The sequence below is a fragment of the Musca vetustissima genome, unplaced genomic scaffold, assembly GCF_032173495.1.
Source record: "Musca vetustissima isolate MV318-11 ecotype Yass unplaced genomic scaffold, APGP_CSIRO_Mvet_v1 utg11233, whole genome shotgun sequence".
In the NCBI taxonomy this organism is placed as follows: Eukaryota; Metazoa; Arthropoda; class Insecta; order Diptera; family Muscidae; genus Musca; species Musca vetustissima.
The window spans coordinates 80540-152628 of record NW_026878842.1 but is presented as its reverse complement, the minus strand read 5'-3'; the positions used below and the strand labels follow the sequence as shown (position 1 = coordinate 152628).

Sequence of the window (72089 nt, the reverse complement as noted above, 5' to 3'; positions counted from 1 at the left end):
GGACTTTTTATACCCTCCACCTCCCCACAAAATATATACAGTAGTTTTCGGTTATTGACCCTACGGTTAATTGGTTTCCCCGCTTAATTGAACCACATGATGGGACAAAAAATATTGCACACGAAAACACATGTACATTTCCTCGGATAATTAAACTCTGTTAATTGATTTTCCCGTTTAATTGGCTCAAAATTAATTTCATTAAAATAAATTTCGTCTTTCTTTTTCCCGGTTAATTGCATTATTATTGAAAAATAAACTGACATTTTCATAGACCCATGGTTCCTTATGAGAATTTGCAAAGAATCACTTTCTGAGTCGAGTTATACATGTTCGTCCGTCTGTTGAAGTTAAATTGTAAACAAAGTTCAGGATGCATTTATAATGCGATTTAGATGCAATTTGGACACAAAATTTATTCGGTCCAAGGACAAACCTTATTAAAATTAAAAATATACTTTCGTCCGATTTTATCTAAATGGTGCACCGAAGTACCTATATATTTTTCGATTTTTACAAAATTTGGCATATCATATGACTAGGATATTGTATGCTCACTTTCGTGAAAATTGGTTCAGATTTAGATAAGGCTACCATATATATTTTCGTCCGATTTTATGTAAATGCACGAATTTTTGCATAGTGTTTTTATTTAAGTCTAGCATGACGTGTGTTAAGTTTCGCGGAAATCTGTTCAGATTTAGATATAGCTCCCATATATTTTTTCTGCCGTTTTAATGTAAATTGTGCACCACAACCCCTATATATCTTTTGATTTGCACGTAATTTGGCATAGCGTACTCAATTGTGTCTAGAATGATGTGTGCTAAGTTTCGTGAAAATCTGTTCAGATTTATATATAGCTTCAATATATATTTTCTTCCGTTTTTATGTGAGTTGTGTGCGAAAGACCCAAAGTTTGTCCAATTGGCACACAATTTTGTACCATGTACAGAAGTTAATGCCATGTTCTGACGGGCATTCGAACAACGTAGTTCGCTCTCAGAATTACGTACATGAATTAACCCGTTCATACAACACTATTCCTAATTTATGTCATCAGAGTTTTTTATTTCAAACTTTTTGTTTCTTATTTTACGGCAAAATTCTAACATATTTACATGAATCACATATGGATCTAAACAGAAAAATTAATTCTCTTTCTCCTGACTATAGTATGAACCCATATCTATTTACTTTTAATTCATGTTTTCCATTTTTTCTGAAAATATTGTTGTTTTCATACATTTTTATATTTTCTAAATTCAAATGTCACATATAAAAATTTGGAGAATTTTTTGTTTGAGTGTCCCCAAATTTGTTTCTTGTTTTGTACGCTAATTAGAACCATGGGGAAAGAAATTCACATTGCATTATGTAGATAACAAAATTTACATCCTGCTGCATATATAAAAACTAGACAATTTTTTACTTTTCATTCATCATTTTCAATATTACTAAAAAAGTTTGAAAATTTTATAAATATTTTCAAGCTGTCAAAATTAATTTATTTTCGATAAATGCTCTCAGTTGTTAGGGATGGGACAAATTTCTTGGTGATTCAGAGAGTGATTTGAATTGAACAACGTACAAAAGTCGGTGTTCGCTCAGACAATTTTGTATGGGGAACTAAGTAATTACTTCATAATTAAGGGTCGAACAACGAATGAGAGAGCGAACAACGCTCGTCTGTACATGGCATAACATAACTTAATCTCTGCCAATTTTCCTTGAAATTGGTTATTAGTTAGATATGGGTCCCATATATATTTTGGTCCGGTTTTAGGTAAATGGTGCACCATATTTCCAATTTGAAAATTAGCCTTGGTTGTAGAATGACATATGTATGAATTGATGTTAGTCGGTTCACATAAATGTAGATAGATAAAGGTCAGATATTTATGTTCGTTCAATTTCATTTTAGGATACATATGTATAATACATCAAAGTGGTGAAGGGTATCATATAGTCGGCCCAGTCCGACTTTATTACCTTCCTTGCTGGTTTTACATACATATTTGACATAATTTATGAAAAACACTAGGGTATCTCTCTACTAATTGAAAACATATGGGAAATTACAAAATTCTTTTAAAATTCCAAATTCGGAATCTGCGCACAAAAGTTATAGCGCTTTTAAACCTTATATTTCAAATATAAATTAAATGAATTCCTATTTGTTGTACATCGCGAATTTCTTCACAAACGGATAAACACATTTGTTTTCTTTGTATACTTCTCAAATCGCATTGAAATATGGTTTAATAGTAGCGAAAAACAAAGAAAAACATGAAGACAACTGAAAATAAAATAAACTAATTTTTTATTTAAAACAAAACTTTTTTTTGAATTTTCGATTTTTTTGTATGGTTAAGGGAATACGGTTTTGCCTTAATCTTCTAAAATATGCCACGCTTTCTTCTTCAATTTCTTTTAGATGATTGTTAAATATCAGTAGATTTATCTGATAACAATTTCGACTTTAAAACTGACTAAATATATTGCACTTACAATACATAAAAATGGTCAATATTGAAAAGCTTGCAATTCGCGTATTCGCGGAAATCAATTGTTGCACATGCGGCTTTCGTATAAACCGAATCAATCTCTTCCAATAATTATGAATTTTTCGATGTTTCATTTAGCGGCTAAAGTGTGCCGCTCGATGCACTTTACTATGCAAAAACCTTAAAATGGCTAAAAATGTCGCAAAGTGCATACGATTTTTATGCGCGTCCGATTTCAGTAATCTCCTATGAAAATACACAAAAGAACACCTATTTTAAAAGGATCGGTTAAGAACCGCGGATGTGCCTCCACAATCGATTTTGGATAAAATACGCATATTATTCGCGTATCAATATATTTTTGACCTGTTTTCATGCAGATTCGCGAATATGATAACACAAGAATGTTTGTATGTGAAATAAATTCGAAGAAAAACGCGATTATATACGCGAATTTGTCAATATAAGTTTTTGCAGTTTTTCCCACATTCAAGATGCCTATATCCGCCGTTTTATTGGGCGGAGTTGAACATGGATGGGCTCATTAGATCCGGTACGTAAAAAAACTAAAATCACACGGTGTTCCACGGAATTTGAATGGACTTTCTTAATTTTAGACTCAAAAAATATGTTTTTTTTTATAAAAATTTACTCACCAAATTTTCGTCTTTGGAACCCAATTGCAAAGAAGCTACGGTGAGCACATTCATGCGATATACCCTTAACGAAACAAAATCACGAGTTCTACAATCCTATATATAGTTTAGTCCGTTATCTGAATGATCTGGATGTTGTACATGGGCTATTCTGCAACTCAGTCACTGATCACATATGCGTGCGTTGTGTAGTTTAGCCACAAATCAGGAAGGAACACAAAAAAAACTCGTTGGCTTCAACGCATTTTCACCCATTTTCAGCTTCCACCCAACTTATTATTCATTACCCATATTTTAAGATTTTGAAAAGAACACTTCATTTTATAGAAATGAATTTAAATTATATGCAATATGTTCATATTTCGCGAGTAATAACCATGCAAACCTCAGTTTCAAGGAATTTAAAAGATTTTTGTAATTTGCCATATATATTCTTGATCAGCGTAAAATTCTATGACGATCTAAGCATGTCCGTCTGTCTGTTGTAATCACTCTAGCGTCTAAACGAATTGAGATAGAACGCTAAAATTTTGCATAGAGTAGTCTTTTGTCTGCAGGCAGGTCAAGTTCGAAGATGTGGTATATCGGTCCACGTTTAGGCATAGCTCCCATATAAGGGTTCCCATTTTAGGATTCTTGAGCGCGGGTTGCAACCGAATTCGCTAAAATTTGGTACATTGAGTTCTTATTGGGTAGCAAATCTCTCCAGAAAAAAATTTTCTGGTAGTCCCCATATAAGGGTACCTCCCAATTTCCAGTTTTTGGGGGGTTTTGACCGGATTTTTTCACCGAATTGGCTGTAATTTAATAATTTGAGTTCTTATTGGGTAGCAAATCTCTCCGTGTGTTGTGGTTGGGTAGTCGTTACGGGGAATAGTGAATTTTTACCCTACAAAGACTATTTATCCATCTGTTGTAAGCATTCCGCCTTCTAAAGATATTTTGATAAAAAAAAAACTCAAACATGACTATAATGAAATATATCGGCAGATATTTAGGCATCTCCTCAATATAGTGATATCTCCTGAAGGAAAGAATTGAGATAAACAATTAAAATATTGGGGTCAAAATTGGCATATACCGGTCATTAATTACGCATAGCACTCATATAATGATATCCCAAAATAGGCATACCCTCATATAACTTCGTAATCGAAATTACAGTAGTTTGAGGATTTTATACTCTACCATGCATTATCAGTATCAGTCCACTTTTTGGATCTTACAGATTTTTGGAAAAATCCCCATTAAAAATGCTGAAGTTTGTATTTGGTGTACATAATGGGTTACATAAATCGGTTTATAGAATTATCGGTATATGGCTATTTTTTGGTATGTTCCCTATATTTTCATTGCATGTATCTGCCAGTATAACTATGGTGGAGGGTATTTAAAGTTCGGCCCGGCCGAACTTGACGCTTTTTCACTTTTAAATTTATTATCTTTATTTTATTTAGGGTTCTTGCTGGGTAGTAATATTGGTCCACGGTACTCTCATGTGTTTGAACATGTGTATTAACTAAATTTGCTGTAATTTTATATTTTGATTGATTTTTGAGTAGAAAATCTCCTAGCAAAAAATAGTAATACAATGATACCCCTATTATTCGCTATTTTGGGTAGTTTGGGCGCATTTTTTAAATTATAAATATTCGGTTACGTTTTGGTGTAGATATCCTATAACAGTACAGACTCATTTACGGAATTGTTAATGCTTTGGTTGCATTTTCTCACAAATGTGGCTGTAATTTGGTGCAAGGAATTGTTAAAGGTTCACATATATGCAGCTAATTATCAATATAGGTACATGTTTTGGCGTGGCCCCAATATAAGGATCGTGCCCCATTGTCAGTATTTGGAAGGTTTTAACCGAAATCGGATTCCCGATGAACAAGAATTATCTTTCTAGAATTTATTCAAAAATTTTTTTTTTTAAATACCCCAAATACAAATGTCCCGTTCAATGTTCTGTATGTTGAAGTTCCTACGCCAGTTTTCCTACCTTAATGTCAGTAATTTGGAACATTATTTTTTGGTAGCATGTACAAATTAAAACACATATGAAGATCCGACCGATTTAAGGAATTTCGAATGCACACTACGTGCAGAAGGATATAAAAACTTCGACTCCGAAGCATTTAACGACGTTTTTACTTGATAAAATTTTCGTTGAATATTTGAACATTTTAGGTATTCTTCCTCAAATGTTCAAATGGGAAGTGAACAGAAAACGGGTAGCCAACAGCCAACTGATGCAGGTCCTTCTACAGAAGAGCCGTAGACTATAAATTGTTCAAGTCCAAAGATGATACACGGAATCTATAAGAGCGTTATTAGACCAATCGTAACATACGATTCGGTAGTCTGGTAGACAGCAATCGAAGCCAAAAGTTAAAAACTCCGTTTTTACTGGAGTTTAATGGGTGCCCGACCTGTGGCATTTTACGGAAATTTATTACACCTTTTTTGGTAGGAAATATATGTGAAAGAAAATATATTAGTTATGTTTGAAATGACTGTTGGAATGAAAAAAAAAATTAACGAAAGAAAACTATCACTGAATTCTTCCTGTGCCCTTGCAACCAAAAAATTAAAAGTTCACAATGGCACTGCGAAAACATGTAAATTTTGTCGACAACTGAAAAGCCAAGATTGACATATTAAAAAATTGGTTGCAGATCGGAAAAATTTTAAACCGAGATTTTAAGAGCGCTGTTCAAAGTGCCTCCCTCTTCCCTACAGGTCGTCGGTCCGAAAACATGAAACAAGAGAAGTCACAAAATGTGAAACTATGATACCATACAGCAGTGATGCTCAAAACTTCCCAAATCATACGTTAGCGTAAAAGGTTTGTTCTCTTTTCCTATAACCTCTAAAACAATGAAATCAAAAACTGTATTATTCTCGCGACATGGTCTCGTACGAATCATATTGTGGTAATTAGTAGGAAACGAAATAGCAAATATACTCGCCAGAAGGGGCCATGGGCAACGGAAACCCACAAAATTCTTTGGAATAAAAAGGGGACTGGGATAAACATGAAAATTTTATGGGGAGGATAAAAATGAGGATAAGACAAAGTAAATCAGCAGTATTCGGTATTTTCAGAGGACATAAAAGCCTGTGGCTCCGCTTACACAAGAGTGGATGCGAGGGAAGCAACTGGTGTATGGCGTAACGTTAGAACATTTCCGGTGGCACTGCCCAGCCTTCTGAGCCCAATAACCAATAAAAAAAAAAACAAAAAATTATAAATATTAATATCTATTTTTGGGCATAGCCTCCATATAGTATTTCAAGATTTAGCAAAATTTTCCTAACTAATGACTCCAATTAATTCTACGTGGGTAAACAAGTTTTGGAACAAAATATCCGTATATCTCTCTTTTTGGGGAATATCCCTCATGTAACGATACTTCCTGTTGTTTTGTATTTTGAACACATGTTTCAATCGAAAAAATCTGCCTAGATTGATATCCCTCGATATATTCCCTGGCGACCGATTGACTAATAAACTTTCTTATTTGATCTGGATAATTTTTATTGGTTTCTGCTGTCATACGCTCTATTTAGACGACCAATCTAAGCTTGGTTTAATAGTTTTGTTAAATCATAGCATACTTTTAGGAGTTCCGCTAAAATTGTTTTGTTTGCAGAATACAATTATATTCATGCCCAATAATATGCAAGTAAAAATGTGTCTTTTTTCTGTTGTGAAAATTAAAACAACTCAAAATCCTGAACTTAGTGTCCTTATGACCCATATCCCTTAATATACCAGGATAAAGAAGATTTCAAAGTTTATAATTTATTTCATCGGTCCATTCAACTTAATCTAATTAAATTCAAGGTATCATCATTGTCTAACCAATGGCTGTGTTCATTATGTTAAATGGTATATTCCACTAAAAATATAAACTCAAATGATGAAGTAAACCGCTACAGATTTAGAACAACAGACAACCACAAAAATAAGTGCAACAACACCACAAACAACATTTATCGCAAAACATAAACAAATTGTATTGTATTTTTTTATTTGTTATTCATTTTTTGTTAGTCGAACGAACTCGAAATTGTTTATTATTGTTTTGATTGGTTATCTCTTCACATTTATTAGCCAGAAAAAAGTAGCGGCTGCTATTTCCAGTTTATAGACTCATTCACAAAAATTCTAAAATGAGAAGCGTTCGGTCGATCGGTCAGTTGATATAAATCTCAACAACAGCCAATACTCAATACAGCAACAATGCCAATTTGTTTACGCTAAAACAAAAGCCAACTTCCGTCCTTCCCGTACATTCTATACGATTGGTTGTATGTCGGGGAGCGTGTCGATAGCGTGGGTGAGTTGGTCAGGTGAATACACATATCCACACATACAAATCGTTTGTTTCCAGTGAAAATTATTTTCAATTAGGCCACGTGATGTTAGCATCGACTAACATCTTTTTCATCAATAAATAGTAATTATAATGGCTAAAACGATTTTAGCCAAATATTTTAGAATGCACTAACAAATACTTAATCTGTTTGCAATGAGGTTAGATTAAATATTCGGAAAAAAACCAAATGCTAACACGGCAAGTGTTGATTGCAGTTATCTGTTGGCTTCTATAGAGAATAAAGGGAAAGGAAGTCTTTTTTTTGGATAATTTAAATTACAGTTGTCATATATATTTCATCACTTGTAAATAATGATGCTTAAGAATAGGAATTGGAAATTTCAACATTTTTGAAGGAATAAGTAAAATGATTAATTTATCAAATCAGAAGATAATAATATAGAAGCTATATCCAAATCTGTTGTGCAAAATTTTGAAATATAATTATTTTGGTGAACTAATGTGAATTCGGACAACCCTATTTAAATCTGAACCGATTTTCTCCAATTTCAATAGGGTTCATCCTTGGGACAAATAAATCGGATATGCCACATTTCATCTTATTCAGATCATAAATTAGAAATGTACTTTTTTACAATTGTACATGGAAAGACAGACAAGCGGACGGATATATGGATGGACATGCATAAATCGAATTGGAAAGTGATTCTGGTAACACTAAACTTTGTATAGAAATTTTTTCATATAATGTTTGCGGCTTTTACATGTAATTTTGGAGATCAAATCGAATCGATCTGCAGTCAAATCGAATAAGGAATCTTGAGTCCGTGTCCTTAATTTTCAAATTTCAAATATTTGACAAAATTTTCGAAATGTCGATTTTTTTGTGAAGTTACGACTGGTACATTATCAATCAGTCCCTACCTATTTGGACGAGCTTTGGCAGCACATTCAAAATAAATGGAAGAATATTCCCATATTCGAGAGCTTGTCTAGATTCCTAAACACTAAGTTCCACTGTTTGCGAATAAAATATCTTTTAACGATATTTTCACAAACAAAACGCGTGAAATTCATCGCAAATATTTTCAGATCAGACAGAAAGGAGCATTTCTTCAGTCAGTTGTTTATTTAGGCGTTGATAAAATTATAGTGGTTTTTTTCGTAGCACCGTCATAAATTCAGTTATTAAATAAAAAGAGAAGTTTATCAAAACAATCAGTTTTTGAAAATATGCTTGTTTACTTGTTTCACGTATATGACGTAAAACTTAGAAAATCGCCAAGTACGTACATACCTATATAGAGGAAAATTTGTTTCGATTTTTAATTCATTTTAATAATCTTAATGAAATGTGAGATATTTAAAAATTATAAAGTGTTTATTAGATTAAAACAAAAAACACACAAAACAAATCAATAACAAGTTAAAACGACGATAAGTTCGGCCCAGCCGAACTATTTATACCCTCCACCATAAAAATGGCATTCAAATTATGAAAATTAATGCGAGCTTCTGGGAGAGAACCGAAAAAGAAGTGGATAATAGGATGAAAAAAATACCTAATAGTGGGACAATACCAATAGCAATATTAATAATTTTGGGTAGTGAAAATTAAAAAAAAAAAATAGTGAAATTTTACAGCAAATGAGTATACAAATTACCCCCAACTCCGTTGAAAAACCTGACCAAAACACCGACATAGGTCTAGTACCCACATACATGTGGAGTTACCACACCCCACATACATATGGAGGTTACCCTCAAACTTGGTTCAATATTAATAATTTTTAGTACAAGGATATACAATGAGAACCCGAAAAAAAATTGCACTATTTTATGGGGGTGCACTATGCACTATTTTGCACCAATTGTGGGGGTGGCGTTTACGGGGTTTACACAAAAACCTGGACCGATATATCCCATTTTTAATACTACATCCTAGGGATTGTCTAGCATTGGAAAATTTCAGAGCTCTATCTTAAATATTGTGATGTCTATTATGATTTCTACAGACGGATACGCATAGAGATCACAAAAATATATAAATACTTAACTTTTAATGTATTGCGTGTATATTGAATGTACTTACTATTTATCTGGCTTATGGCAGAACGGTTGTTCCATAAGTCGCGCTTAAAACAGATTTCCAAGCGCGGTCTTGTCGGTCTTCTAGCATCTCATCCAATTTGAAAGACCATTTTCGGAGAGGTTGTCTTCAACTTGATCTTTCCATCGAATTCGTGGCCTTCTCTTTCTGCGTGGACCATCACTCGGCTAGCTTTCATATGCCTTTTGAGCTGGATCATCTTCGTCCATTCTCACAACATGACCTAGCCGACGTAGTCGCTGTAGCTGGATACGTCTGCTATGTCGATGTCCGAGAATAGATGGCACAACTCATGGTAGATTCGATGACAATATTCACCGTTGACGCTGATCGGCCCACAAGTCTTCTGGAGAAATTTTTTCTCAAACACTCCAAGAGCGGCCTCATCTGCTTGCGCAAGCACCATACAAGAGCACGGGTATTATCAGCGTCTTGTAGAGTGTGAGTTTAGTCTGGCGAAAGGTGGTCATGCTTTTGAGTTACTTACTCAGACCATAGTAGCATCTGTTGGCCAACACTATTTTCCTCCGGATTTCACAGCTGATGCTATTAGTTTTGTTTATGGGGGCACGTCTATATACCTCGGTTCGTTCACTACCTCGAAGATGTAGTTTTCAAGCTCCACAATTGGTCCAAGTCTACAGAACGTCTTGCGCGTTGATACCATCAGCTCGGTCTTTTCGTCATTTACTGCCAGTCCCACTTTGGCAGACTCCTTTTCAATTTGTTCAAAGGTGGCTGTTACCGCTCGCAATGTTCGACCCATTTCATCGATATCATCGGCGTAGGCTACACACCAAACATGTGTTGTTTGGTGTACAGAGTGTCATTTCAGTTCGCATTAGCATCTCGTATCACCATTTCCAGCAGGATGTTAAACAGGTCACATGACAAACTGTCACCTTGTCTGAAGCCTCGTTCAGTATGGAAGGGCTCCGAGGTATTTTCCGACTTTAACTGCCGACTTTGTTCCAGTTAAAGTTATCCTACATAGCCGTATTAATTTTGCAGGAATGCCAAAACGCAGATGTCGGATGTTTCTTCATGGACAACGGCATTATGCCTCGTTTCATGGCAGCTACAATACAGTGCGTAATCATCTGATTTACTTACTCCTGTCCTTTTCCATCGCATTTCCTGTAAGGCAATAATATCGACATTGTACTTCTTGAGTACATCCACCAAAGCGAAAACTGCGTTTAAACGCAGTAGTGTTTTACGAATGGCAGGCACGATAACTCAAGTTCTAATAATCCAATCGGTTCCAAATTTTGACGCGTTTCTCTAGAAGTGTATAGCTATCGAATGAACTAGGATAAAGCCAATCGATGAAGAACTTCCTTATTTTTAAACTTAGTTTGTGGTCAAAAATTGGCAAATTTGAAGAAAAAAAAAATTCAAACGTTCGCCATTTTGTTAATTTTCTAACACCCTTGGAATTTCCGAATTCCGATGTTTCATTGAGAAGTTATCATGCCCGCCATAAAAATAAGAACTTTTCTTTAATCACCAAAAACAACAACAACCAAATTTTGAGAAATATTTTTCTTCACCTTTAAATCTTCAATTATATATGTGTAAAGTTACAAACGTTAATATGAATTGATATCCATTTACCAGCCCAATTAAAATCTTGAAAATTTAAAATCGAGAACGAGGGAGGTCCCCTCAAAGAGAGATCATGATAAGCCCGGGCTTTGTCATGTTAAAGACCAGTTAAAGACCATCAGAGCCGTTTCTTGGTATCTATCATCCACTACGTCACCCTATACGTTCTGCAAACAAGAGTTATTTACAAGTATCCCATCAAACGTACAGTTTCAATACTCACAGCCGTGATTCAATAATTGACATGTTGGCACTTGAATCCACTTTAAAAAAAGTTCTTTTCGTGGTTTTGGCACTTGTTGGGCTTTTTTATTTTCAAAAAAGTCATAATGTGGTTTCTGCAAAAAATCGGACTCAACATGTAATTAATGGGAGGAGTAGCTACCATACAATCAGTTGAAAGGAGACGTATTTTATTGTGAATAAAAACGACAGATCATTTTGTTTATTGGTTTATATAATACTTGATATAATTCTTTATTGGATGTTATAATACTTGACACTTTGTCCATTTTGGGTTTATAAGATTTAAACAAATGTAAAAAGTTTGGAAAACTTATTTTCTTCAATGTTAAACTGTATTTAAGGTTTACAGTTGTTTAGCAAATCAACATGTTTTTTAATGTGTAAAAGACTTAGTCACTGGGCCAGTACGTTAATAATATACGAACAATACAATACTCACTTTTATTGTTACCATTCTTCCTGTATCTTCTAATTTATTTTAAATCAATTACATCAACCTACCAATTTACTTTTACGTAAAACCGTATATACACTTCAACAATTAAGGAAGATTAATTCCATTATCCCAATGACGTCATTCAACCGAGAAATTCTTCTCTTTCAGCGAAGCAAAAAATCTATAATAAATTATTGCAATTTGTTTCATTCACAAATTCGTATGATTAACTACCGCAGCGTTTCATTCGGATTTCATTGAGGAATGCGGCCACTTCTACCGTTTTGTTTCAAAAGAAATTTTGCAAACCGCGAGTGTGAATGATTTGTTAATAATTCCATGGATACGGTAATCCGGTTATTAATTCGGAAATATTATTTATTTACTCAATGAATGAATGGAATGGGTAAATATAAATCTCATCAAAATACTATTTATGCGATGAAAAAAATGAGAAGTACAGGCAGAGGTACTCGAATAAATCATCACTTCCCGTTGATGTAAATAATGTGAATGTGAGCAATTTTAAACTGTATCGATATTTTTTTTGTGATTCACAAATTGTGAATAATTATATGCGATGATAAAACAATTATATAATATAGTAACATAAATCATGTTATATATGAACGGAAGCACTCCTGCGAAAGGATATGTTTAGTGTATCTCGGGATATATCAGTTTGAGCCATAGGATAAGTGAATATAACCAGTCTTTATTTTTACATTTATCATTTTTATATCTTTCAAGTTAGATTTGCCAACAAGAAATGTTCGTCTTATATTGCCACTGGACGTTGGTGGCTGTCTGTCCACACCTCTAAAAGGACATATTTAGTGATTCAAAGATAACGTTTATAAATGTCGATACATCTGTTCGAATGTCGATAACGCAGTTACATATTATTGTTAGCATACTTTTAGGCATGCGTATTATTTTTGCTATTCAACGACAGATGGCGCGGAATTACTTTATGTATTTCAAATAACTGCATTACTAAAAGTGCAATACTAAAAATAAGTAGAAACCTTTATGGAAATATCCAAAATAGCAAGGGCAAGGGCGACAATTTCCATTTCTTGACCTTTGATAATTTTTTATGTCAAACCGGGCATCATTTGGTGCACCATTTGATTTGGAACGAAAATTGACACACTTTCTTCTTAATTAATTTAATTGAATCAGACGAAAATATATATGGGAGCTATATATAAATCTGAACCGATTTTTCCTAATTTCAATAGAGTTCGTCCTTGGGACAAATAAATAAGCTCTACCAAATTTCATCCAATTCGGAACATAAATGCGACCTGTACTTTGTTTACAATCCACAGACATAACATCAACAGACGGACGGACGGACATACATAAATCGACTCGGAAAGTCATTCTATGAATATTCTCAAAAGAAATCATCTGTCTATCTCGTTTCCTTTTGCTTGTTACAAACATATGTACAAAGACATAATACCCTGTACCACAGTGTGGTGAAGGGTATAAAAAATTAAAAATCATAAATGTTTACAGTTTTCTAAAAAAAATAAAATTCGCCGAATGTGCCCCTATCCGGATAACTTCGGCATTTGATGGGGCACATTCGGCACCATAGTCATAGCCTGGTAATTATTAAAATTAAGATCCCATAATGGTTCTATTTTATTTTAATATGCGACTCAATGTTTGGCGTTGACGTCTCAAGGCCACACACTATCAGAAATAGCTTTTTTCTATCGCATTTTCGTAATTTTTTCACCAATCTTGCATAGCAATATTGTTAATGTATAATTCATATAACTATAGCCCAATATTAAGTTAATTTGTTTCTACCCTACACGATTTGAGATAATGCTCTGAAATTTGCACATACATTGATATCACTCTTAGGATAATTGAAAATGTGCAATATTAGTTCAGTATTTAGGGTAGCTTCCATATAACGGTACCTCGCAATATGAGAAATTTTGACGATTTTTTCAACAGAATTGGTTGTAATTGAACAGAACGTGTCCGGACCAAATATTATCAATATTGGAACATGTTTCGGACTGCCGCTCATATAATGGTAGCCCTAAACATTCCGTACTTTGAAGATATTGGGCACGGTTTTCTGCAGAATTGAATTTACTTTAATTTAGGGGATTCTAACCTAATCTGCTGTAATTGATTATTTTATTTGGTAGCATGAATCCTACTGAAAATTGTAATTTTATATTTTAGATGATCAGTGATTACAAAATCTCCTTACAAAGAATTATCAATATTGGTCCAAATTTTCGTATAACACCCATATAATGGTACCCCCCATAATTTCTTATGCGGTGTCAAATCTTCCTACCAAAAATTTGTCATTCCGGGATATTGGGGCTGAGATACATTTTTGCAAATAATTATCTATTTAGGATATTATAATTATAATTTTCTCAGACAGTTGGCTATAACGGATTCCTGTGAATAAACAACATCATCCCAGAAATTATGCTCTATAGCTAAACGTTTTAAAAATACACCATAATTATTTCCAGTTCAATCTTCGGTATGTTGAAGCTCCCACCGTCGTTTTCCAACCGTTTTAAAAATACACCATAATTATTTCCCGTTCAATCTTCGGTATGTTGAAGCTCCCACCCTCGTTTTCCAACCTTATCGGTAGTTGGCATGTTCAATACTAATAGGTAACAACGACGGTATAACCTTCAAATTATGTATTATGTCTTGGCTATTTTTTCTAATATGGCTGGTTTTTCGTTAGTTGTTCTCTTTCCAGCTAATCTTAATGATATATTTTTGCAAAGAAAACATCTCGTGTACTTTATTGTTATGTATTTTTTTTAAACAAATTAATCTAGGACATGAATCTTAAATCCGAATACCCTGAAAGGACGCGAACGCGATTCAGAATGTCTTCTGATTTTCCATACTTACATTAGTCCCAAAATGTACGTGCACTCTATGGAAAACGTGTATATACAATGATCGCGTGTTCTTTCAATGATATACTTCTCAATTATGTTTTTGTATTTTTCCAAAAAATGTTCCAAGACAATGTCAATCCAATTGAAAAAAAAAATTAAATATTTTGAAAAATTTCAATAATTGACAAATGTAGAATGATACGCTATCAATTTTCGCCCAAAATAACAACTACTCGATACTAAATTCGACGAAATGCAAATAGGCTGCATAATATTTTTTGCAAATTTTTCGCTGTTTTCGATTTTTTCTCACCTTTTAAACCTTTCCTAGACCTCCACGAACATTTTAAGACTAAGATAAATCCGTTCAGCCGTTCCCAAGTTTTAGTGAGACTAACGAACAGCAATTCATTTATGGGCAATATTGCCAATTTTTTAATATTCCATTTTCAAAAAATCAGCTTTTTTGTTTTTGTGGCACATCTATGATTTTTGGTACACATATAGAGAAAAATGTTCTGACTCCGAAACCGTTCGCGATAAAATTTTTGGTTGATGCGCGCAAAAGTTATCGAGGTTTTAATTTTGGGCATAAGAAAAAAATCTTAAAATTACGCCGTTTATTATATTGACCAAAAACTTTGATATATATCTTCCTCCGTAAAATAAGAATATGAATATATTATAATAATCGCGTAAAAGTTGCACATCTTCGCGAAATATGAGAAAAATAAAAAAATATAGCAGATTACATCAATATTTTCATTATATTAATGACATACACACACCTAAAAATTAATTTAAAAATATCTACATAATTTAAACACCATGATGAATCAAATGATATCAAAATCACACAAGTCTGTGTAGCGGTTTCTAAATCAAAGCGACAACAAAGCAAGATATTGAGGAAAAATATTTTTTTTTGGTTCGAAAAAATAATGTCATCAAATTTATTTTTTTAATTGTATACAAGGAATTTCAGAAAAAAATGTTGGGGTTATTCTGCTATTTTACCCAAATTTCGCCGAAAAATTGACATATATAATAATAATCATCTTTTGTGTATAAGTATCCGCCTTGCGGATTATATCAAGACCCTTCCGATAAATCTTAGAATTCTATAAATAGGAATAAATCTTAAAATAAAAAATATTATGAAATATACATTTTAAATTGCGTGTAAATCGCGTAATTCTCAAAATCATTTGATGCGGTTTCCAGGAAGTACTGAAGTTTATCTTCCAATCCATATATATTTTGCGAAATTTCATTTGACGACTAAGATGTGCCACATGTTGTATTGAAGTACCCAAAAACTCGTATAACGCGAATAATTTCCGAAAGCTCCATATGCCATTAACGCGCATCCGATTTCAATGTGCACCCTAAAAAATACATCGATCTATACCGATTTGAATGTGTTCCATTAAGAACCATGGATGTGCCAGCTCACACTATTTTTGAGATAAATTCGGTACATCTCTCTTTCGGCTGAAGTTTTTAAAGTTCTCTTTTCGAAAAACATCAAAATCCGTATGAGGTCATTTATTGAAGCGGAAATGATACACAGAAAACGCAAATAAATCCGCGATATTTTCAAAAACATTTTTTGCCAAATTTCGTGTTTTTGGAAGGCCAGTTCCCGCCGTTCTAGTAGATGGATTTTCACGAAGAAGATTTTATATCATCCGAAACGTAAAAAACCTTATTGATCGCGGGTACCCATATCATTCAGTTGACAGATCTAAAAATTTGGCCCGAAAAATAGGTTTTTTAGAAATTTGATCGCACAAAATTCGCACCTTCGGATGAATATTACTCTGAAGTTGTGCATACTACATACACAAAATACATATCAAATTACGCAGATTCGCGACTACAATAATCTTATAATCGATTTTTAAAAATTCCTGTTTGCGTATTAAAGCTAGAAGTAAAATTAAAAAAACACTCAAAATCGAGCTTCAAAATGTCAGCATCATTTAAAGGTAGATGCAGTTAAAATTTTGAAAAATGAAAACTAGAAGCCATTTTGTTGGCTTCTAGTTTTCTTTTGACACGAAGACCGTGCAATGAGTGGCTTAGTCACAAATCGATAGAGAACATAAAAAACAACCTGTTTTTCACATTTTTTTACATTAAAGTAGACACAGCTTCCACCAAAATAAAGTTTGGAAGTCAATATCATGAACAGTTTGCACAGACAGATCAATTAACCCAAAACTATTCACTTTTTTCCATATACTTAATTAGTTCCCGCTTCAGCTATGTTAAAAAATTGGCAATATTGCCCAGATATAGATTATTGTAGATAGATTATTTTACAAGAATATACATTATAATAAACATCTTTTGTATAATACTGCCTTAAAAATTGAAAAGTTTTATACACGAAATACTTACGAAATGGAATGGAAATATTACAAAAAATGGTGCATCAAAATTAGTTTATTAGAGATTTAAAATTTTGCTACAGTTATTTATTTTGATATTCGATGAGAGCTTCATATCGAAAATGGCATTTCAGAAGGTGGTTTTATTTTGGAGTGTTATTTTTAATGTCGGTATTTTGATTATTTTCACAATTTTTCTAAGATTCCTGGTGTAGATTGTAAACTCATAGTTGACAATTTTTTGTAATTTCCTGACTAACAAATTATTTTCATTTAGACTAATTGTAAATAAGCAGAGTCGACTGTATACATTTTACCCTGGTTACTTCGCATACTTTAAGGATGGTAATAATTTAAAAGTGGTTTAATTTTGTAGCAGATGTCGCTTTCGGCAATTTATTAAAGTGAAATGACCACTATTTCCCAGAAGATGTCGCGAATAACCAAATCTACTATAGATTTTCTTTTGTGAATTAATAACTTCAAGGCATAGCATAAAAATGACAAAATTTGGAATAATTTGATTATCAAGTTTCAGTGAATTTTAAATAAACTTGAAAATTAATTTTCTCATCATTAAGAAAATGTGCAGGTAATGTGGTATATCATAGAATTTATCTAAACATGAATTTGAATGTGAATTTATTTAAACATGATTTACGTTAAAATAAATACAGGGTTACCCATTTCGTGGGTTCAAAAGTATATAAATCGAATTCGGGATCTGTCAAACAAAGTCGATCATACAAAACCTCGTAGGTACCCCTTCAGCTATGAAGCACATTTCTCACTCGGTGGATATGTTAATTAAAAAAATTGCCGTATTTAGAGTTCTGACTCTGAACACCAACTTCTGAGAATCCTCAAATAATTGAGCTTACTTCTTTGAAAACGACGATGGAACGATTGTCTCCGTTAATTCGGAACATTATGGTCATACAATAAAAATCTTTTTGCCTGCAATTGAAGAATACGTCTTGGAGAATGTGTGGTTTCAAAAATACTGTGTCACATGCCACACAATATGACTTTATTGCAGGCCGCGTAATTTCTCGTCGTGGCGATGTCATGCGATTTGACACAATTAACCGAAACAACATTCGCCATGTTATGGCCCAATATGTGTCATAAGTGATCGAAAATTGCCTCAAAAGAATCAATGATTGCAAAAGTTAGCGTGGATGTCATTTAAATTATGTAGTTTTTCACACATAATGCAACGTTAACATTTTATTATAAAAAATATATATTAAGAAAAATATACTTAGTATTTGTATTATCTTTTTTATTTTTGAAACCACAAAATGGATGACCCTGTATAAATAAAAAATGCATTATTGTTTACAATTTAACATGGACAGACAGGTCGCATTTATTATCCGACTTGGATGAAATTTGGCGAAGCTCACTTATTTGGCCCAACACGAACCCTATTGAAATTGGGAAAAATCGGTTCCGATTTAGATATATTTTTGTCCGATTTAACGTAAATGGGGCACAAAAGTCCCTATATATGTTTCGATTTGCACGAAACTGGGCATACGTACTGAATTAGTTCCAGAATGATGTGTGCCAATTTTCGGGAAAATCGGTTCAGATTTAGATATAGCTCCCATATATAGTTTCGTCCGATTTAGGGTAAATGGTGCACCAAAGTCCCTATATATCTATAGATTTGCACGAAATTTGGCATAGAGTAATGAATTAGGTCCAGAATGATGTGTGTTAAGTTTCCTGAAAACCGGTCCAGATTTTGATATAGCTCTCATATATATTTTCGCCCGATTTAATGTAAACGGTCCACCAAATACCCTATATACCTTTAGATTTGCACGAAATTTAGCATAGAGTACTGAATTAGGTCCAGAATGATGTGTGTTGAGTTTCGTGAAAATCGGTTCAGATTTAGATATAGCTCCCATATATATTTTCGTCCGATTTAATGTAAATGGTGTACATAAGTCCCTATATATTTTTTGATTTGCACGAAATTTGGCACAGCGTACTGAATTAGGTTTAGAATGATGTGTGTTAAGTTTACTGAAAATCGGTCCAGATTTAGATATAGGTCTCATATGTAGTTTTGTCCGATTGTATGTAAATGGTGCACTAAACTCCCAATATTTGTCCGATTGAGACAAAGTTTTGCACAGAGTATTGAAATTCCCAGATTGATGTATGCGAAATTTTGTTGGAATCGATTCAGATTTAGATATAGCTCCCATATATAGTTTCGTCGAATTTTGTGTAAATGGTGCACCAAAGAGTCAAATTTAGGCCGATGGACACAAAACTTTGCACAAATTATGTCCAAATTTATGTATGCGAAGATTTGTTGAAATCTGTTCAGATTTATATATAGCTCCCATATATAGTTCCCTCCGATTTTATGTAAATGGTGTACCATACTATCAATGTTTGTCCGATTGAGACAAAATTTTGCACAGAGTACTGAATTTGGTCTAGATTGACGCATGTCAAGTTTTGTATTGGATTTTGTGTCGAGATCAATTTTGGATAGCGCACTGTGTTGCAGCATAGCAAATGGTGAATGCCACGGTTGCTCAAATACGTCCATTTATATATAGATCTTTTACATATTTTGCTCGATTGGTATGTGTATGGGTTGTTTTAATTTGAGCATAATAAAGCTACTTACAGATAATATGCAACGACATTTTGGAACAGACATTACAGAATCTGCAAGAATTTTCATGTTTTTAATACGATAAAAATTTGTTCTTTATGATATCAACAAAAATAAAGGATTCTTGCAGTGTGGAAACAGACCAATAGTTCCCATATAAAAGTCCCGACCAATTTCACCTATAAAAAAGTTCCGTCTGCCAAACTTAACACCGTTTTTACTAGTTTATTGCAAATATCAGCAACTCTATTTCTGTAAACTTGATGCTGCTTTCGAACCAATTAATATAATTTTTATAGGTTTTTGTTGTACCGAAATGAAATGACCTTCAGATATGTATTTCAAATATTTCAATTGTTATGCTTATCAGTGGAAATGTTATGCATTTCCAATAGAAAAATTCAGTACTTAGCGAAATCTTATCGTTAATCTACTCCAAAAATAAATGTTGTTATTTGTCACAGATATAAATTTTAAGCAAACAAATCGGTATTCTTTCTTTGTTATAAAAACATATAATGTTGAATTTAGGGGTGGAAACAGAGTGCATGAATAAAGAGAATTGAAGGGATTTGTTGCCTGTCATCAGTTTGGATTCTCATTGTAGGAAATGTACAACAATGGAAAAATTCTTATATAGTCCACATCTAAGGTTCCTACCACTATTAGGTAGATTTTATACTGCAGTTTCATGGAGCTCCGAAATTCACTCAGATTTTAATATTACTATTAATATATTAGATATAAAATCATGGAGGTATTGACCAACCAGCCGATTTAATGTTTTTTTCTAAAAGGTGTCTGATGATCAGTGTTGCCAATATAACACTTTTAGTGCTAGAGTTAGCCGAAATAACTGTGACCGTTATATAGGCACGATGTAAAAATAATGAACTTAAATTGGAAACTTTCTGGAACAAAGTTTTTTTTATTATAACCACTTCAGAATACCCAAAGTGGCTCGCGTCACACTTTATATGAGGGTTACGTCAAAGGATGGACTTACATCTTTTACGCAAATAGGATGGCATTTTTATATAGGGGATATGTTCAAACATAGAAAAATACGTAAAAAATGGTCGGCATAAATATGTTATTCTCTAAAATAACCCAAAAAATTCTACTAAAACATATCAAATACCGAAACCTGTGCGATACGTTTATATGAGGGTTATGTGCAAACCTAATGGTATTTTTCTGCATATCCCGCAATGTGAAATTACAGTCACTTTGGTGGGAAGACACCCCATTAGAATCAAAAGTAACAAATTATAGTCAATTCGGTTAAAAACGTGGTATCGTTCTCAGAGGTCTACCCCGAAACATAGACAAATATTAATAACTAGCATATACCCGCTACTTCGTTAGCGAATGTGGGATGTATTTAAAACCCTATATCGACCATTATTAAAATTTTAGAACCATTTAGTACCAATGTTCTGCCATAGTATGTTCTCAAATCTATCTGTATCTCAACCGTACACAGCCATTCCGACCGCAAAGAAATCTACCTCAATACTAAATTTGGTGTAATTTTTTACCATTTGTACTCTTGTAATACTTATTTTGAAAAAAAAAATCTAATATAGCTTCACCCAAATCCAAATTGAGTATCAGTTAGTGCACATTAATATAAATTTCCATAACTACCTACTTTAGCAATCATAAGTCCGAATTTCCAACACTTCCCACATACCCCAATCTTAATTCCAAATTTCAGGATTCTATCGGTTCACCTAAATCCAACTTGTATCACATTTAGCACCACTTAGAACACATAAGTAAAAATGTCCATTACTACCTACATCCAATTGAAATCATGAATTAGATAAAATCTTAATTATAATCCAAATAGCATCAAATTTAGTACACAGTAGTACGAATTTCCAAAACTTCCTACTTAACCAAAACATACACTCCCACAGTGATCCTAAATCCAAGATTCAGGATTCCAACTCTATTGGTTCACCCACAATTCAAATTGTAGCAAATTTAGTACATAGTTGTATCAATGTCCAAAACTTCCTACATACCTCAATCTTACACCTGCACAGCCTTCCTAAATCCAAGTTTCAGGATTCCAACTTTATTGGTTCACCCACAATTCAAATTGTACCAAATTTAGTACATAGTGGTACCAATGTCCAAAACTTCCTACATACCCCAATCCTATACCCCCATAGTCATCCTAAATCCAAGTTTCAAATTTAGTACACAGTAGTGCGAATTTCTAAAACATTCTACACACCCAATCATACCCCCACACTGATCCTAAAACCTAGTTTCAGGATTCCACCTCTATCGGTTCACCTACAATTCAAATTGTACTAAATTTAGTACATAGTTGTACCAATTTCCAAAACTTCCTACATACCCTAATTCTACACCTCCACGGTGATTCTAAATCAAAATTTCAGGATTCCAACACTATCGGTTCACCAACAATTCAAATTGTACCAAATTTAGTACACAGTAGTACCAATTTCCAAAACATCCTACATACCCCAATCCTACACCTCCTACAAATCAAAATTTCAGGATTCCAACTCTATCAGTTCACCCACAATTTAAATTGTACCAAATTTAGTACACATTAGTACCAATTTCCAAATCTTCCTACATACTCCGATCCTACACCTCCACAGTGATCCTGAATCAAAATTTCAGGATTCAAACTTTATCGCTTCACCCACAATTTAAATTGTACCGAATTTAGTACACTTAGTACAAATTTCTAAAACTTCCTACATACCCCAACTCTACACCCCACAGTGATCCTAAATCAAAATTTCATGATTTCAACTTTATCGGTTCACCCACAATTTAAATTGTACCAAATTTAATACACATTTCTAAAACTTCCTACATATTTCAATCTTACACCTCAACAGTGATCCTGACTCCAAATTTCATGATTCTAGCTCTACTGGTTCACCTAAAATTCAAATTGTACCAAATTTAGTACCATTTAGTACCCATAAGTATTATTTTCTTAAACTGAATCCTGACCCTAATCCTACATCCCTACAATGATCCTAAATCCAAAGTTCATTGTTCCAGCTCTATCGGTTTACCCAAATCCAAATTGTACCAATTATAGTACGATTTTGTACTTTTTGTACACATAAGTAAAAATTTCCAAAACTACGTACATATCCCAATCCTACACTCCGACGGTAATGTTAATTTCAATTTTCACGATTCCAGCTCGATTTGTACCACCAAATCAAATTTGTACCAAATATAGTACCATATAGTACTTTTCGTACACATGAGTACACGCTTTCCAAACTCTCCTCATATCGACCCTACTTCCCAACTTATTTTACATTCCCAATTTCAAATTTTTAGCTCACTCTATTCACATGTTACTAAATTGTACCAAATTTAGTACATTTTCGTACTTTTCGAATAGTTATAGCTCGAATTTCCAAAAACCCTTTAGTACATCTATCCTACACTCAATCAGCTCCACCGGTTCGCTAAATACAAATGGTATAACATGTAGTACTTTTAAGTATTTTTCGTACCGTTTTAGTACGAATTTCCAAAAACCCAGCCTTATCTGTTCCATTTGGACCAAGAGTGACCCTCACCCAAAATTTCAAGATTCTAGCTTCAGCCGTTTCGTCCGGGCGTTGATGAATCGTTAAATCAGTCAGTCAATCAATCACTTTACTCTTTTATTAGTATAGATAGATTAAATTTGTACCAAATATAGTACTTTTCGTACACATGAGTACACGCTTTCAAATCCGTCTCTTTAAATAGACTCTACATCTCAACCCTAATTCGCATTCCACATTTCAAGTTTTTGGCTATATTCATTCACATGCTACGAAATTGTACCAAATTTAGTACATTTTCGTACTTTTCGGATAGTTATAGTTCGAATTTCCAAAAACCCTTTAGTACATCTATCCTACACTCAATCAACGACCATCAACACAAATTTCAGAGTTCTAGCTCCACCGGTTCGCCAAATACAAATGGTATCACATTTAGTACTTTTTAGTATTTTTCGTACCGTTCTAGTACGAATTTCCAAAAACCCAGCCTTATCTGTCAACTTTGGACCAAGAGTGACCCTCACCCAAAATTTCAAGATTCTAGCTTCAGCTGTTTCGTCTGGGTGTTGATGAATCGTTAAATCAGTAATCGTTACTCTTTTATTAGTATAGATTAGTACTTTTTAGTACTTTTCGTACCGTTCTAGTACGAATTTCCAAAAACCCAGCCTTACCTGTCACCTTTGGACCAAGAGTGACCCTCACCCAAAACTTCAAGATTCTAGCTTCAACCGTTTTGTCTGGGCGTTGATGAATCGTTAAATCAGTCAGTCAATCACTTTACTCTTTTATTAGTATAGATTCTTGGTAGGTAGATAGATGGTCCATATTTTGGGATAGAACCCATAAAAAGCTGCATCCTAAATTTTTGGTTTTTTGGGGTGTTTGGACACGTGGGTCAAACAAATTGGCAGTGACTTTTCTGTCAAATTTCCTTCCGATATGGCAGTAATTTGGATTAAGAGTTCTTGAAAGTTGGCATACATATACACAGAAAATGATTATTTTCTGTGTATATGTATGTCCATGTTTTAACATAGACCCCATTTAAGGTAGTGCCCCATTGTCAGTGTTTGGAAGGTCTTAGCCGAATTGATCCAAAATTTAATATAGACCCTATATAAAGAACCCGCATCATTTTGGATATTATTTTCTCATCGAAGTAGCTACATATATGTATATGCCAAATATTGGATTCCTGGTGAACAAACAACATTTTCATAAATTATCCAATATAGGTTAATTAATGTTTTAAAATAGTCCACATACAAATGTACCTTTTAATTTCCTGTATGATAAAGTTCCTAACTCCGTTTTTCAACCTGAGAATCTGCACAACCCACCACAACATAATGCAATAATATAGTCCTCATATAAAGGTGCAGACCGATTCAAGGAATTTTGTGGTGTAGGGTATAAAAAGTCCGACCCGTCCGTTGTTTACATTTAATTAGACAAAGCTTCCACACAAGTTAACTTTTAACGTCAATATTGTTTAAAGTTTGCAAATACAGATCAATTAATCCAAAACTATTCAATTTGGCTGATAACAATTTCCAAATGACAAACGTTTGAACCTCTGCTTCAATATTGCCCATATATGTATATTGCAAAGAGTAAATAATAAAAAACACGATCAAAGCAAATTTAGAATAATATCAACAATTGCAATATTTTGTGAAGAAACCAAATTCTAGAGGATTAGATTACATTTTCAATTGGATTCGATTTATGTATTTATTAGCCAAATGCGATAGGACACGATTAATCGTGAAGCACTCTTAACACTGTTATATTTCAGATAACAACAATATAATGTCATATAAAATACATGGGGGGCAATTGGCTCACATCGAAGCAAAAACAAGCACAATAATCACATTCTAACAATTTTCTACGTAAATATTATTCACTTATTCAACTTTTTTCAGAGTCAGTACCTGATAACAACAGCAAATATAAAAGCCAGTAAAAGATTTAGTTGATATTTAATGTTTGTTAGAATTACAACGGTACCTGATTATACTTCTATACTTATGTCTAGATGTTTTCTAAATTATAGGTTTGTGCAAATTCAATCTAGCCTGATTCTGAATCTATAGTGGGTTTAAGCTGTTTTGCAACATTAGGTGTGTCTGGTTACTATTCCAGTGACATTTACTCAGTAAGTTCTAGTTCAGAGAGTGAGCCGCTTTTACTCTCTTTTGCGATAATACTGAGAAAAGTAAACATACAACATTTAGTAAGATTTAGCAAATAAACAGCTGATTCAAAAAACATTTTATTTGCGCCAAAATAAACAACAAACAAAGGACGAATACAATTATTTGTATTGCATTTAATATTAAAAATAAAATGAACAATAGAAAAAAATTTGATTTGGTATGTTCTCCGGTAACATTTAAGCATCCTGCATCAATATATTGCCCTCTTTCTGAAACTTGCCTAAAAATATAAAAAATTAGTTTCTAATTTAATGAAGCTTTGCATTACTTACAAATTTGTCTTTCATTTTCTGTAATTTTTATACAACTTTACTTCAAATTGAACTTTGCAAATTAAAAAAATGTTTTGAATAATTTTTGTGATCCAAAAATGGCTGAGTTTGCAAATCTTACTGCATAATATTCTTTCAGTAAAATCCAGTAAGTTTGTTGTTGTTGAACTGTCAAATTTGCTCTCTCACTTGACTCTCTTTTTCTGGATTGTTGGGTAAACAGACAACATTTAGTAACATTTGGTAACAATTGTTACCAATCCAACCTATTGTTACCAATTCCAACCAATCCACTATAGGTCAAATGACCTATTTTTTGTGCAAAATTGAAAAAATCAAAGTGTCGCTTTTCATGAGTTTTTATGTGTTTCTATTTAGAACACTCCAAAATAGAGAGACGTGATATTTATTAGTGCTACATATGAAGTACAGTTACACATCTGGCCGTGCAAGTCGCTCAATATAATTTATTCTATAAATATGCTTATATTTCTGTTGTGCTTAGTCAACTTTGAGTGCGTATTATTCCGATTGTGTTTACAATAATTAATTTGTGTAAAATGGAAAATATAGATACAAGTGAACATATTTATATTAAATCAAAACTTTTTTATGTTTGCGACACTATACTTGAAAATAACCCTTTAGCCTATGAAGACTTTAATGAGTTAACGTAATTTGATATATTGGCTTTCAGTAAACTTTAAAAAAATGACCCAATATGACCTCTTTGAAATTTTGCACATATATTAAGTGATAACTAATGCGTTATTTTCAATTTATTTCAAGTTGCGATTTTTTGCGTTTTGCGAGTAATGCCTCTTTTTCTAGGCAACCTCCGTATAAAAAAATCGATTTTTTTTGAAATATGGCGAAAAGAAGGTAACAAAAAGAAAAAAGCTGATGCTGTTTTCAAACATTAAGTGAGCAAAATTGATGTCGACAACATTTCGGATGAAAGAGAGAAATATTTAAAGCAAACAGTTCATTTATTTTGCTGAAAATTAACGCAAATATGGTAAAAATGTCACAGAAACATGAATGTTTTGAAAGACAAAAATCTTGAATGGCTATATTCTGATTTAAATTTTCTGCTTAAGAATTGTTCAGAAAAAACGGCACCTAATAAAAACTTTTATTTTGGTAAAAGAAAATAAGCTACTGACATTTCAACTGAGAAACGTGACACCCCAAGAACCCCAAAAGACTATTCCGCTTTCTGCGGATGAAGCTCTAGCTTTCCTTCTAGAATATAACTTTTCAAAAGGGTGGTAAAATGTAATATCTAAATCTGAACGCTTTGAACCAAATTCGACACACTTATTTGCAGACTCAAAAAAAAACAGTAAAAACCAAATTTCATCGCCATCCGTTGTATAGTACCGATTTGGTGCATTTTAAACCAGAAATCGGATGAAAATATATATGGGAACCATTTCCAAATCTGAACCGATTTCTTCCAAATTCGACACACTTATTTGCAGACTCACTTATTTGTACATACCAAATTTCATTGCAATCTATTGTATATTACCGATTTGGTGCATCTTAAACCTGAAATCGGATGAAAATACATATGGGAACTATATCCACATCTCAACCGATTTCTTCCAAATTCAACAATAACAATTCTAGTAACAAAAAAATCAGTTGGACCAAATTTCTTGACGAATACTATGATTTTGTTGCCGCTATTAATTTTGCACAGAAAAAGTGGTCATTTGACCTATAGTGCAATCCTTCATAACGGTTGTAGTGTGCTTCTACACATTTTAATGAGATCGAACTGAGAATTGGCCTTTTCTCCAAACTTTTTCACGTCATCAGTGTGGAGAAAATTGCAATTCTGAACTCGGTCCCATTTATATGAAAGCAAAGGTTTTAATATCTTTTACTTGGATATACAGTGCCTTGAATTACATTTAGTTGTTGGTGCATATTTTAAGTTTCTTGCTTTAATTCCTGTTCACTGTCCAGGAGTACATCGTTTGTAGTTGTTTGTAGAATTAGGATCTGAAATATAATGAATTGAAAGTACATCATTTAAAAAAGTATACTTAATTTATACAAAGTGCGAGACGTTTAATATGTTTGTGGGGGGAAGAACATTCGGACATGTTTGATGGTTTCTATTTCATATTCCGTTATATCCATTAACAAGGGGTAGTAGTCAGTGTTGCCGTTTGAAAATTTTATTTCCGCCCAAAATTCCGCCTAAAAAGTGCCCAAAATCAACAATTTATGCCCAAAGATTTAAGCGTTAAAGAAAAGATACAAATATTAGAAGCGAGGGTCCTTTTTGTTCTATATTTTTTTAAATGCTGAAAAGTACACTGTTTTACAGCATGGAAGTATGGGAAAATTGATTTTTAATTTTTTAATGTATTTGTTTTAAATATTTGTACTTTGTTGCGGAAAAATTCCCTAATCGAAATATTCGTTTAGACTCCATTTGGAGTCCATTTACAAATGACCGTCTGTCTGTGTGGATGGCTGGTGCGCACGATAGTAACATATTTCATCCAAACATAGCACATTTTAATGTTTAAATCAAGATCGGAGATGGAGAACATCGAGCCACTCCTTCCAGTACCTCCCCACAAAGCGTCGAAATTTTTAATTTTTTTTCATCCAATATCAGTTGAACGGAATGTCTGATTCAATCTTTCCACCTACTTTTACCAAAACTATATCAAGTTCGAAGATGGGAATCCACGGGTCAATGTTTCAGGGTTAACATTTTAAAAGGCTGTAAATATTGATTTCATGCATTGATTGCACATCGTAATATCTAACCAAATCTGAATTAACACTAGAACGCCGAAGGCGGTCATTTTGACCGCTTTCCAATTTCAAGTACAAAAGCAACTGTGCATTTAATGACAGTTTTTTTTTTTAAATATGGTGACTTTTTGTACCTCATAAAATTACGTTTATCATAAAAAATTCACCAAATTTTAAAAAAAGTGTCATTAAATGCACAGTCGCTTTTGTACTTGAAATTGGAAAGCGGTCAAAATGACCGCCTTCGGCGTTCTAGTGTTAAACCCGAATATGTGGCCTCTAGGGCATAACTCTTTCAAAAAAGCATATACCTTATATAAAGAGAATGGTAAATACTGTGTGGTCTAAAAATGAAAGGCCTTAATACTTATTCATAATATAAATTTTGTGCAATTATCGGTCACAATATAATAAAAAATTTTCCTCCTTGGCACTAGAGAGTAGTTTCATAGACCCCAGTAAACCGGGGCTGACCATACAACACCCTACACAAATACGACTGAACATGAGAAAAAATTCAATCTTAATGGCCCAGATGGTTTAAATTGTTATTGGAGAGATCTACGAAAGTAACCACGATCCTTACAACAAAATTTCAGTGGCGGATCTTTAATGGTCATGGGAACATTTTGATTTGGCATTTCCTAGTTGTCGAATGAATTCAATGGAGTACGATTAAGTCTTGGAAGACAAATTATTGCCATTTTGGGAAAGCAGTAACAATGAAAGACTCGTTTTTCAGCAGGGCAATTCGTCAGTTCATAAAAGTCGCCATACTTAAAAATGGTTAAAATCAAAAAATATTCCAACTTCATACCAGAATCCGATTGAGAACATATGGAGAATCTTGACTCGTCGTGTCTATGCAGAAAACCGCCAATACCAAACTGTGTTTAGCCCAAAGGAGTGATTATTGATGAATGGCGGTCAATTGATGAATATTTGCGAACAAAATTTGATAGACAGTATGATGGACAGAATTTTTGAATTTGATTCAAAATAAGGGAGAGTTTGATCATTTTATTGTGTACAATAACTTAATGGGTCCACTGCATTTATCAACTAACATACCAATTGAATAAAAGGTCCATATATAGTTATGATGAGGAGTGTATTAGTCGTGTATTAGTCGAATCCACATACAAATGGCTATTAATCCATAAATACAAATTATAATGGACAGACGGGGGAAAAAACATGTGTAAATCGAATCAGCTAGTCGAAATATATCGGTAGTCTTGGAGTAACATTTCGCTGTAGTAATATTTCGCTTCTCACAACATATTTGTGTAGGGCATATAGAAATATAGAAAAAAATTTAAATGTGCCGGGAACGAAAAAATGCCCAAAATCTGCCCAAGTCGTAAATTTTACATTATTTATGCCCACTTTTGGGCATAAATGCCCACTTTCGGCAACACTACTAGTAGTAGCAGCTGAGTTTTGTATGAAAATGATATCGTTTTATAATATCGTAAAGAAAATATTTAATTATTCTCCGATGGTCCCGAATCGACAAAGTAACAAAGTCATATGGTTCACGATAAAAACTTTTATTATTCTTTAGCCTTTGACCCATAAGCCTTCCTCCATTATCCCTAGAAAACCCCTGGAATTGCGCTGGCGTTATGTTTTTGATATAACAAATGTTGTTAGGAAATTTGTTAATCAAAACACTGTTTTGAAATGTAAATGTTTGCTCATTGTTTTGAGTCAATCTGAGCCTTCAATTTTAGAAGACCTTTCTATCCACTTCTTTATATTTTGTAAGCAAGCAAAACCGTGAACGCTGTTTGCTCAAATAAAATGGGAATAATTTATATTGAATATTGATCAGAGTTTGTGCTGATTCTAAGTTGGAATTACATTATTTTGGTCAACACGACATTATCTATGCGCAAGGCAGTAATATGAACTCATAATAGATATCTTCCACCTCAAAAATCTTTCATAATAGAACTTTTCAAATTAGGAGTTGATTAGAAATATTATTTATTTTTTATCCGAAATTAGTTTGTATACCCTACACAACTATGTTGTAAGGGTATTATAGCTTTGTGTGGCCCAAGAGTTTGTAATGCCATGAAATATTGGTCCTTGACCCACCTCTTATTATACCGATCGCCATATCTCGATTAACTGAGTCGATATAGACTTGTGTTTTCGTCCCTCGGTCTGCAAGTAAGTTCGGCTCGGGCCAAAGAAAACCCCTATTGTTCTTGGAACTATGTAATATTATACTAATAATATTGTACTAATATTATATCACAATAAATACTAAATACTAATATTTCATTTCATCGGGGTTTCAATTCTACCTGTGATTTTTTAAATTTAAATGTATGGTGTAATAGATGTTTAAGTTTAGTATATAACTAACATATGTGTTGTAAAATTAAAAACTGAAACGACTGACACGATTTTACTTCAACCTGGTGAAATCTAATTATAAAATCGGTTATCCTCGTGTTGGAAAATTTGGCCATTGTACATTCTCAATGAATGAGACGTGATGATCACTAATTCCATGCCAAATATAGAATTATTTACCTTTTATTATATTCATTACTGTTAGTGCATGAACAGGTGTAGTTCCATGCTGCCCGAACCAAGAAAAGCTACATGCTGCTTAGCCTTGAAGTACCGCTTAAGGCAATTCCGCATATATTTTTCTAAGGATGTGTCTTCTTAATAATAAAAGTTAAGATAATTTGTTATTTTGACTTTTAAAATTTAGATTCTGACATTTTCATACCAAAACATTTTTACTGTATTCTGTCTCGACTTGTTCTTCCAATTATAGAAAAGACTCTGCTGTAGATAGTGGAATATGAGAGAACAATTTCAAAAAATATTGTGGCAACGACAGCTAGAAATGTAACAAAACAAAGCAAGAAACAGCTGACTATATTTTTTATTGTTTATTTTGTTTATGTATATTGTTCTGCACACAAACAAACAACAATTGGATACCACCCAACGCTCCCCATTGGCCCCCACCCAACAAATTTAATGCCTCATATGAATAACAAAAACAGCTGTTCCGAATGACGACTACATTTTGAAAACATAACAAAACACCACCAACAAAATACTTTGGCGTAGAAATGAGAACGAGAGAGCGAGATACACTCACAATCTCACAAAACCCCAAAGAAACCATACTCAGTCGCTTATCACATGGTTCTCCGACAGCCAACCAGCAGCTCCATTGGAGTCTACTACTTGTACGGCTATTCAACACTGTTGGAAAAAAGAGTTTTAATACGGAGAAGAACCTGGCCGACCGACCAGTTGTAGAATAGCCGCGTGCATTGAAACATCGCTTTTCATTGAAAATATAATTCGCTTTTTTAAACGCACAGCTGTTGTTCGTTCAACACCAGCACCGTCTTTAACAGAGTGTGAGTGAATGTGTGAACAGAATTAAAAATAAAAAAATAAAACTGAGGAATGAAAAAATAAAAACAAAATTATATTTGAAGGCAAACCACAAAATTCAGCTGTTCAACAAATATTTGCAGACATTGGATATTCTTTCGGTGGTATTTTAGCTTCCGTGGCTGTTTTATTGACCCACCTAGCAGTGTCCGGCCATATGTCTGCCTGCATGTCTGTCTGTCTGTTTTCAAAACATTAACATGCTGATTACAAGGGCAATAACATTATAATTATGTAGTGTTGTTGCTGTTGTTAATTTTTTTCTCAGTTTCACTTGCCAAAAAATAAAAAAAGAAAGTTATAAAAAGTGCCCTCTTAACCCATAACAGTCGCATAAGAATAAGTCTACAAGCACTCGAGTTAATTTACGATTGAGCTGTGTATGAAACCAACCAACAAACAAACGAACAACCGACAAACATGATTTATCTCAACCACTCGATCTAATCGAACTAACCAACAACCAGCCAATAGTCAAACTACCAAACTAGTGCAAAAACATATTTGTGATTAGTGTTAAGTTCCTACTTCTAGATATCGATTTTTTTTTTGTTCATTGTTCTTGTCGCGTATTCAAAAGTGCCAAAAATATTTAACCGCGTCATTATTTTTTCTTTTTCAATCAACAAATTTAACTAAAAATAATAATTATTTGCCTTCAGGTAAATAGAGGCATTCGCCGATTCATTGTCAAAAACGTCAACAACAACATCGCTTGCATCGCAGCAGAACATTGCAACACACAGAATCCGAGCAATAGCGCAAATTGAAAATGTCAATGGTACCAGAACTCACCGAAAATCAACAACAAATAGTTGCTGAGGTAAGTAATGTCGTCGAATATGCACGCAGTCATGGATAAGACAAGCGCATTTTGAAATATGTACATATGTGTTTTTACATAAGAGCATACATATTTACATACAAATGGAATATTATATACATTCATAGATATTAACTTATTTTTTGGAAGTGTAAAATGATATATACATACGTGAGTGTATGTACCAGTAATTGCAATGTAGGTCAGAATATGTCTAAAATCATTAAATGCGAGGTCCGTTCAAAAAATGTTGGGTCATTATCATTAGCCAAAAATTACATATGTCAAATCATGGACCTATAAAATTCCATATGTTTACTAATGTATTATTAAACTGCTTACAAATACAATACACGCTGTATATATGTAGGTAATATAAGCCATATATTTTAAAATGTTTGTCATTCCGATCAAGTTCGGCCGTTCGAACTTCGCCATAAGTTGCGCTGTAATAATACCTAAAATCGTTCGGAATGGTATGGCAGGATTTTTTATTCTCTGAAAGCATGCCAAATGAATTTAAGACGTTTTGGTTGAAAATTGTGGCTAAGACCTTTAGCATAACGAGAATGAGTTTCGGGCGAACTCGTTTATAACGACAGTTTCCAAAATCCCCGAGAACAGTTCTGACCTTAGTTTGATATCGTTTATAACGAAATATCGCTTATAGCGACCAAATTCTACGGTCACTTGATCCCCACGTTATAAGCGATTTCTACCGATTTCTAATATAGTTCTTCTTGATTGATTCGGTCTGGTTCTGTCTCTATATTAAGAAATGCAGCTACTTCCACAAGCTGCAACCACAGATAATCTGGAGTAAGTCGGGTAGGTTTGGTAGTGTAGAGTGGTGTGAGGGTCTGTTATATATGCTGGGCAGATATTCTGCACAATCGAAATCGGAAAATAGCTGTTTTTTCTCAAGTCTAATGTCAAACATGTCGACTTTATTTACGTTTTCATAATGTAAGTCAATTCACAATAATGCACCCCAAGTGATACCGGAGAGCTATTTGAAGACATTGTTCCTACTTTTCAACTTATAGCAGATAGCTGAGGTTTGCGCAGACGATTTCTACATTATGTCGAATGTGACCCCATGTATTTTGCATTCTCATCTTCGCAGTTCAATTCAATTGCATTCTCATCTCCGCAGTCCATGTGGTGAACAATGTGGTCGAAGATTTCGTTGCGGATATTTTCATATTCTTCGTGTGAAAGAAGGCCGTTAAATCGGCGAGATAGGCGTTCAACGTTAAACTTATGTTCTCAAATATAGGAACCGATGCCATGATCATACATACATACGTAAAAATCCTGATGTCGTCTGGACGGCGTAGAATATCGGAGATATCACTCCACTCTGAGGAACTCCCGCTTCACTCTACTGGGTTTGGACTTCTTATTCCAGAACTCCAAGTACATCTGGAGTCCAACGTTTCAAACTGGGCCGGAGGGAAATGTTCTCGATGTCCTCAAACAGTGTGGCATGATTGACTGTGTCGAAGCCTTTTGATGGGTCAAACGCTTCCAAAACTTTTCTATGGCACGGCCAGTTCTGGTTAAGTCTTGACTTATCTGTGTGGAGATGGCGTGCAATGCTGTTTTGTGCTGTGCTACTTACGGAACCCATGTTGATAATTAGTAAATAGATAGCTTTCCCTGGGGTGGAGTTATGCCTCAAGAGTCTTCGCTCCTGATGACAAAATTGAATTCGGCCTGTATGATTCATCTTTACTTGCCTGGCTTTAGTAGCGGGACTACCGTGCCCATTGTCCACGCTTCGGAAGGACGTGGGTGGCTATCGACAAATTGGGGACTTTGGTCTAATTCAGATGTTTCAGAATAACCCTGGATATTCCGTCTAGGCCCAACACGTTAGATGACTTAGCGTTACGGATGACACATACAACATCAACCATTGTAAACTGTGGTGGGGAAGAGATCTCCTTGTCGGGAAAAGATCTTATACTGTATCGGTAGGTCTCTCGATGCTCGACGCTATGGATTTGACATTTGAGACCGTTTCTACCAAATCTTAATATATTCGTTATGGGCCCACGTTCTAAAATAGCACAACCCTATTGGGTTTTTTTCGAATTGGATGTAATTTAGTATTTGGGATTATTAATTGTTAAAATATTTTAAGAATTTTGTAGATTATTGTCATATTTTCCAAAATTTCCCTGCAAAATATTCGTAACATATCGATCCCATGACTGTAGATTTAAATATTTTAAAAATGTATTCCCATTTTTTTACCTATTATAGTTGCTTTATAAAAGTTCGGACCGACCATTTCACGCCATACGTTTACTTGCCCATACATGCTGTAATAGAACTCATAGTGTTATTTTTATAACAACCTATATATGTTGTCAGAGCAGTCAAAACATTAAATTTAACTTAAACTGCCACCCGTATGTATGTACATATTTCCATACAAAGTTACATCTTCAGGGGGAGGATTATCATCGTTTGACATCTATTTACAATTCCCTACTTACATATCGTTTTATTGACAACTTTGAATAGGGTTATATTTAGAACTGTTATGTATGTATATACACGCTTGTGTATGAGACATAGTAGAGTATTGTAAATGTAGTTATTACTAACCACAATGATAAACAGAAATATACATATAAACACACATATAAATATATACAGTGTTGTGCAAAAAAATTGATTCATATCTCAGTCTAGTATAGTTGAAAGTATTTGTAAATAAGAAGCTGTATTTGGTTCTCAAACACCTCTTATGAATATAACCCCGTTAGATTTAATAACTTTTAAAGGTGTGTGTTTATCAACCTCAAAGATGTTATGTTGTGGTGAATCTATTTTATTGCACATCACTGTATATACACTCTATTATGACATACTGAATATAGCGAATAGAAATGTCAGTCATACAAAGTTGATCATAATCATGTTTGACTGTATATCGTCATTATACGTTCTATTCTCTATAATTAAATGTCACAAGTTGCCAAGAAGAAGAACAACAACGACAAAAAAACACAAACATGACAACAAATTTCCCTTTCATATGAAAGCATTAATTTCACTTTTCTATGAACATCGAATATAAAAATATTATAATTTTATTAAGGGGTGGTTTCGATATAATCTTATCTCGCGTTTTTAATTCATATGTCAGCGTTTAGCTGTTCTTTCTTTGTCTGAAAATCCTTGAAGATAGCAAACTTATGAATATGTAAATTAAAATAGTGTTTCCAGGAAATATTTTTTTTTTATTTTTTTTTTTTGTAATTATCTCTCATAAATTTAATAACAATTTTGATACGCAGGGTTTTTATTAAATTGCTTATGTCAGAAATAAACAATTCAGGAAAAAAATAGGAAATTTAGCTATATTTTCAATTAAATTTACCAAAGATTGGGAGTACCAGGTCTCAAATGACATAAATCCTCTCTGCTAAGAAGTCAAAAAAATGTCATTGCCATATGTCAAAAAAATGTAGCTTCTGTTCCATTGTTTGTCGAAAATATTGTAATTTTTTTTAACCAATTTTTTTAGTATATTTACCCTATTTAAAATATCAGCACTGTGCAACAGTTGAAACAAAATTACATTGTGTGTTTTGAATGCTAATACATTTATAGAGCAAAACAAAAATGATATTGTATGTTGAAAATTGAATTTATTCCTATTCAAAGGTTAATTTCGTTGACAGTAAATTTAATTACCAGCCATGAGAGTTCATGTTCTCTCAATAAACTATAATATATAGTTTTAAATATGTGGGACTATGAAGCATATAAATGACAGTAAGCAAAGCTATAGTCTTATGGAATCGACCATATAACACGCTACAAAACTATCATTAAATTTTGAAAAAAAAAAAATTAACAGAATTAATTGGAGAACAACATAACATTTCCTATACTCTAAGTGGCAGTTATTTCTAACATATTTTTATAGCCTCAGACTTTTATATACACTTTGATATAGATTAATTTGCCTCCTCGAAATATCCATATCCGTTTCAGACAATTTAGAGTCGATATACAAATGTCTGCCCGTTCGTCTGTCTGGCCGGCTGATCCACCCCTCCCCCACAAAATGGTCAAAATTACGCAAACAATTAATTTTATACCTGTGTGTAATTCCGAAGACCTACTTCCATAGGCTGAGGGTATATGTCTATCTGTCGGCAACACCTCCCCTTATATTTCAATTAAGGGAACCCCCCCCCCCATTCCGATTTTAATTTTTCAAGATTTTCAAAGGGCTAGTAAATCAATACCAATGCTTGTTAAGGTATGTAACTTTGCATATATATTTGAAGATGTAAAAGAGAAGAAAAATAATTTACAAACAAATTTTTTATTGTTTTGTTGTTGTTTTTTGTAATTAAAGAAAAGTCCTTATTTTTGATGGCAGGCATGATAACTCCTCACTGGAACATCGGAATCCGAAAATTCGAACGGTGTTAAAAGTACTGAAATAGGATTATTGACTTCGCTCTAAAATTAACAAAATGGCGGACCTTTAAAAAAATATTTTAGGAAAATCCTCGATTTTTGACCAAAACCCAAGTTAAAAAATAAGGAAGTTCTTCACCGACTGGCTTTATCCTAGTTCATACGATAGCTATACACTCACAGAGAAACGTGTAAAAATTTGGAATCGATTGAGTTATTAGTTTTTGAATTATCGTGTCCACCATTCGTTTAGAGAAAAAACGCGTTTAAAGTTTGAGAAGCCCTTCAGCCGTCACATGATGCTGACAGAATAAATCGGCTATATCTTCAAGAGCTCTTGAGTTTTCACTTGAAATTTTGTAGGGACATTCTTGAATTAGTGTAGATTCTAATCTTTTTTTTGACCCTGAGAATGGGGGGTCCCCTTAAGGGGACCCTCCACCATTCCCGGTGTCAAAAAAATTTATTTAGGTTTTCGAATCTACACTAATTCAAGAATGCCCCTACAAAATTTCTCGAGAACTTCTGAAGATATAGTTGATTTATTGGGTCAGCATTAAGTGACGGCATGAGTGATTCTCAAACTTTAAACACATTTTTCTCACAGCATGTTTTACGAATGGCGGACACGATAACTCAAAAACTAACAATCGGTTCCAAATGACACGTTTCTCTATCGTATCAACTAGGATAAAGCTAATCGATGAAAGCCAATCGATGAAGTTTGTGGTCAAAATAGCCGAATTTCCAAAATTTTATTTTTCAAAGGTTTTGCTCATTTTTGAGCGAAGTCAATAATCCTAGTTCATACGAGAGCCAGACATGTACTCGAATCAACACTAATTCAAGAATGCCCCTACAAAATTTCTCAAGAACTCTTGAAGATATAGTCGATTTATTGTGTCAGCCTCAAATGGCGGCAAGAGTGATTCTCACACATTTTTCTCGAAGCAGTGTTTTACGAATACCGGTTCCAAATAACACGTTTCTCTGGGAGTGTATAGCTATCGTATCAACTAGGATAAAGCCAATCGATGAAGAACTTCCTAATTTTTTAACTTAGTTTATGGTCAAAAATAGCCGAATTTACAAAATATTTTTTCAAAGGTCCAACATTTTGTTAATTTTCCTAGTTCATACGATATCCAGACATGTACTCTTTCTATCACTCTTGGAATTTCCAGATTCCGATGTTCCAGTGAGGAGTTATCATGACCGCCATCAAAAATGAGGAATTTTCTTTAATCAGCAAAAACAACAACAAACAATTTTTTTTTCTTTTAAATATTCAATTATATATGTGTAATGTTACAAACCTTAACATGCATTGGTATCCATTTACCAGCCCAATGATAATCGAGAATGGCGGATATCCCCTTAACTCAGTACACTTTCAATCCGATAAATACCATATGTAATTAATAAATTCACCTATATAATATCCAATACAATTGCCCCTATCTATATATTTGTATATATAGCAATATATATTTTCAGGAAGTAATTTTAATTTAACAATATACTGTGTGATAATAGCTGCTGAAGGTTAAAAATTTATTGCAATTAAAGACTTAACGATGCCATCATTACGACTTTTTTACTCATTTTACTATTTCTTAAATCTTGTTTTGTTTTTTTTTTATTTTTTATAAGAACTTAATACGAATCATTGTCAATTAACACAATTAAACGCACATAAAGTTGATATGTATTTTTATATTGAAATTTACACGTGTATTGATTTAAAGCTTGTTTAAAACCGGTCTATAAATTTTTTTCAGTTATAATTTTATTGTAAGAACATATAGAAATGCTGAGAGAAGAAATATCGAGAGAGCGACAGAGAGCAATGCAATAGAGAGCCAGCAATTTATTCGAGAATATTAATAATTATAGTTTTTGTTATTATTGATTAAAATACAATTGGAAATGTGCTTCGATAAAGTAGTTATGAATATTTTAAAAGCTTTGTAATACAAACACAACAAATATGATATTGGCATAAGGGGGGTGCTCTTTCTTTTGACAAAAAATTAGCTTTTCTTCAGAATTTGGTTATGAATACTTAAAATCCATACGAATATTTTGTGTTCCTTGTTGGGGTATAAAGTAACTAGATCGCTGTAACTAGCTATATAATTATATAATAGCGGACAATTGTTATTTTTTGAACAACTGGCACGCAACTCGACAGTATAAACTAAGATTTAAGTTACTTTTACCGTTACAATCTCTATGTTTTTGGCATCTACAGCATTTTCGATTCTCCTAGATAATTTTTAAATGGATTTCATTACAATAACATGTGTCTGGTTTACAATTTTGACTTGCTGCAAAAAAATATGTATAAAAATGGCTTGGACAAAATACAGTACACCAATAAAGGTAATTATGAAAAAAAATATTACAAAATATATTTTGGAAAAATATTCCTTAAATAAATCGAATTATAAGTCGGTTTTTTGCAACTAAATGGCTAGTGAACGTTCATCACGGAGAAGGACTGCAAAGTAACATCAGTTCGTACTGATCAACAAATTGCCATAGCGGTAAAAAATACCCATTTACGATTTCACCGAAATTTGTAAGACGGTTATCGTTTGATATAACCTCAAGAACAGTGCGTGGGCGAGCCATGGTAGCAGGTCTACATGTCCGGAAACTATCAAGAAAGCCATATTATTTCAGAAAAAAATCGGAAATCCAGATTAGCTTTCGCAAAAGCTCATATTAATAAAAAATCCGACTCAGTGGAGAAATATTATGTTCTCGAATGAATTAAAGTTAAAAATTAAACACTCAGATATGAAAAAAATACAGAGGGAAGTTCAAATAATTAAAGGCTCAAGCCTCAGTACTGCAAGGGTACTTGGACGCCCGGAGTGGGGTCAATAATGATATGGGGATGTTTTTCATTTATGAGATTTTTGATATAATGGATTGGATTGCATTTATATAGCATCCTGACTGGGTGCCTCATGACATGACAATAACATCAAACATACATGGAAACATGTCAAATGGTTGTCAAACATCAGGGTTTTCTAATGGTCATCAGTAACATCAGATCTTCATCATATGGAAGAGTCTTTGTCTTTGATAGCAAAATCAAAAGAGTTTTACAAAGAAGCAAACGTAACCTCTTACCACAGGTTCACGATTCGAGGAATAGAATACCCAAGGATCAAATTGAGCATATTATATATACAATGCCTAGTAGGTGTGCTGTCGTAATTAAAACTAATGGTCGTGCTTTAATTTACAAGCAAAATTATTATAAGAAAGATTTATAAGAAAAGATCAATAAGTTTTGACCAAGCAAAAATTTGCTCAATTTAGTTTTCCATAGAAAATCTTTTTTTTAAGAAAAAATGCGCGTTTATATTTTTTGTTTTTTAAAAGTTAATAAACTACCTATATACCAATAATAAACTACCTATACTACTTTTAAAGTGTTCGCCAAATTTTCCTCACAGAGGGGACTGTAATTCAAACTTCTTTGCAGAAAATCTTCAGTGTAGATCCATATTCTGACATAACCTACATATAAACGTCCCGCTCATTTTTATACCCTCCGCAATAAGGTGGAGAGTATAATAAATTTGTCATTCCGTTTGGAACACCTCGAAATATTCACCGGAGACCCCATAGAGTATATATATTCCAGATCAGAATAAAATTCTACGATTTATGCGTGACAGTCTGTCTGTCCGCCACGATATAGATAACAATATTTAAGATAGTACTCTTAAATACTGCACAGACATTGCTAGTTTAGTATTGCAAATGGGATATATCGGCCCACGTTTTGTTGTACCCCCCAATATTCAGTATTTTGGACACGATTTTCAACCGATTTGGCTGTGATTTAGTATTTTAATAATAATTTTAATTATTAACATTGACCAAAGTTTCAGGTTAGCCCACATATGACGGCACCCCTTTTATTTAGTATTTTTAGGATTTGGTACATGTTTTTCTATCAAATTGGCTGTAATTTTGTATTTTGGTTTCTCATTGCCTAGCACATCCTTGTACTAAAAATGATTAATATTGAACCAAGTTGTGTGTAATCCCTATATAACGGTACCCCCACATATCTGTACTAAAAATGAATTTACTTCCCAAAATGATCATTAGGTAATAATTTTTTTCTCACGTCTTTTTCGGTCTATTCAAGGTCTTATCATAACATGAGTTTTCTTTTAGGAGCCCCCTAGGTGAAAGGTATAAAAAGTTCGGCCTACTAGCAGGGTATAAAAATGTTTCATCCATATAAAGGTCCGATGTTTTACTTGTTTGAAAATACACCACCATGTTGGAGGGTATACAAATGTTTCATCAGCATAATATATATATATATATATATATAGTAGTATAAAGATAATTTCTATGTATATGCACAAATTTGATCTGCAATAATATTTATATGAATTATATATCTTTTTTCCTTTATAATTTTGGACATAACAATCTATTGAATAATTAAAAAAAAAATCTATTGAAATTATTCAAATAGAGTTTCACATTTTTTTTATGTTTAGAATATAACAAAGCAATTCTATATAATTCTGATATAAAATCAGAAACATAAATGTAAAATATTCATCCTAATGGATACGATAATATTTATTGTTTTCATATGTTAAATCTAAACATTAGGTCAGTGTGCCTTTCAATATACATATATATATATTTTTTTAAATTTGTAATTTTCCATTCAAAAAAAGAAAACAATTTCTTTATTTTTTTCATAGCAAATCGTTTATCTTCGCACAAAACATGCCTTAAAAAATATTATTTTATGTAATTTTCCAACGAATTCAATTGTTTGTAAACAATTTTCGTTGTGTCATAAAATTGATAAAAACAATTTCCAAGGTCGAGGAAAATAAAACAATTATCCAATTCGAATGTTTTAAACTTGTATTTATCGATATATTGTTAGACTTCCTATCACATTTTATATTCGCTTATAAAATCGAATACAACTAATAATTTTATAGATTGTCACTGATTAAAAAAAATGTTTATAATTCCTGTAATTTAGATATGAATTGCAATTTTTGTTTCTCCATATTTAGTTGAGTGCGCTTTAAAGAATTATCGTTAAGTTGTATACTCATACATGCATACATACATATGTACAAACATACATTTTGTAAACCAATATGTCTAGGCCCTGATTTATACCAGCACTTGTTTTGATGTGTATTTTCCACTGGTTTTGTTTATTTTGATTTTTTTACGAGTCATTGCACGTTTTATTTTTTCTGATATAGCCACCCAGCACCAAATCGCCACCATTTTTTCATTCATGCAAAAAAATTGTTTCGAGAAAAAAATGTGTATTTTTTTAATACTAATAACGGCCAAAAAACTAACCATTTCTATGCCGTTTTGGAAGTTTTAAAAATTTCGTTCACGGAAGTAAACATTTTTATTGTTGTTTTGACTTTGTATTTTCAGACTTATGTTTGTGTGTGTGTGATGGTCTTTGGCGCTTAATGATGGATTGTTTGTTGTTATCTATTTAATGGCTAAAAATCGGCGTTTCACCAAAATAGTTTTTTTTTTAAAAAAATTCATAACATAGCATAGCCACAAATTAAAGTTACTATTTATGTACACACAGATATATTGTCTGTATGTAAATGTGTGTGCGTGTTTTGGCAATTACGCTTGACCATCAACAACAAAAAGACCTCGATATTGAAAACAAACACCAATATCACAATAAATAGTCTCGCACTATTGTTTGACCATACTACGTCATACCCAACAACAACAACAAATTAATGTCAAGTAATTTGTCTGGAAGAATGGAATGTAATTCAAACAATATTTTTAAATGGCCCCTAGGTCCATTGTCATCACAATAATATACACTGCTCACAATTTACATATCGACTATGAAACAAAACAAAAGAACAAAATTTTAAGTTTTTGCAAAACAATTTTTTTTTTCAAATTTCGAAAATTTTGACTAAATCGGCATTTACATTAGAACTTTCTACCGGGTTAACCTACTCTATAAGTATTAATTTGACATGTATGTAATGGAATTGACAATTCAAACCCACTGGGTTAACTAAATCCGGTAAAATGTAAACGTACTATAACTTCATGATTAAAACCTTCAAAACATTGACGGAACTATGGGGGCCACGTCAAAAATGGTACCATGTTTTTAATATTCTACAAATATGTTTTTCAATCTCCAAATGTCGGGAATACTAAATGTGGCAAAAAAAAACCTTCAATCTGCAGAAAAATAGGATAATATGCAAATATATCGAACATTTACTGTAAAAATGTTTAACACCCTCCAAATCCACGGAATTCCAAATTATCCCTTGGCTTGGAAAATGTTGCTACAAAATTTAGCGAACATAAGGATGAAAATTTTACAATTAAACTACAGAAAAGATACATCTTAGGTTTTTTAAATCCCATCATTTTACTTCAGATGTGATTTCCTTGTTATCAAATGCTTACGTCATTGGCGAACTTTTTACGACCCCCCTAAGTTCCTTCAACTGGGAAAACAATAAAAATCTATGAGTAGTAGGTTAAAGACATGCTTGCGTATTTTGTAGAAACAATTAACTTCAATGCAATTTCTATGAATCATTACTTACACCTGTTTGTAAAAAATAGAGTATTTTGAACCCTTAATTGGGAAAGTAATTAATGGCGTAATGGATGTCTATACTTAGCAAAAAGAAAACATTCATATGCAAAAAAAAAAGAAATAAATAATTGTGGAGCACAATAATTATCATATTAAACAAGTAAGGAAAGTTCAAAAGTCGGACGGGGCCGACTATATGATACCCTTCACCACTTTGGGTACATATAAGAGATATCTACAATATATAAGAGTAATATCTACAATATCTTGTAGATAGAACAGACATAGAATCTTTGAGGACCATTGGGATGGAATCGGGCGAAATTAAATGTGTTATCTGGATATATATTTGAACCAATTGAAAACACCTATACACATACCATTCTGAAATCAATAATTCAATACTCTGTGCAGAATTTTGTCCCAATCGGACAAATATTGGGAGTTTGGTACATCATTCACAAAAAATCGAACAAAACTATATATGGGAGCTATATCTAAATCTGAACTGATTTTAACAAATCTTCGCAGACATTGGTCTGGACCTAATTAAGTACTCTGTGCAAAATTTTGTCCCAATCGGACAAATATTGGGAGTTTGGTGTATCATTCACAAAAAATCGGACTAAACTATACATGGTAGCTATATCTAAATCTGAACCGATTACAATAAAACTTCGAATACATAAGTATGGACCTGAATCAGTGCTTCGTGCACATCTTTATCCCAATCGGACAAATATTGGGAGTTTAGTGCATCATTCACATAAAATCGGACGAAACTGTATATGGTAGCTATATTTAAATCTGAACCGATTTTCTCAATAGGGTTCATCCTTAGGTCAAATAAGTGAACTGTGACAAATTTAATCCAAATCTTATCATAAATGCTACCTGTTCTTTGTTCACAAAAATACATGAACGGACGGACGGACATTCGTAAATCGACTCAGAAAGTGATTCCGTGTTTATTCTTAAAAGGAACCATGGGTCTATCTCGATTCCTTTTGCATGTTACAAACATATGCACAAAGACATAATACCCTGTGAAGGGTATAAAAGACAAGGGTCAAAAAATCGACTTTATATTATCGTTATAATTAATAAATAATATTGAAAGTTTTCTTTTATAGTTTATAGTCATATATGGTTATTTTCTTCATATACAGTCAACGCTCGGTATAACGAATGTTTAATGAATTCGGGATATAACGAATGAGCCAAATAGTATTTTACAATGACTACTGCATATAACGAACATTACCAAATTTTTATACTGGGTATAAAGAATGGTGCAAAAAATAATGGGTTTGTACTCTACAAAAATATGTAAACGTGCTATTATTAATATAATTATGTTTATTATTTTTTGTTAGAAATTCATTGAAATGTGAATTAACTGTATTTGTTATTAATGAAATTGCAATTAAAGAAAACTTCGCGATATAACGAATTTTTCACTATACCGAATGGTCCTGACAATATATCATTCGTTCTGCCGGGCGTTGACTGTATATAAGAATCCACAATGTAGCAAGATATCAAAGGTCATTATATCTATATGTATATGTGTAGCAACCATGTGATTCTACATTTCTTACTACCATAACAATATTAAAGCTTTATATTTAGAATGACTAATAATGAATATTAAAAATTTAAACTTGATTTTAATTACATGCAAATAGAATTAAAACAGGTCTCACTTAAATCTAACTTCGAGATGAACAACTAGATAGGGCACGTGAGAAATATATTATTATAAATGTGTAAAGCATACAAATAGTTTGGGGGTTCAATATTCTCAAATAGCTTTTAAACTATTTGTATATGTGGTTAACTTTTTGATAATATTACTTTTTAAGGATACGAAATTTAAATACTATTCAAAACTCAAATGTTCGAAATTTCAACGAAGAAAAAAAAAACAAAATGTTAAAACAATATTTGGAATTTTTAAATATATTTAATTATGGAAAATTCCTGTATTGTATAATTTCTACGTAATCGAATGTGAAACCACATTTGTATTTATTAACATACATCAGTACATATGACAGTATATTTAGTGTGGTTGTTTGTAATTATCAGGTCACAAATTGTCCTTGAATAAAATTTTGATTAAAAAACCTGTTTTTTGCATTTATATTAGAATTGTTGCTTTTTTCGTTTAATTAAATAATAATCTGTAAACCTTTTTTTTTAATATACACTGTGATAAGATTTATGTGGGTGGAAAATTTAATGGGGAAAAAGCCCATGGCAAGGATATTAAGATCCCAGAAGAACAATATTTTTTAAAATATACTGCGCGATAAGATTTTGGGCGATGGGAAGATCCTAATAGGGATGAAAACCAAATGTCAAATGTTTGAGTTGTGGTGTGACGAATTAGATGTATTGAACTCTAAAGTTCATGAAGAAAAAAAGGAATTTATATGATACGAATATAGGCTATGTTTGGAGTTTGTAGTTCCGAAAATGTTGTCTTGAGCATTTAAGGACGAAAAAGACGTACAAAGACTCGAGATAGAAGAAGAATATGTTTTACAAAACTATGACCCCATTCGATTCGACTGAACCTATATCATTTCGACAGCCTTTTCTTCGTTAACTTTGGAGTTACCGGCCATAGATCGGTAAAATTACCCACACCGATTTTGTCCTTCTGGTTTCTTAATAGTTTCATTCTTTGTACTTATTTCCAAAACTAATTCCACATTTCATGATTCGAGCTCTATAGTTTCACCCAAATCCAAATTTAGCCATGATTCGAATTCTATATGTTGCCCAAATTCAAATTTGGTCAAATTTAGTACCCATTACTATACATTACTATATCATCCTATCACAACAATCCAATAGAAATCATATTTAAAAATTTCAAGGTTCCAGTTCGCTCAAATCGAAAATGTGCCGTTCAGTACACATACGTACGAATTTCCAAAACATACTACATACCCCAACCCTACATCCCAACAGTGATCCTAACTCATAATTTTATGCAACAGTAGAATAACTTCGGGTAATGTGGACCAGCCCCATATCATAGAAAATGCTTGAAATATGTCAGTGCCGCCTTGATATATGTTTTCCTAATAAGTGAAAAAACATCTAACATGATTTTGAATACATAATTGGAATGTTGAAAATTTATTTAAGCTCTTATTGAAATCTATGATTTGAACATTTTTTTAGATCAGAAGTCAAACAATTTACTTTTCTCAAATATAAAGAAGTTATCTGGTTCTATTTTTTCCACAACAAAACTGTACGCCTAGCTGTACTTACAATCATTATTTATTATTTAAGTCGAAAATAATTTTTAAATAATTTTTTAATAATAAAAAACATTTCTGCGAAAAACATTATTTAAGGGGACCCCCGCCCCATTCTCGGTGTCAAAAATGTTTTTGATTTAATACGAATCTACTCTGATTCTGGAATGTCCCTACAAAATTTCAAGTGAAAATCTCAAGAACTCTTGAAGATATAGCCGATTAATTGTGTCAGCATTAAGTGACGGCTGAAGGGCTTCTCAAACTTTAAACGCATTTTTCTCAAAGCGAATGGCGGACACGATAACTCAAAAACTAATAATCCAATCGGTTCCAAATTTTGACACGTTTCTCTGGGAGTGTATAGCTCTCGTATGAACTAGGATAAAGTCAATCGGTGAAGAATTTCCTTATTTTTTAACTTAGTTTGTGGTAAAAAATAGGCCATTTTGTTAATTGTTGTGCAACTTAACGAGCATTGGTATTCATTTAACATCCCATTTAAAGTCTTAAAAATAAAAAATCGTGAATGGCGGGGGGTTCCCTTAAGGCGTGGTAGGAAATAAGGCTGGCACCTTCAAAATACCGCAAATGGTTCGGTTAAGTTCAAGTTATTTTTATTCGCAGTTATGAGTTTTTTTATTTTAAATATAATGCAATAACATTTTTAAAGTCAACTTTATATAATGTTTGATCTGGAATATATTTAGACAGCAAATCTACTATATTGTGAAAACAATTTCTTTTTATTTTTTACCGTTGTTACGCCCACAATATCAAAAAAAAAAAAATAATGGTGGTCCACATTACCCAACGTTCCTCTAATATTATTTCCAAATTTAAGTGTTGCAGCTCTATTCGGTTTCCCAAATCTAAATTTTACCAAATATAGTACAATTTAGTACATATAAGTAGGATTTTCCAAAACTTCCTACATATCCCAATCCTACACCCCAACAGTAATACTAGCTCCCAAATGCAAATTGTATCAAATGTAGTACGAATTTTTAGAACTTCCCGCATACCCCATCCTACATCCGTGCAGTGATCCTAACTCCAAATTTCAGAATTTTAGCTCTCTCGGTTCATCCACAATTCAAATTGTACCAAATTTAGTACCCATAAATACAAATTTCCAAAAATACATGCATCAGGGATGGAAAATTCAGTACAATAGTACTTTATCAGCACCTTTTTACCCAAAAAAGTACCGTAGTACCCCCGTGACCATTTCAGTACCATTACAATCCTTCATTAAACCAAGATATATATTTTTTTGGATTAGAATTTGTTATGGATTTGACCGATAAAAGTATGCAAATAAAGATATTGATGTGATTGCAATATTTCTCTTGAAGAAATGAACAGGTTTTCGACTGATAACTGTTCAGTTATGATTAAAATTACAAACATTAAATTAAGTTAATGAGTTCCAATTTTTTTAATGGATATGTTTGCCAGATACTCAATTTGGCATACTCTGTGCTATCTCCTGAGGTAGGCAAATTGATGACAGCATCGTCGTGATTACTTCAATAATTTCAAGAGCATTTTGGAACTGAAATTCATGTTAGTTTGGGGTATATTGGCTTTCGAGAAAGAGGTAGTGAAATTAAAATTAGTCAATAGCATACATATTTAAATGCAATGGAAAGAAGCAAGAATTCTCATATCGTCACTATCAGAAAGATACTCTAAGTGTTATCTTGAAAATCTGAATAAAATGTTTTTTTTTTGTATTTTCTTGAAAAAAGTACTCTTTTATTAAAAAAGTACTCTTTTGGTACCTTTACACATTTTTTATTTTCCATCCCTGACATGCATACATCAATCCTACACTCCAACAGAATTTTTATTTTCAAATTTAAGTATTCCAGTTCCATCCGTTCCTCCAAATTCAAATTGTACCAAAATTAGTACTGTGCCAACTATTTATATCGACCCTACATTCGAACCCTGATTCGTGTTCCAAATTTCAAGTTTTTAGACCTATCCGTTCACAAGCGACGAAATTTTCGTATTTCGGACATTTTGTACTTTTCGTACACTTATAGTTAGAATTTCCAAAAACCGTTTGGTACATCTATCCTGCACTCCATAAGTGGACCTCATTCCAAATTTAAGAGTTCTAGCTCCACCTATTCGCAAAAATACAAATGCGAAAAACACAGCCCTATCTGGCACCTCCGGCCTAAGAGTGACCCTCACCCTAAATTTCAAGATTGCAACTTTGCAGCCGTTTCGTCTGGGCGTTGATGAATCGTTAAGTCAGTAGGTCAATCACTTTACTCTTTATATTAATATAGTTATAGATATTTCAAAATAAGTTATATTTTAAAACACACACTATGATTTACATTCTGGCAATGATACGACTCGATTCTTCTAGTTAAAATTATATTTGACTTTTCGTATTATTATTGTTGGTCATAATATAGTTTGACACATTAAACTGCAAGGCTTTAAACTGGATGTTTTTGCAATAAAGATATGCAGTTTCTAGAAATATTCAAATATTCAATAGCAATTAAAAAAAATCATAAACAAACATAAATTTTGTTTTTTTTTTTTCGAACACACATAGAAAATCTATTAAAAACGAGACACAAGAAAACAAAGGTCGAGTTAATGCAAAGTCTTTGTTTTCATTCTTTACACAGTTTTTTTTCTTGTCGAAATAACATTCTGAGTGGTAAGTCAAGGTTAGTGGATCACAACAACAACTAGATGTTAAACTGACCGCCAAACGGCACCGTAAACTTAGTAAACGCTTAATAGCGGAAATGGTCAATAGGTTTTTTATACGTTTCAAGAAAAACTGCTAAATGAAGAAGAATAGCAAAAACAAAAAATTGACAGCATTTTGGTGGACTGGACTAGTGAACTATGTTTTTTGTTTTGTGTTTTTTTTTTATTAATCAAAAGCATGTCAAACATAATCACTTTGTTTTTTTTTTCATCTCTGCACTGTGTTGAAACTGAAATCTTTAATCGAAATTTGGCTCAACGATTTGATGCTGTTTTTTTTATACTGCAATTTGTTATTTATTTTCACCTGCTTCTCCCTTCGTTCGATGGAAACATCGCTGCCAACAAAATTACTTGCTGTTGGTCAGTATTTCACAACAAACCTATCTACCTTTGGCGAGCAAAACAGAAAAAAACGTTTTTTTTAATTTATTTGCTTACCAATATTATGTATAAAATTAAAATCTTGTGCATTTTTTAAAATATAAAATAGTTATGTTGTTGTTTCGGTTATAGTTTCAGTGGTTTGTACCAATTCCAAGTGAAAGCTTGTATCACACATTGCATTCGTTTTTATTCGCAATCGTTGTCTCTGAGTGATCGTTGTATAATTTCATAGAAAAAAGAAACAGTTCGGCGGGTCTTTATGTGGCCGGTGGCGAAGCTAGGTTGTTGAAATGAAATCCTTCTCCCTTGTGATCAGAATCACCATTATAGGAACTATAAAAGTAATGAAACATAAATAAAAATAAGGACAATTAAAATCCTGTAAGGAAAGCTTAAAAGTCGGACGGGACCTACTATATGATACCCTTTATTACTTTGGATATATACAAAAGACGCTCCAAATATATATATATATATATATATAATTTCATGTCAATTGACCTTACTTAAGAGTCGTTGTTGTCCATTTGTATGAAATCGAACAAAATTATGTGAAAAAGCTATATGTAAATCTGACTCGATTTAATAGAAACAATACAGCGCTTTGTCCAAACAAAACAATAAACTCGGATGAATTTACCCTGGTGGCCAAAACTAAAATTGCAAGGTTAATATATGCCGCATAACTTGTTCAAAAATATAGATATCGTGTTGTTCTTTTTTTCAGTATTAAATTGGGTACTTTACTTTAAAAAACACCAAGGGAATAGTCTCAACTTTACAGTACAAACAGATAAGCTTTAAAATTTTAGATATTTTTACCGTTATAATTGATTTTTACACCTATTTCGATTATTATAGGTAATTTTTAAACGGATTTTATTAGAATTACATGGTATTCAATTTTGAATTACTGCCAAAAAATATATAAAAATGGCTGAAAACTAATGCAGTTCTCCGAAACAAATACAGTACAGCTAATTACCAGTGATGTTGAAAATAATTTATCACAGAAAACCAGTAAGGAAAGTAGTAAAGTCGGACGGGGCCGACAAATCGAAAGAGCACCAATTACCTTATATCGGACGAAAATATATATGGGAGCTATATCTAAATCTGAACCGTTTTTTCTCAATTTCAATAGGGTTCGTCCTTGGGCCAAATAAGTGACCTATGCCAAATTTCATCCAAATGCGACCTGTACTTTGTTCACAAATATACATGGACGGACAGACGGACATGCGTAAATCGACTCAGAAAGTGATTCTATGCAAATTCTCAAAAGGAACCATGTGTCTATCTTGTTTCCTTTTGCCTGTTACAAACATATGCACAAAGACATAATACCATGTACAACAGTGAAGGGTATAACGATTTTGGGGAAATATTCCATGAATAAATCCCTAATTTCTCGAATAATTCGCCATAATAATTGACATGTTCCGAGTGTTTTTGAATTCCCATACTTTTTTAAATTCCCATGTTGTGCAAAATGGTGTGCTCAATTTCGAGCGAAAGTGCGGCTCGAAAGTGCGGCTCAATAAAAAACATATGTTTCAATGGAATTTGCAATTTGTTTAACAACAAAATTAAGAAAAAAATATGCCTGCTGGTTTCTACCAGAAAAAGTCTAATGATACTGGAACGTGTTAAAATAAGCATTTATGGATATTTTGAGAGAAGTTGGTCCTTTCATACACAAGGGTACCATTCCCGAAAGCCTGCGGTTAGCAGCTACCTTAAGATTTCTGGCTGTTGGTGGGTTGCAGAGGGAAGTGGCAAATGATTTAAATATAAGTGTTGATCGCACAACAATGTGTAAAATATTGTGGAGGGTAAAGCTGCAGACCAGGATCCAGCCATGATGCTTTTATTTGGAATATGAGTGCAGCTAGGCAGCATTAACAAAAGAGGAAATGGTATGCAAAATATTGGCTTCTAGGGGACAGTGGTTACGCTTTAGAAACATTTTTGATGACGCCCATAAACAAGTGGAGCATGGATCTTGTCAACATCGATATAATAAAGAAACATTATTAAAAGGACTATTGGAAATCTTAAAAGTAGATTTTTTATAGATTCTATTTTTATTTTGATCATATGGTGGTTGAGTTGCCAGATTGATCTCAAAAATGTTACGCGCTGTTTTTGATAATAGGAGCCCTTTTTTATTTTCTTTAATTTTACTATAAAAACTAATGTAAATACTGTATTTTTTAAATAAATATTGTAAAAACACATTAAATATTACTTCAGCGTTCTTTGTCAACGTGTACGTGCTCAGAAAAACACGTACGATCTTATTTCGTTTTCAATCCACAAGGCTATATGTGCTCGAATTATATTCCCAATATTTTTTTGGGAATTCGGAATCGAGCACACCAAATTTGGGAAAATGTTTCACATTCGAGCAAACTCGAAATGCAGCACATGGGCGAATAAGTTGATTTTATGCAACTATGTCGTTAGTCACAGCTCAGCAAGGAGGAAGGCGGCAATAATCCGTGCTGTAAACCTAAAATTGGCAATCTTCAGCCTTTGTATAAAAAGTAAAGATACTAATGGGCCAAATAATGCTTTAATAACTAGATATAAACAAATATTTATAAAAATTAACAAAAAATCGAAATAAAAACTCAAAAGTTAAAAATTCACTTAAAGGACACCTTTGACTCCGAAAGGCTCCGAGGAAAAAACCGGAACATTTTTGCAGTATGTTAGAAAAGCTCAATTTATAATGACAAGGATAATATCAAATCAATTGTTAGAGTAGAACAAAAAAGGTTATACCGCAAAAATTTCAGTCGAAACAAAATGATCAGCATGGGTTGACCAGTATAAGTCTATAGCGCTCAGCTAGGATTTAGCTGAACAATTCAATTTTTTTTAATGTTAGATTGAAAAGAAAAATTGTTCTTTCATATAGGCTAAATTTTATTAAATTGACATCATTCTATCTAAAAAACATAATTTTGGGGTTATATTGTCTTATTTCCACATATTTGAAGCCTCAATATATCAGCAAAGTGTATTGTAAAAGATATATGGGAGCTATATCTAAATCTGAACTGATTTAAAACAAATTTTACACACGTTATACCACAACTATTTCGGTACGCTGTGCAATCGAACAAACGTAAGGTATTAGGTGCACAATTTTAGAAATATATGTATATCGTAGCTTTATAGAATTATGGATCGGTTAAAAGAAATTTAATATACCTCAGAAATATAATATATATACATGCCATTGCTATCGGACAATTACTGGTTACTTGGAGCATCGTTTAGACGGACATATATACATATGGGAGCTACATCTAAATCAGAACCGATTTCATCAAAACTTTATATTCCAAATTTCGTCCAAACCGGTCAACCCATGGGGTTTTAATGATCCATTTACATAAAATCGGAACATATATATGTGGAGCTATATCTAAATCTGAACTGAAATTTGGCACACATCAATCTAGACTCATTTCACAACTTCGTGTAAATCGAAAGAAATATAAAATCAGACGAAAACATATGTTGGAGCTATATCTAAATCTGAACCGATTTTCTCTTGATACATGTCATTACAGACTAAATACGATATGGTGTTGCAAATTTGGTCCTAATCGGACACACATTTACATACAATTTTGAAAACATATATATGGGGGCTATATCTAAATCTGAACTGATTCCCACCGATGCTTAACACAAATCAATCTAGGCTCAATTCAGTACGAAATTACGAAAATATATATGGGAGCTATATCTAAATCTGAACCGATTTGAACACAACTTTACATACATCAATCTGAACTTAATTCGGTACCCAGTGCAAAATCGGACAAGCTTTAAGAGTTTGGTGTACCCATTTACATCAAATGGGACAAAAATATATATGGGAACTATAGCTAAATCTAAGCTGATTTAATTTAAATAGGGGTCATCCTTGGTTTAAATATGTAAGATGTGCCAAACTTCATCTTATTCGGATCATATATACGAGCTGTAATTTATTTACAATTTACATCAGCAGACGGATGGACTGACGACTCAGAAAGTGATACTATTTTCAAAGGAACCATGGGTCTATCTCGTGAATGACAATAGATCCTTAAAAATTATTGTAGTAGTCCAGGCTGAATTCATATAAACAGTTTTGTTTTGTGATTTTCTGACAAGTGACAATAAAGTTAACAACTGCTTTCATTAGCCGCATTTATAACCATAGGGGTTAGAAAATAACATTAACGTTTTCATTGCCGAAATTTAAAGGCCATTGACACTAAAATGTGAACGCATCGTTTTACAAAATGTTTTAAATAAATGTGAATTAGTTTCTAAAATAAAATTATGGGAAATAAACTCAGTGATATATCCTATTGCTGAATGAATGAGGGAGCTCCTCTTCGATATCTGTCCTTGATAGTATTAAATTTTGAACAATTCAAAAGCATTGATTCAACTAGCGCTTCTATGATATACATATACAGTAACACATAACTCTGAATATGCATATAATACAGTATTAATATACAACTTAAACAAATTAAAATTATTTGTATTTACAGTTCCGTAAAAAAGTCAGCGATTGCTTGACCGACAATGAAGTCCACGATGATTACTTTCTATTGCGTTGGCTGCGTGGTAAGTTATCCTAATATGTTTTCCTGTTGAATTTAATTATTAATGTGTTTTCCATTTTTAGCCAGAAAATGGGACATGGATGCTGCGGAGAAAATGTTGAGAAATGTTAGTATTTGCAATTAAAAAACAAACAATAATTTACTTACCGTTTTTTTATTATTTTATAATACTTTTATTTATTTTTATAATACTTTTTAGGCCATGAAAAATCGCATCTCAATTAATATTGACAGCTTGGACAAATGGGAAGCTCCAGAAGTTCTGAGAAAATATTTACCCTATGGTGTTGTGGGTTATGATAAAGAAGGATCACCAAGTAAGAAGGATAGAAATTTCATTTAATGCAATTTTTATTACTAATTTTCCCGAATTTTCTTTTACAGTCATTGTCTGCCCCTTCTATCAATTTGATATCTATGGCATGCTGCACTGTGTCACACGTTTCGATTTCATTCGTTACGTGGTAAAAATCTTAGAAGGTGTCATGAAGCAAGGTTTCGAAAAGAGTAAAACTCACGGTCCCAAAGCTCGCCAAGTTGTGGTGATTTTCGATGTTGCCGATTTCAATATGACTCAGTATGCATGGCGCCCGGCTGTTGAATTGGTCATGGCCATGATCAAGGAATATGAACAAAATTATCCAGAAATTTTGAAAATGTGCTACATTATTAATGGTAATTAAAAAAACTTCAATTATGGTCACATGGCGTTTGGATGTCCTGCATCCAGGTTCCATTTGCCATTTCGGAGTACATCATGTTCATGGTCCACGACTAATTGTTAAGAGCCAACTACCTGAAAACACTTCAATGTTCATTGCTTGGCAATTGAGAGGCGTTATGCCGCCATCCATAGCCCTGATAGGAATAATGAAGATATTTTCGGTATAGCCAGGAGAGCATCTCAAAGCTTCAAAGCCAAGGATCTATTGTTACGGATAATTCCTAAACTAAGATCAGAATTAAAATTTTTGTTATGTTGCGATCAGTTTGGTTGGTTAATGATCCTCTTTTCTACGCGGCGTTGAAAATTACTCAAAAATTGTTAATGGAATAACAATATGCCTCTTTCACTCCTAAAATTATCCCTATAAAATACATTGTAACCAATTTCTATATGTTTCTCCCTCTTTCAGCACCCAAAGTTTTCCATTTTGCATTCAATTTTGTTAAGAAATTATTGGATGAATATACCATGAGTAAAATTAGCATTACCAAATATGGTTCAGACAAATGGAAGGAGTCTGCCTTCACTCATATCGATCCCGATATTCTACCCAAAGCCTTCGGTGGTAATTTAGTGGAAAATGGTGATGAAAGATGTCCCAGTAAAGTAAGTATTTCACATCCTTCCTCAGTATAATTTACTAATTAATCTCTCCATCATTTAGGTTGTCTGGGGTGGTAAAATTCCCAAGGAATTGTATGTGGAACAGAAAGATGATGATGACAAGAGTTTCATTGAGGCCATTGTCAACAAAGGTAACAAATTGAAATTGGAATTTGATGTTGGCACCAAAAAACCTACCGAGGAAGATAAATTATTATCCTGGGATTTCCGCACCATTGATCATGACATTAAATTTGGTATCTACAGCGTAGATAATGCCACCGGTGAAAAGCGTAGCGAAGTGCCATTGACAAAAGTCTATTCAAATGAAATGAATGAAGTTGGTTTTATTACCACCAGACCCAATACCAAATGTAAGATGTTTTTAAATATTCCATTTAAGTATTAAATAACATTTTCAATTTATATTTTTAGACACCGTGGTCTTTGACAACTCGGGTAGTTATCTGCGCAGCAAGAAACTACGTTATTGGGTCTCATTGATATCGGAAAACGACGATATGTTAACATTGCAATCACAAGTGGGACAAACTGAACTTGTCCCTGCCGACGATAACTGAATTGAATACCGCACAATTGCGCCCCACAAACTTAACCATGAGCAGTCAAACTCAACATTCAAATCATTATAGCATAAAGTCAAAGTCAAAGGAGCAAATCATAGGATCCGATCATGATGCTAGCATGCCAAACATTCCAAACGGGTTATCAATTTAAGTAGTAAATCTTTTCCATTTGTAAGAATGAAAAAAAAAAAACCAACAGTCCTTTGATGTGCAATATTTACAAAGCGCGTTAGTTAGCAAATGTTCCATCTGTCATCAATATCTATACGATTCAAGTGTAACTTATTGAAGCTATTTCCATTTGTGTGTTTATAAATAATTAACAATTTAAAAAAAACCGTAGCTTGATTTGAAACCGGTGTATGTATAGAATATTTATATATACTATAAAACTATGTATGTAAACTTCCGCCTCTCTATTAAATATTATTAAATGAAATGTGATATTTAATTTTGTTGTTTGTAATAACTATGTATTTTTGTTTTATTTTATTTTTCTTTTTTGTTTCTTCTCTTCTTGTGTATTTGTTGTTTTGTAAATATCTTAAATTTATGATTACATTTAAGTAAATGTTGTTTTTATTATTCTTTTTTTATTATTTTCCCTTCGTACTCTATTCTTGTAATTTGTTTGTTTCTTTTTCTATAAGTGTGTGTATGTAATAATTAATAAATTGATTGTTTTTTAAATGAAATGTTAACAAATGGTTTCTTTTTTGGAAAAAGGTTTAAAAACAAAGTCCTCTAAAAATGAGACTGTGCGGGTAAGTTGACTTCTTTATCTAAATTCTATTTTAAAAGGGGAACTGTGTCTTCATCACAGTTCAAAATTGTCGAAAAGCCTAGAATACATTTACGAAGTATTTATGTATGAATGTTCATATGTAGATATATTTATAGAAGTAACTGAGTGTGATTGATTTATTTAATCAGCCGCCTGTGCTGCATCATACATTATTATTGGCTGCCGAGCGGCGTTTCCGCCTTCATCACTGAGGGCCGGGATTTTGGGGCATTTGTTGATATCCGGGACCGACTTGGGGTGGTCCCACAGGTCCACCCATTTGTTGCATTGGCGAATGCATAATGGGATTTGGACTCGATCCAACCATGGACCCAACTGGAGGACCAATAGCCTGAAAGAGAAAGAAAAGTTAGAATAACATGATTCTTGTATTAAATATGAATAATATAATAAAACCAAAAAGAACGCTCCCTATTAGCAAATCGTAAACTCTTGTGGTTCTTCGGTCGTATAAAGACCTATAAAACTTTTATCAAGACCAATTTAGTTTTACCTAAATATCGGCAACCTACTGATGTAAAATTAATGCAGAAAAATTCAAACATACCTGATTTGGTGGTGGTACGTCATTTGGTAATTGTAGATTGGTCAATAAATCTCTTACAGCCGGAAACAGTGAACACTGCCCATGTGGTACACCATATTCCGAGAAACGTCTCAACAATGTACTTGCTGCAATGGCGGCTGGCGATTGAACCGTTTCACGCTTTTCAGCCAATTGTGTTAAATTCGAATTAAGATCGTACACCATTGGTAAAACTAGTGACGGACTATCCTTCCATTCTTTGCCATTATATGGTATTCTTGTAATTTGTAACTGAAATTAGATTCAAATTAATAATCGCTAACTTTACCAGCGATCGACAACTTACGAAGAATAATATTTTCAATCGCACTATATGTACACCGGGATTGCCAATTGGGACAATGGGTGCCGCTGATGGTGGCACCCGAGTACAGAACTGCACTGTCCATTTTAGTTGATCTCCTCCCAATTCAGGCTTCATTTCCAAGCGCATTATTTGTACAAAGTCTTTAAGAACTTGCGGTGTACAACTCAAAACACGACTAAAGCCATGCAACGAATTGGGACGGTACGGTGGCGCAGCCACTCGTGTATCAAAGAATTGCTCTAGTACCAGAAAATCTTCAGGACTCAATTGGAAAGGTTGTTTGCCATCCGGAGTGGGTGGAGGTGGCAATGGGACAATCTTCAGGTGTAACGATTGCATATGAACCTGATTTAGAGTCACTTGACATTGCATGCCATCGACTTTGAACAACACCACACCGGGCTCGTTCGAGTTCAGTAGCTGTAGTGTGTCGTCATTTTGAATGTTTCGATAGAGCTGACGTCTCATGTAGACACAACCAAGAAAACGTTCCAATGGACTTATATCCGGTGTTGCACCAATTTCCTTATTGGGATGTGGACTGGGACGACAAAGTAGGTCCAGTTTTTCATGTGTCAATATGGTTGGTATTGCTCCAGCCCATGAACGATTGGCTTGGGGCATCCGATTGAGGCTTTGTGAATTACCCGAGTTGTTACCGGCAGGATTTTGACCAGCCGTGCCTGTTTGGCTAGATTTGTGATCTGGACTTTGTCCTGGTCTCGGTGATGGCCTTGGCATACTCGGTGATCCGGGCCAATTACTATTGGCCGGTGACATTGCCGCAAACGGAGAGTCTTGGTGACCTTGCATGTAAAGTGTGTTGGGTCCGGGACTGTGAACCATATGCGGACTTGGTTGGGGATTTAGTGGCGATGAGGGCATAAGACCACTAGGAGAAGGATGCGGCATGTGGGGTCCTGGCGGCGAAGTTAGGTTATAGTTCGGATGATTTTGCCCGGTACCACCTCCAGACGATCCACCACCAACAGGATGAGGACTGGCTGGGGTATGGGGATTCGAGCTAGATGGTGGCGTATGGGGTGCCGGAAAACGCAAGCCGCTATCTCGGGGTGATTGAGGTCCTCTCATGCCAGCACTAAGAAATGGTGATGAGCCTCCCGTTCCACCACCTGATACACTGCCTGGTCCGCCAAAATTATCTTCCATGCCCAAAGGCGAGGGAGGATTGTCATCTTCACTTTGTGATCGACCACGATAAACCGCATTCTCGTCAACGTATTTTGATAGGAATCCCTATAAAAAGACGTATTAAAAATTAAAAATTCCAACATATATAATGGCAAACAGAAACATACCTTCAATCCTTGTATAGGTGTGAATTCGACAATTAAATTGCGATCAAAACGACTAAAGGCACCATCACGTATTGAAACCAAACGTCCGGATTTAAAACGTATCTCAAGACAATATATAGATTGGTAAGCCAGGCGTATCAGACAAGGCGATTGTGGTAGAATACAAAACGACAAGACGGGTACTTGTGGTCGCTATCATGTAAAGGGGAAACATATAAATTTATGAAAATAGAATATAAAATTTTCATGATTTACCGGTATTCCAAGATGGGGAATAATTGGCAGCTTAGCTATAGATGATAGAGGATTATAGGTTTCATGTAATATGCACACCATTTGGGCCAAACTATGTTGGCTATTCAAGTGTGTAGCCAATTGATCTCGCATCATCGAGTGAGCATTAACGGTTGTTATGCCACCCATAAATGTCAAGCGAAAGCCATGTGATTGTGCTGACCAATATATATTACAAATCACCTCCTTTTTGGGTCCATAGCCGAGAAGTAGATTTATATAATTGTACGAATTTATACTAACCATATCGGCAATATTTAATCGTTCTGCAAAGTAAAATAATAATTGGAATTACATTTCAAAATTTCTTTTATATCGTAAGAACTTACTGTTTTTGATGTGTTCAGCAAAATTGTACGCTAACGTATAGAGATACACAATTTTCGACCAGTCTTTTAGTAAATCTTCCACTGTTTTTGAGAAATCATGATTACTTTGTTCATATGTAAGGTAAACTGTTCGTCGATTGCCCTGTTCCTTGGCATGATTACTTTGTAGTGGAGTGCTGAAAAATACGAACTCCACAACCCAGATACGAATTTGATTATTTTTATTCATCTGAGAACGGATAGAAATGGACAGTAGTCGTTTCATTAGATCCTTCCATATGTGCGGCTCAATGGTCGGCAAGGTTTGTATATGAGGTTGTGGCTGAAATATAGAGACTTTAATATAAAGTTTAAAAAATAAGCTTTTCAAAATTTACCTTCCCTTGTTCATGGCTATGCGTCTGCCCTGGTTTGGGCAAAGCGAGTATTTTCAATACCAATGACGTGGCATTGGATTCCACCTGCAAACCACTATGGGGTATATTGTGTTTGGTCAAGGCTTGTGCTAAATTCAAAAATGGTATTTTCTCATCACACATGGCCACAACGTGAGCAAGTTCGGGTATAAAGTAAGCTGGATAAATTGTTTTTGCTTGTTTTGCAGACGGTGCCCCATGTTCATTGCCCGCTTTTCGTTTATGTGGCGGTGTATCTGAAAAAATAAAATTTCATTAGAGGAAAATATATTTGCTGCTTTTGATTTAACCAACCGTCAACATCTGTTCCAGGGCCATGTGTAGAGACAAAAGTATCAAATTCAATAAGTTTAAGTAGTTTTGTATAAACTCTTGGCACTTCGGCATTAGAAGCGTTCCCCGCAGCTTGCTGGGCGGGTGTGGCCTGTACTGGAACCAATTGTTGTGCGGATTCTTCCACAGTAGTATCATTTTCTTTTGTCTGAAAAGCAACGAATCCTAGATGGAACGTATACTCCATTTCATTAGGTGTATTTGGCTTCTCCTTCAGCTGCACAACCTGTATAAAAAAATAATTACACCAGTTGTTGTGTGGTAAACACAAGCTACTCTTACCAATATAAAATTCGGGTGACGATGTAGTTTAACGAAAATTTTATGCCTTCCTGCCTGAAGCAATGGATTATCGGGTGCCTTGAGAAATGGTAAAGTTTCGGTAGCGGTAGCAGGCAGATGCTGTAGTGTCTTTTCGCAACGTCGATGAGTTATCCAATAACGTAATTCAGACATTATTTGCGGCAATTTGTTGCGATCTCCATTAAGGCAAACCTGCATTTCTGGCATTATCGGACAGTCCAAATGCTTGGGAACATGACAGCGCAACATTCCCGTATGGGTGTCTATTGTTATGTGAATTTGTTCTGCCCTTAAACAGGGCGTTAGAACCGGCACTGTCAATATAGCCGGTGTACCTTGTAAATTAACTAAATAAAGGAAAGAGTTTAGATATACAATTATTTCGCCAAGCTGTAAGAACTCAAAGACATTTACACTCACAATCAACGTCTTTGAGAAAAGCTTGGAATTCCAATTTCAAGTCAGACAAACGTGATACAGATCGTATGTAAACAGTATGTACAATAAGCCGTTCCATCGACAAATGATCGGAACGTACTGCGCGATCGGCAACCTCAGCTGATTCTTTAGCCCCCAAAGATGGTATATGAACCACGGCCAGGGGGCGTCCAATTTCATTGGGATCTGATTGTACTGTTAAGCGATAACCCAATTCGGATTTAGGATCTTTGCTGGTTAATTCACGCCAATAGGAAACTGTGATTTTCACACCCGGAATATATTCCTCGACTTGTATATTGTCGTCCAAGCGCTCATAACTGAGACGCAATGTTTGGGTATATAGAACTTCTAGTTGGAGTGATTGACAAAAGTAGTGTAGGCAGTTGTAGACTTCGCTTAGGGCATTAGGATTTTCAACAAGTCGAGCTTGTATAAGTTGATGAATATAATTGACTTGAAGGGGATGCACCAAAGCCTTTCCATCTAGTAACAAATTAAAAATTGAATTGTAGGCGGTTATTTCTACAGAAAACATGATATTACCTCCTGTTTCTTTGTCTTCAACCAAAATATCAATATCGAGCAAACGCCAGGGAACTGTCGGACTATCACCCATCACGGTCAAGGAAACTCTAAACTCGTGTTTTACCTCAAATGTAACACGACCATTTCGTATCTACAACGAATTCACAAAATTAATACACATTTTTACTACAAATAGGAATTTTATACCAACCTTGAACTCCCTTAATTGTGGCATAAGTTTTCCCGTAACTAGTCTGTGCTGTATAACTTGATTTAGACGTTGCAATGTTTGGCGCTTTTCTTGAACTGTTATTGGATCGGGGGGAACAATACGCTCTCGTATGCAGGTTGGCAAGCGATTATATGTACCTTTGGTTAGAACCTCAACAGCAGCAGGTATATGAAAATTGGGTAAACACGCCCTTACCAGTGTTTCGCGGGACATACGAGCCAGCATATCTGCCGTTTCAACAAACAGCATATTTTGCTTATCCAAAAAGCTCATTATATTCTGTTAAAAATAAAAGGTACATTACAGTTGATTCTACCCAATGCAATTGGTCGTATAAGTAACTCACCGCTGATTTGTCCACTTTGGATACAGAATTTGCCCATTTCACCAGAGCAATAAGGCGAATAAATAACTGCCTTGTGCGTGCAGCAAAATTGTAAATTTCAATTTTACGTTCCATGTCCGACTTTCGTGGCAGCCTGGAAAAATCGCAGATTGTTTTAGTTGCAGCAAAGATGTGACATGTGTCAAATTTACTTTCGCATATGGATACATGATGGGAAAGTCTACTTTCCCCACAATTGCATTGTATCAAAATACTTACAATTCTGCCAACACAGTCAGATCGTGATAGGTTCTCTGTATGATGAAATCAATGAGGACTGCCAAGGATATTGTGTTCATTCGTGGACTTCCTTCTTGGCCTTGCGGCAGGTAGCCTGCCGCTAGACCCTGTTCCAGTGGCTGTGGTGCCATCATGTAGATAGATTATCACAGCTGTCGAAAACACTCGCTTCTTTTATGAATAATTTGAGGAAATTTCACAACGAGTCCTTTAAAGTCACATTTATTTTATATAAACAATTATTTTCTCGTAAAATTAAACAAAATCTTCCACAAATTTGCAACAATCTCCATGAAATAAGCTAGGAATAAGTAGATCGACTTTCGGCTAATCGATTAATCGGCTTTTTGTATTGAAAAATAATAATCGAATTCATAAGAAATCGCAAAATCGACTTTTCAAGATCGACTTTCGATTTTCTTCATAAATACTTGGTTTGTTATTTATCTGTTCCCGTACTGCAAGAATCTACTACTTTTACTACGCTAACAAAGAAAATTAGTGAAATCTAGTAGATTCTAGCAGTACGGGAACATGCCAATTATTTTGTTTATTAATATTGGCATATGTCGTCTTATTACAAAACAAAAAAAAAAAAAAACAATGAGCAAAATAACAAAACAAAAAACAATAAAGGGCTAAGCAGAATGCTCGCGTTGAGCCATCCGTTGCGTTATGTGTTATCGAAAATACAACAACCACAAGGAAACGATAACACAAACGCTCGAAGTTGATGTGCTCGAAGTTGATTAACCCTTTAAGGGATAAACAGAATGTTCGCGTTGGGCGTTTTTTGTTATTGCGTTAACGCGCGCAAAAAGTTAAAATATATTTAACTCCGAAGCGCAGCGCACAACAAATTCGTGCGTTTGTGTTATCGTTTCCTTGTGGTTGTTGTATTTTCGATAACACATAACGCAACGGTTGTTTTCATACATTTTTATATTTTCTAAATTCAAATGTCACACGGCTTCAAGCGTTGGTGGTTGTTGTATTTTCGATAAAACATAACGCGATGGATGGCTCAACACGAACACCCTGCTTAATGCCATGTTCGAGATTTTACTATTTTCTTCATATATCATATGTCAAGGATTTCAAAATTTTTGTTTCTTGTTTTATCGTTGAATCACATATGTAACTAGAAAAAATAATTCTCTTTCTCCTGACTATAGCATGATATATTTACTTTTAATTCATGTTTTCCATTTTTTCTGAAAATATTGTTTTTTTCAACATTTTTATATTTTCATTTGTATATGTAAATAAAAAATTGGAGAATTTTTGATTGGGTTTCCCACATTTGTTTCTTGTTTTGCACGCTAATTAAAACCAAAAGGGAAAAAATGCATATTGCATTACGAAGATAACAAAATTTACATCCTGCTGCATATATAAAAACTAGACAATTTGTTACTTTTCATTCATCATTTTCAATTTTACTGAAAAGGTTTGAAAATTTTATAAATATTTTCCAGCTGGCAAAATTAATTTATTTTTGATAAATGCTCTCAATTGTTGGGGATGGGACGAATTTCTTTGTTGTTTGGAGACTTATTCGAATTGAACTACGTACAAAAATCGGTGTTCGCTCAGAAAAATTTGTATGGGGAACTAAGTAATTACATCATAATTACGGGTCGTACAACGAATGAGAGAGCGAACAACGCTCGTCTGTACATGGCATAACCCTTAACAGTGTAACCAAAAAAGGAGAAGACGTCGAAAAAAGAGTGCAAAGAAATCAAAACAATCACACAATCTTTTGAAATTATTATTAAATTAAAATTAATTTTGATTGTTGCGAATAAATTAAAATTAATTTTGATTGATGCGAATATGCCGAGAGAATGCTTTTCTAGCGCCATTTTTAACGACTGAAAAAATGAAAAACGTTCCACCTGCTGAAGAATGGGAGGAGAAGGCAAAATGGCCGATAAAGAAAAAAATTTACGAATTAGGTGGGATGACGACTAAATGAGAACCGAATTGTTTACGAATGATGTGGGATGGAGACTAAATGAGAACTGACATACTGACTGTATTGACGGCGCACAGTGGGTTAAATACCCTGTTTTCTTGGATTAATTAAAAAATAAAATTTTAAGTATCGGTAAAATTTTTTGCACCCGGTTAGAGTATATAAAATTCTACAACACTTGTCGTTAAAATATATGTCAAAAGTGGTCTGGTGTTTTTATGGTGAAACTTCAAAGTCAAACTATAGAAATTTTTGTGCCAAAAAGACTGAAAAAAGTGAAAACGTTCCTGTAGAAAATTTTATTTATTTTAAAAAGTATTGTAAAAGTTAAACATTTCTCAATGGAACCATGAAGTTCAGGTTATTTTGCAAATACTTCGTTAACTTTCAAATTGTGTTTGAAAGTGATTTAAATGTAGCTATTTACATTGAAAATGCCAAAAAAATTAATATTTTTATATTTTAAATGGATAAATAGTTATTATTCGTCCACATTCGTGTCATAATTTTTGGTTTATATTACAGTATGTTTACATTTAACCGGATTTCGTTAACCCAGTGGGTTTCAATTGTCATTTCCTTTGCATATATGTCAAATAAATCCTCATAAATTAGGTTAACCCGGCAAAAAGTTCTAATGTACAAGGAGTTTTAAAGAGGACATAAATCTGTGTTATATTGCAAAATTTTACGCTGCCCTTTTCTGCCTTTTAGAAGCCATGCATTGTTTAATACAAGTGTTGCAGGAGTCAAATTAGTTAAAAGTCACATTGATCTCGCGACTGGTGCTATAGTTGTGTGTTGTGTTTTCTTGTTTTTCATGTTATTTTTTCTAGTTATTGTGCTCTCCTTTTCCGTATATTATTGTTTGTATTTTTGTTTCTTTTAATAATATTCTTTGTTTTGACAAATAGTGATTGTGTTGTGCAGTTTCAAGTAATCGGGCAAAAGGGATTTTTGAAAGGGTTTCTTATTAGCATTTTTGTATCTGTTCGAACGTTGTTTTTTATAATCGTCGAAGCTTATGATGAATTCAAGCGCTCAAACAATGAATGACAAGATGACATTTTTAGCTGAAGAAATCAAAAAAACGCACCAAAACGCAAAAAAATCTGCCGAAATAACAAAATAAGATGTTAATTTAATAAAAAATCACGTGTTGGTTATTGCTGTATCTAGTGGCCATGAGATTAATAATTAAAATTTTCAAATATATGCACACAATACAGAACGACTTCTTGTTGAAACGTATCCTTGCCTACCACTTTGCACAATTTATTTATTCACGGACCCGAAATTGTGTCCAATGCCCTTTACATATTGAGCAGTTATCAGAAGTTGGTGATGCTGCGGACAGAGATGGCCTGTCAGAAACAGTGGCATAAATGACATACATTTCCGACGTATAATACATACGTCATAAACGTCGGAAACCCACTCAAAACCATTAGGTGTTTGATAAAATAGCTATTTACATTTATCGATCAGGAAATAACGTATGTATGCTTTACTCAAATCCATATAGAATTTACAAATGTTCAGAATTTTCTCAAAAAAGTTCAGAATTTTTTATCAGTTCTAGTAAAGGATAGCCAGATATACAGTAAAAATAATATTGAAATTGATAATATTGAAATAAATGACGTTTACTAATTTTATACAGGTATATGACGTTTTCGACGTTTACACCTTTTTGACAGTCGAAAACCTGAAAATTCGCATATTGTACTCCTTGCCCTATTATACATACACTAATATTTGGCATTACTTAATAAAATTATACTCAAATATACTTAGAAAACATTTTTTAACTTGTTTTAATGTTACTAACTGAAAAATAAAGAAAAATTATCCTAACATAGCTTCCCTGATTTGATACAAGAAAACATGCTACTCTAATAGCCTAGACAGACGACAGCCTTAATTTGCATTAACAGCCTTAATTCAAATTAACTTGTACATTATCCTCATTTTTATGTGTTGTTAATGCACAAAATCAAACTGAATTTATACTGAATTAAGCAATTTCAATATGGCAATGCTGTAGAAAATAAATTGATTGTTGTCAAATTTGTTTACGTTTACGAAAATAAAAATTAGAAATAAAGGCAAAATTCAACATTTCTTCAAATTTGGAGCTGTTTTATCTTCATTATAGCTGTTACTTTTCCTGTCATGTATCAATTTCAAAAAGATGTAATCCTAAAAAGTATTGTAAACAAATGTCAATATTTTCTTCCTACACACAGACAAACAATAGTTTTGAAAGAAAAAACTGGTTCATAAATGCAGAAACTCTCGTCTGTCAGGGGTAAATTTTAATTCAAATTAAGAACTTTTTAATGCAAATTAAGGCTGTCGTCTGTCTATGGTATAACCCACTGTGCGGCGTTACGTTGCTAAATGAAGGTACCTATAGATCAACTTTTAATCTAAAGTTTAGTCGGGCAAAGACATAGAAACCGTAAAGACTCGACAAAATGCCTTTTGACAAAGTAGTTTATAAAAAAATATCCAGGGGGAATCTGGTACAACAGAGGCATGTTTACAATAAAAACGCCAATCTTTATATTTTTAAGCCTTTGTTACGTTCAGGATCAGGGATAAGAAAATCAACTTTCGACTAATCGAATTTTTATATTAAAAAGTTTAAACGTCGAAGTCGATTTTTGATCTTTGAGGAAATCGCAAAGTCGACCTTTCAAGATAGACTTTCGATTTTCTTTATAAATACTCTCTTTATAAATACATTTTGTCAATTATTTGTTTTAATTTTTTGACAGAATATTATACGTTGTGCAACCAAATCAAATTTATTCAGGAGATTCCAAGTTATACAAAATGTCGTACAGTATTTTTCGGTTAATTGCACATCAAAATTTGCACAAATTTTTGGAACCAATTATCCGAACCCGCTTAATTGAATAGTTTGTTCAATTACAGTAATCACGTATAATTGGAACTACTAATGATTTAAATAAATCCAATGTCAAATACAAATCACGCCTTCTAGCAGTTTTTCCTTGGCAAAAAACATATGTTTTGAATTAGTAGAAATGCCACCTAGTCAAATTATGTCAAATATGTATGTAAAAAATGGCAGATTATTTTTCAATTATTATTATGCAATTAACCGTTGAAAAGTAAAATTAAATTTATTTTTGATGACATGAATTTTGAACCAATTAAGCGGGAAAATCAATTAACAGGGTTTAATTATCCGAGCAAATTTACATGTATTTTCCTATGAAATATTTGTTGCCCCATCATGTGGTTCAATTAAGCGTGGAAACCAATTAACCGTAGGTTCAATTAACCGAAAAATACATTTTTTTTCTTCGATCAATTTTTCTTCCATTTTATTATTAATTGGTTAAAAAATGACCACAATCTTTAAAAAAAATTAGTTTTGCACTGCCATATGTTTTGATATAAATTTACATTGTTGGTAGCACTGTTGATTTTTACCTAAAATATGGCAACTCAATTGAGAGCAAGAGAGAAAATTTGAGTATGACTCTGAGCAAAAATTAATAAAATATATTCTAGCGTCAAGCCGCTAGACGCGAACGTAAGCCATCGGGATTTCCCGTTGCCAATAAGAAACACACGGTAAACGACTGTCCTTGACTTTAGACACTCTGGTTGCGTTTAGGAACCGTTATAAACGAATAATATAATTTTATATCAAATCGCTGAAAGAATTTCTTTGGCATAAATTATAAATATTGGCACTTTTAAGTCACATTCGCTTTACTTTCATATTTTGGATGACAACTCTTCCAAAATAAGTATTCGATCTCGAGGTGTGTGAATGTAATACACTAACAATTGGATGGAATTGTTTCCTTTACTCCCAAAAATCCCAAAATACCCATTATGGGGTGCTTAACCATGGACTAATGTTGACAACTTTTGGCAAGGACATTTACTACTATATCATAACCAATTGCAAGTAATTTGTTCAAATTACCAATATGAGACAATACAATGAATCAATTAAATTTGCCCTGACAGCCATATACAAACAACATAGATAGATTTTTTGAAACAAAAACTCCAAATTATTTATTTTTCATGGGATTCGTTTTCATTCAGTAACAAAATTAACAAATTTCCAACATTTTAGCAAGTATACGAATACCCTGTATTTCGTCACCCTCCTCATCGGAGTTCATTTTTTCCATTGCTTCCATTCTCTCAACAAAATCTTCAATTTCCTTTTCCAATTTCTTGTTGTCGTAGTTGTTGAACAATTCGTCAATCTTTTTAGCTTCGGCGGGAGCATCATTCTTTTCATATTTGTCCGTAAGCTCGATGAATTTTTCCAACAACTTCATTGATTTCTCGAAACATATTCCCTTTGTGCTTATGTATTCTTCGTATTCAGCCATGAATTCCTCCAATTCGTCTTTGTACATTTTATAGGCTTCAGTCTGGGGAATGTCCCTCATTACTGATCTCACAAGCGGACCAGTGGCTCCAGCCAAGTGTTTAAGGAAATCCACCGTGAGTTCAAATCCCTCTGCAACAGATTCGCGTTTAAATCTTCCCAGGACTCCGGCAAGTGAAACCTTCAAAAAAGTTTTTATTTAATAAAACTGCATTTTTTGTTAATTTGAATATTTACCTGGCTCAAAGCTGCGACAGATAGAACGAATATAAACAATTTCATTATCTCCGAGAATGATGATTCGGCTCGTTGATCAGTGTAACTATGCTCTAAACAGCATTTGCATTATATTTATATGAATAAAATTAGTAAAAATATAAGAAATATCGTGAAAGAAACTTATCAGTTAAGTGACCTGAAATACTCTCATCTTAGCACAAGTGCATCTCTAACGAGCTGCTATACATACAAAATGAAATGTCTTTGATAACATGGGCCTAAAATCAGTTCCATACCCTCGTATAATGTACAGTATATTATATTTGACATACGGTTTGCAACGCTTCGAAATATTCGTCATTGACCCCCAAAATTCTGTTTCCATTTAGCAATGACCGTTGGTGTGTGGTGTTTATATGCACGCATATAAATTTTGTGTCTTTTTTCGTTATTTTGAACTCATAGCCAGGTTTTCCAATCAACCAGTTTTTGTAATACCGCTTTTTCAGTATTCTACTAACGATTTTATGTATTTTAAAGGCTCTTGCTGTGTGTGTAATTTTGCATTTCGATTTCTAAGAGAATAAAATATATTTTATATATTTCGTCTCCTCATTGTTGAGGGTACAACAAAGTCGATCCGACCGAAAATAACGGCGGGTTTTAATGATGCAATCAGAAATAATATATACGTATATAATAGGCGTGATAATCGGTCAAGGTTACGGCAACTAAACAATGCATTTTTTATATTTAGATAATATACAGTGGCTCCATCGAATAATCGAACAAGTTGTTGTGAGACATAAATTAATGCTATACATTCCAAAAAAATTGTCTAAATGTGTAGTTTTTTCACTTTTATTTACACATTACTTACTTATATTTCTGAACAATACAAAAAACAACTTTCCTAGTGATAACAGTAAATTTCGTCAGAAAAACAAAATTAACTCAATTTATTGTGTTCAACGAAAAATCGGACAAAGCTAAGTATCAATTTTAAAAAATGCAAAAAATCGAGAAATTAATATTTAGTTGCATATCCTTTGTTGTCCAGAACGGCCTGTAAACGCTTCGGTATTGATTTGATCAAATTCTGGCATACCTCCGGCTCTATGGAGTTGCACGATTCCAGTAAAGCCTCCTTAAGATGTACTAAGGAGTTAATTTTTTTTTCATACACTCTCCTAGCTAATTCTTCCCAAAGATGCTCAATTACGTTAAGGTCTGGGCTCTGTGCAGGTGTTTGTATAAGTTTGGGGCAGTTATGGATCAACCAAAGCTTTGCAACCTCTGATGTGTGCTTGGGATCGTTGTCTTGATAAGAGGCGATACCCAATTGTCTGCACTTTGCTTTACATTTTTTAAAATGTTTAGGTAGACAAATTTGTCCATTTTACTATCAATAAAATGCAAATTGCCTACTCCCGCACTCGACATGCAGCCCCACACCATAACAGAACCTCCTCCGTGCTTAACAGTGGGCTTTGTATTCTTATGATTAAATTCAGCATTTGGCATACGCCACACATACATCTTTCCATCTGATCCGTGCAAATTAAATTTAAACATAACCTTAATATAATGAAAACTATCAATGGAAATGTATTTTAGGATGATCTATCACCAAATTACCTGTATCCAAAAATCTTCTGGTTTTAGTAAATACTCCTTGGCATATTTTATTCTACTGTTTTTATATTTAAGGCTTATAAATGGCTTTTTTCATGCAACTCTCCCATAATAATCATATTTATGTAATGTATTGCGAACAGTATTTAGGCACACATCTTTTCCAGTGCGAGTTTTTAAATTTATTTTAAGTTCTTTTGCGGTTTTAAATGGATATTGTTTTATTTCTTTTAATATCGAACGCTCTTCTCGCTCATTTAATATCTTCCCTTGACCTTCTCTGCTTTTATTGGTCAATCTGAACTCATC

The 72089-nt window shown here is 33.4% G+C and overlaps 2 protein-coding genes across 2 annotated transcripts; one reads left to right on the top strand and one right to left on the bottom strand.

Moving 5' to 3' along the window:
- The first annotated feature begins 32915 nt into the window (after positions 1-32915).
- Positions 32916-57033, top strand: LOC133323617 (SEC14-like protein 2). Its single transcript, XM_061532532.1, has 8 exons — positions 32916-32978; positions 55046-55121; positions 55183-55226; positions 55320-55437; positions 55505-55795; positions 56257-56453; positions 56512-56824; positions 56886-57033. Exons 1-8 carry the CDS (start codon positions 32928-32930, stop codon positions 57029-57031), a joined length of 1236 nt encoding a protein of 411 aa, XP_061388516.1. The 5' UTR covers positions 32916-32927; the 3' UTR covers positions 57032-57033.
- Positions 57034-57957: 924 nt separating this feature from the next.
- Positions 57958-63804, bottom strand: LOC133323618 (mediator of RNA polymerase II transcription subunit 14). Its single transcript, XM_061532533.1, has 14 exons — positions 63532-63804; positions 63274-63406; positions 62907-63206; positions 62714-62846; positions 62150-62653; positions 61709-62076; positions 61388-61652; positions 61075-61329; positions 60678-61010; positions 60310-60614; positions 60055-60246; positions 58715-59992; positions 58390-58659; positions 57958-58173 (listed from the first exon to the last, which is right to left on the bottom strand). Exons 1-14 carry the CDS (start codon positions 63684-63686, stop codon positions 58027-58029), a joined length of 4638 nt encoding a protein of 1545 aa, XP_061388517.1. The 5' UTR covers positions 63687-63804; the 3' UTR covers positions 57958-58026.
- Between the last annotated feature and the right edge of the window lie 8285 nt (positions 63805-72089).

Coding starts and splice junctions, on each gene's coding strand:
- LOC133323617 (XM_061532532.1), top strand. CDS start 32,928: ATGTCAATGGTACCAGAACTCACCGAAAATCAACAACAAATAGTTGCT. Junction 56,454..56,511: donor ATGAAAGATGTCCCAGTAAA/GTAAGTATTTCA, acceptor TCCATCATTTAG/GTTGTCTGGGGTGGTAAAAT. Junction 56,825..56,885: donor CACCAGACCCAATACCAAAT/GTAAGATGTTTT, acceptor TTATATTTTTAG/ACACCGTGGTCTTTGACAAC.
- LOC133323618 (XM_061532533.1), bottom strand. CDS start 63,686: ATGATGGCACCACAGCCACTGGAACAGGGTCTAGCGGCAGGCTACCTG. Junction 62,077..62,149: donor TTTTCTCAAAGACGTTGATT/GTGAGTGTAAAT, acceptor TCCTTTATTTAG/TTAATTTACAAGGTACACCG. Junction 58,174..58,389: donor ACGTACCACCACCAAATCAG/GTATGTTTGAAT, acceptor TTTCTCTTTCAG/GCTATTGGTCCTCCAGTTGG.